At 39.5% G+C, this 72,089-nt stretch overlaps 4 protein-coding genes and 1 pseudogene across 4 annotated transcripts; 2 read left to right on the top strand and 3 right to left on the bottom strand.

Annotated features, from left to right (window-relative positions):
* The first annotated feature begins 43,347 nt into the window (after window positions 1–43,347).
* LOC104116141 (uncharacterized) lies at window positions 43,348–47,313 on the top strand. The gene is made up of 7 exons (XM_009626940.4): window positions 43,348–43,600; window positions 43,703–43,793; window positions 43,878–44,002; window positions 44,127–44,223; window positions 44,894–45,003; window positions 46,601–46,675; window positions 47,003–47,313. The coding sequence occupies exons 2-7, from the start codon at window positions 43,724–43,726 to the stop codon at window positions 47,051–47,053; spliced, it is 528 nt and encodes a 175-aa protein (XP_009625235.1). The 5' UTR covers window positions 43,348–43,600; window positions 43,703–43,723; the 3' UTR covers window positions 47,054–47,313.
* Window positions 47,314–48,695: 1,382 nt separating this feature from the next.
* Window positions 48,696–49,610, top strand: LOC108948489 (uncharacterized). Its single transcript, XM_070197648.1, has 2 exons — window positions 48,696–49,152; window positions 49,283–49,610. Exons 1-2 carry the CDS (start codon window positions 48,826–48,828, stop codon window positions 49,412–49,414), a joined length of 459 nt encoding a protein of 152 aa, XP_070053749.1. The 5' UTR covers window positions 48,696–48,825; the 3' UTR covers window positions 49,415–49,610.
* A 475-nt stretch (window positions 49,611–50,085) lies between these two features.
* LOC138908527 (uncharacterized) lies at window positions 50,086–50,637 on the bottom strand. Its single transcript, XM_070199199.1, has one exon. The coding sequence runs from the start codon at window positions 50,635–50,637 to the stop codon at window positions 50,086–50,088; it is 552 nt and encodes a 183-aa protein (XP_070055300.1).
* A 15,450-nt stretch (window positions 50,638–66,087) lies between these two features.
* Window positions 66,088–67,122, bottom strand: LOC104104857 (major strawberry allergen Fra a 1-2-like). The gene is made up of 2 exons (XM_009613047.4): window positions 66,654–67,122; window positions 66,088–66,538 (listed from the first exon to the last, which is right to left on the bottom strand). The coding sequence occupies exons 1-2, from the start codon at window positions 66,832–66,834 to the stop codon at window positions 66,240–66,242; spliced, it is 480 nt and encodes a 159-aa protein (XP_009611342.1). The 5' UTR covers window positions 66,835–67,122; the 3' UTR covers window positions 66,088–66,239.
* A 494-nt stretch (window positions 67,123–67,616) lies between these two features.
* LOC104104856 (DEAD-box ATP-dependent RNA helicase 35-like) lies at window positions 67,617–70,149 on the bottom strand (annotated as a pseudogene).
* Window positions 70,150–72,089: the final 1,940 nt, after the last annotated feature.

The raw sequence follows: 72,089 nt of genomic DNA, 5'->3' as shown, positions 1-72,089 counted from the left end.
ACCCATCCCATTAGGTAAGCCAATTTCCAACTAATCAATTTCACTAATAATTATTAAAGCAATTTAAGTGAATAAAGATCCTCATGTTACACAATCCCCAAGAACTGGTAGTACAAATCATGAGCTTCTAAGAATAGAGTAAACAAAGCGGAAATGAAATAATACATAGTCTGTTTTAATAATACATAAACAGAGCTTTTATAAATCTAAGGCTACCCTGAACAAGAGGCAGCTACAACAGGAACGCAGGTACATCTTCAGATCCCGCAATCATCGAGCACAGCAACAACGACAACCAATATCTGCACGCAATGTGCAGAAGTGTAGAATCAGTACAACCAACCCCATGTACTGAGTAAGTAACAAACCTAGCCGTAGGTTGAAGGTAGTGACGAGCTTCTACCAAGGTCAAAGTCCAACTTACATAACCAACAATAGTTCATAACAATATTAAACAGGTAATACCAGAAGTAGCTCAAGAATAAAGGCTCAGCTAAATCATGACTTCTGAAAATAGTTCTGCCTTTCAAGTATATCAATGAAAACCCGAATCGTATACCGAAGATTACCAAAAATATGAATAAGTTTAAAAAACAGTATTTTTTCAAAAATCATTTCAATGATAAATAAAATATCTCATTTTCTTTCCTAGATAACCAGTGTAAAACAAATGCATCACTATGCCCATCTGTCAACATGTGAGAGAAATCATGAATAATGTGATACCGTACAGCATGAGGAAAACACATCTCTATGCATATATGTCATGTGTGCATGTCAATGCAATGTATCTCAGAGATTGCACTCATGTACTCGCACTCTCAGAGTACTCAATCTCATTATCTTGCATTCTCTCTCACTGTGTTCAGCACACTCAATCACTCAACGCTATACAATACCTGCTGCGGCGTGCAGCCCGATCCCTGTTTATAGTCGACTTGCTCATTAGGGGTGTACAGACTCATGAAGGGCTCCTACAGCCCAAGCGCTATAAGCACGGACAACTCACGTGCTGTAATATCATATCTGGATCCGGACGAACAACTTACGTGATGCACAGACAACTCACGTGCTATAATAATATCTGGATACGCACAGCCAACTCACATGCTACACGGCCAACTCACGTGCAATAGTATAATATATAGATCCGCATGACCAACTCACGCGCAATAGTATAATATATAGATCCGCACGGCCAACTCACGTGGAATAGTATAATATATAGATCCGCACGGCCAACTCCCGTGCAATAGTATAATATATATAAAGCCAACATGGCCTGCTGTGGCGTGCAGACCGATCCCAAAAATATCCTCACAATCAGGCCCTCGGCCTCCATTAGTCATCAATCTCTCCAGTCTCTCTTTCATGGGCTCCCAATGTCATGAGAATAGCCCAAAATGATGATATGATGTATCAATAAATAACAACAGAGACTGAGTTATGATATGCAATGAAATGAATATGACTGAGTATGAATTTTCAATTTAAAATAAATATTTCACAATAATATGACCTCTGTGGGTCCCAATAATGCTAGCACATAGCCTCAACAGGATTTTTAATATGCTTTTCAACTCAATTTCTTTAACTCATAAAATAGCATGGAAAATGCCAAGATCATTTAACTACAAAATACCACAAAAACAACTATGTCACAATTTCTATAGTGCACGCCCACACGCCGGTCACCTAGCATATGCGTCACCTCCCAATCATTTACGAAATACATATATTCAGGGTTCATACTAATATTTCCACAAAATCCAAAATTACGCCCCAAAAATACCCGTGGGGCCTACGTCTCAGAATCCGACGAAAGTTACAAAATATTAACGCGCATTCTACCACGAGTCCAACCATATAAATTTTACTCAAATCCGACATCAACTCGACCCTCAAATCTCCAAATTAAACCAAGAGGGTTTTCACAATTTTCCAACTTAATTCACCAATTAAATGTTAAAAACAACCATGGATTCGGGTAATTTAACCAATATTGAGCTCCGAACCTCTCTTTTTCGCGAACGCGACAGGTCCCTCGTGTTCGCAAAGCACAAAATGTGCTTCCCAACATTTTCTCTTCGCGAACGCGATGCTTTACGGAGACCTTCTTCGCGAACGCACGCTCCCCTTCGCGAACGTGAAGGCAAAAACCCATGCCCATTATTTTTCCCCATTCGCGAACGCGATACCCCAAACGCGAACGCGATGCACAACCCAGCTCCTCTTCGCAAATGCGAGACCCCCTCGCGAACGCGAAGAGTAAATCCTGCCTGCCTGAAATTCCTCTTCGCGAACGCGAAAGAGAAATTCGAAAAATGCAGCAATAGATATCAGCAATCTCACCAAGGCCACAAATGATCCGTTAACCATCCAAAACTCACCCGAGCCCCTCGGGACCTCAAACAAATATACCAACAAGTCCCAAAATATCATACAAACTTAGTTGAACCCTCAAATCACCGAAAACAACACTAAAACCATGAATTACTCCCCAATTCAAGCCTAATGAACTTTGAAATTTCTAATTTCTACAAACGACTCCGAAACCTATCAAATCACGTCCAATTGACCTCAAAATTTGCACACAAGTCATAAATGACATAACAGAGGTATTCCAATTTTCAGAATCGGATTCCGACCCCGATATCAAAAAGTCAAACTCCGGTCAAACTTTCCAAAAATTAAACTTTCGGCATTTCAAGCCTAATTCCTCTACGGACCTCCAAATAATATTTCGGACATGCTCCTAAGCCCAAAATCACCATACATAGCTATTGGAATCATCAAAATTAAATTTCGAGGTCGTTTACTCATAAGTCAATATCCGGTCAACTATTTCAACTTAAGCTTCCAACATGAAAATTCATCCTTCCAAGCTAACTCTGAAATACCTTAAAACCAAAACCGAAAATTCACACAAGTCATAATACCTCGTAGGAAGTTATTCAAGACTTCAAATAGTTGAAAGGAGCGTAAATGCTCAAAATGACCGGTCGGGTCGTTACAATCTCCCCTACTTAAATATCCGTTCGTCCTCGACCGTGCCATGAGTTGTTTTCAAGCCACCAAATCACTATTCCATCTTATCACGCACGTACCCGGGGGTGAATCCATGTCACCCTTTTCTATATGAGCTTGACAACACAATACTATTGAAAATCTTTAATTTAACCGTAGTCCAAAAACCTTGGAATTCAATTCCCAACTTTCAGAATTTCTTTTCAAGACACGAATCTTACATTTACATGCTGTATGAGTCTGAACAAGCTACATCGAGCCATAAATATAATCACGGATATAATTTACCCAGAATATTAGACAACTCGCCCTCTCGTAGCACCATTCATGATCATAGTAACTACTTCAAACCAACCAAGTACTAGCATTAAACCCCATAACAAACAAAACCTCATCCCCACACCTTCGTACACTGTTGATAATAAAAGAAACACGCGAAATTTCATGACCACTCACCAGATCAACAAGTCACGGAGCTCTCTCACCCCAACCAGAACCGTAATCACTTTCTGAGCCGACTTTCAATATTATACTCCCGAATATACCGAAATTAAACCTGATAGTACCCATTCCAGGTCCAATGACCTTATATTACTAAACATAATTTCTCCAAAGACATACCGCACCAATATAACTTGGAGCCACAACCCGTGCCATCCGTGCACCAATACGCAACCATTCAAATGTACCCAATCATGGAAAATCACTCAAATGAGAGAACTGCCCCGCCAGATTAACAAGTACCGCCACAACGAAATGCTGAAAATTCATCATACACCGTAGAACCATCACCCGATTCTAACACGAGGTTCATATTATATACCCCGAGCCACCCTGCTCCAAAATAATAATGACGGATGGGCAAATAACAAAAATACCACACAAAACCTGAAAAGACATAACCATTACGCTATCGATCATGCAATACCCAAATACTCATCACACTCAAATTTTGCTATAAAGCTCAAGTAGAACCGCACCATCTATGCACATAACCAATAAATCACAACTCCTCGTAGCATAAAGGAGTAACACACAGATCATTTGAGAACAAGAATAGTTCAACATCAACCGAATGACACATCCCTCAATAATAGTAGTATGGAACCAACCATTCCCGCTCGGTGTAGAATACACATCTTAATTGGGCCTACCTATGTACCCCCAAATCAACTCGGGTTACCCATAAATAGATAAAAATCCCTCCGAAAATCCATAATGGCTGAATCATAACACATTTTATCATCTGGCTAGCTCCGGCCACAACTTCACAGTCCACAACCATGAAACAATTTGCTCCTGAGAACTTCCAATCTCCAAATCCATAGAACACGCGAATCACCATATTTGATTCTATCTCTACCGGTCGAATGCCTAACACCTCTCTCATACACGATCATCCCAGGAGAAATACTTTAAAAGTTCTTTCGTGCCATTTGGCAAAATTTGAATATCAGCAGTCGATCAACCAAGAAACATGTCGCAATACCTATGAGATATCCATAATTTAAAACATAGTGCGCCTTCTGAAATGTACACTCCACTCACGCAATACCAATTAGTTATAACATTCATCTAAACATCGAAAACTGTTCATGCCCTCTAAGAATTTATGACCTCCCTTTCAAAGCTAAGCCATGACCTTGCACACGCCAACCTTAATCCCACACAACACACTGCATCTATAATGCCATCATTTGAAAAAAAATACGAGAACCTCAAAATCATTCTGAGTCACAAGTAAAATACATATCTGATCATCCAGAAGCCTTACATTTGATCCTATCCGGTATAAAATCACAACACTCAACATGCTCCTCAGACCGGTAGGAAAATACCCATCTCAAACCTTGGTAGAAAACCTCGAGAATGCTTTGGAATCCATTTGCACATAATCAGGCCATCAAAGTTGAATCTCTCTAAATCAACCAAGTCACGCAGGTCGCCAAGACCAGGTATATTGCCACAAAGCACTTGTAGAAAACCCCCACATCATAAATACCCAAAGAACCGATCATATCCATTACCATACTGATCCAACCTACTACCCGTTTGTCTTATTTTCTCCGAGTTTCTTCCGAATCTGTCTTCAGATTAATACTTCTCCTTGCTAAAATGCCATGATCTTTAGCCACAGCTCACTCCACAAACCTAGTATATAACCACAACGCTCTACGACCCACAAGCAATTGTATTCTTCTTAAGCACCTTCAAAAATACCACAACTATAACACTCACTCTAAGAATACCTTATGTGAATTTGAAATTGTTTATCTTACCTTCCTTATACAAAAATGTAGAATCCATAGTCATATAAAATTTCTGCAAGTCCAGGCACCATCAAACGCAAATTCTCAGATTTTATCCACACACAAGTTCGGAAACATTCTCAATTGCTATATATATTTCTCAAACCCACTGGAATTTTCTCGGGAGTCACCCACTTTGCTCAAATCTAATTGCACCGCCCAAATGGGCCAAAAGACACATGCCCCATTAGCACCACAACACTCAAAGAATTAACTCTACTTTAACATCACATATCAAATTCATACTCTTGTGCGCACTACATCATTCACCAATAACAACTCACTCATCCCACGAATTTCATATACTCATACGTGCAATATAATCCTTAACCAGGAATTTCCTTATTCGAGTCATCCTCAATCTCAACTTCTGCAAGTCATAGCTAACCCACAAGTATGCCTCGGACCAAAATTAAAATTTAACACCTAACCATGAAATCAAATTGTCAATAGCAAACTCCCCCACTTGGCTCAAAGCCATAGATTAAAACATTCCATAACTCAGAATACCAATACTCTCTTACTGCCATAATGCCATAGTCTGTCCAACGAAACTTTTTCCCAAGTTCATACAACGCCAACCATAAAAATACTTCAATCATCCGCTATGCTCGTATTTATCCTCTTAACATACAAGTCAACTTTCTCAACCAGATTCAGATTCAAATCTCCACCCATACACCCCGTAGGCAGAAAAGAAACTCTCTACTCACATTATAAGGAATACTCCTACGTAGATTATTCCGCAAGGGATAACCCACCTGCTTAGCCTCAAACTGGTATCTTGTTATACCCTTTCACAGTCACAATTACTATGCAAGCACTTAGTCTATCTGAGTCCAAACTCATTAACCAGACACGAGAGTTTAATTTGTCCCAAAATTTAAATAATGTGAAAAATCCTTCAAAATATTCATACTCGAGACTGTACGCCACATCAAAACGAAAATCAAGCACCCAATGACCTTCCTTTACACTACAAGGAAACACTTCTCGCCACATTCACATTGTCTTAACACATACCGCAATTACATCATACTCATCACAAAGCCATTTCACCGCTCATCGAGCCACCAATTTCCACTCATAAGGACAGTACCGGACATATGAGTCCAAATGTACAAGTTACAACTGAAGCTACTGAGCTTAAGTTGTGGTCTAAACATGGCCTCAAGTCCTCCGGACTGGCCCATCACCAAAACATAGAATACTCATCTCGAACTCCGTTCATAGAATCTTAAGCCGGCGATGTGCAGCTAATACCGAGCGCTCATGTGCGCATACGAATACGTGAAAGGAATTTAAAGAGTTTATGTCTCAAGCTGAATCAATCTTGCACGAAAAGGAAAGAAAGATGGGAAATATATATCCTAAATTCCCTGTAGCCTCTCGAAGATAAGAATTGATGTCATCATACCGATCCGCAAGACTCTACTAGACACTTGCTCATGACTTGTAGAACCTATGAACCTTGAGCTTTGATACCACCTTGTCACGACACAAAATCCAACTAGTCGTGATGGCACCTAACCCATCCCGTTAGTTAAGCCAATTTCCAACTAACCAATTTCACTAATAATTATTAAAGCAATTTAAGTGAATAAAGATCCCGATCTTACACAATCCCCAAAAACTGGTAGCACATATCATGAGTTTCTAAGAATAGAGTAAACAAAGCGGAAATGAAATAATACATAGTCTGTTTTAATAATACATAAACAAAGCTTTTATAAATCTAAGGCTACCCTGAACAAGAGGCAGCTACAACAGGAACACAGGTACATCTTCAGATCCCGCAACCATCGAGCACAGCAACAACGACAACCAATATCTGCACACAATGTGCAGAAGTGTAGTATCAGTACAACCGCCCCATGTATAGAGTAAGTAACAAACCTAGCCGTAGGTTGAAGGTAGTGACGAGCTTCTACCAAGGTCAGAGTCCAACTTACATAACCAACAATAGTTCATAACAATATTAAACAGGTAATACCAGAAGTAACTCAAGAATAAAGGCTCAGCTAAATCATGACTTCTGAAAATAGTTCTGCATTTCAAGTACATCAATGAAAACCCGAATCGTATATCGAAGATTACCAAAAATATGAATAAGTTTGGAAATAATAATTTTTCAAAAATCCTTTCAATGATAAATAAAATATCTCATTTTATTTCCCAGATAACAAGTGTAAAACAAATGCATCACTATGCCCATCTGTCAGCATGTGAGAGAAATCATGAATAATGTGATACCGTACAGCATGAGGAAAATACATCTCTATGCGTATATGTCATGTGTGCATGTCAATGCAATGTATCTCAGAGATTGCACTCATGTGCTCGCACTCTCAGAGTACTCAATCTCATTATCTCGCATTCTCTATCACTGTGCTCAGCACACTCAATCACTCAGCGCTATACAATACCTGTTGCGGCGTGCAGCCCGATCCCTGTTTATAGTCGACTGCACTCACTTGGGGGTGTACATACTCATGAGGGGCTCCTATAGCCCAAGCGCTATAAGCACGGACAACTCACGTGTTGCTCGGAAAACTCACGTGTTGTAATATCATATCTGGATCCGCACGGCCAACTCACGTGCTGCACGACCAACTCACGTGAAATAGTATAATATATAGATCCGCACGGCCAACTCACGTGCAATAGTATAATGTATAAATCCACACGGCCAACTCACGTGCAATAGTATAATATATATAAGCCAACATGGCCTACTGTGGCGTGCAGCTCGATCCCAAAAATATCCCACAATCAGGCCCTCGGCCTCCAATGTCGAGCAAGCTAAACAATGCTCCAGCAATTCCACTTTGCGTGTATCAACTTTCAAACGGCTCGAATCTAGTAACAATTAACTTGATTCAGCCCAAAAAATTTATAGGAATTAATTCCATATCAAAATACTAATATTTTCACAAAATCCGAAATTGCGCCCTAAAAATCACCCGCGGGGCCCACATCTCGGAATCCGACGAAAGTTATAAAATATTAATGCGCATTCTACCACGAGTCCAACCATATAAATTTTACTCAAATCCGACATCAACTCGACCCTCAAATCTCCAAATTAAACCAATAGAGTTTTCACAATTTTCCAACTTAATTCACCAATTAAATATTAAAAACAATTATCTAAATCTGAATTTAATGAAGGCGCAACCTATGTTGATTATTTTTCTATCTCGGTTGATCGTTTTTGAGGTTTTATATATACATTGTGTGGGCCTCAGGCCATTGGTTGTGAAATTAAATTATTTGTTATATCCTTGGAATTTGTTGTGGCCATTGGGCAAATTGTAATGTGATTTGATTTTGTTATGTAGCCGTGTAAATTGTTGTGTTGTGTGAGTTATTATTTTAAGGAGATAAGGGTGGCATTTCACTATTATTGTGTTTGTTGGAATATTGTCTGGGCGGAGCGATTAGGGAGGCTATAGGAGCGATAAGGGTGGCAATATGAGCGATAAAGGTGGCTATTGATATTGTCAGGGCAGAGCAATAAGGGTGTCTATAAGAGCGATAAGGGTGGCAATAGGAGCGATAAGGGCGGCTATTGTCAGGGACGATATGTGATGATGTGGAGTTGTGGTGTCAGTGATTTTCATGTGATGTTGTGATTTTTTGTGTTTATTTTTATGCCTTGAGCAATTTGTCTTGTTGTTGGTAAATTGATAATAATCTTATTTATGTTGGAATTGGGAGCATGTGGCTATTGCCGGGCAGATTACCGTGAGTACATAATGAGGATATTGGCACGTAAATTGTACATGCAGTTGTGATATGAAATGTGGGTACGAGATGCAGTGATTAAATGACAATGATATTTGGCACGTGAATTGTCCGTGCAGTTGTGATATGAAATGAGGGCACGAGGTGCCGGAAAAATAATATGATTTGATTATGGCATGAAGTGCCGTGGAAATATGAAAATGGGCCGAGACCTGTATTTTTATGACTATGAAATGAGGTGTCACACGATGACCCTTTTAATTGAAGAATTATATTCAAAATATTTATTTGGAAGGATTTTTATTCAAAAAGAATTTTATGAAAGAATTGTATTTGAAATATATTTATTTGAGGAAATTAAATTAGAAGAGTTTATTCGTAAGAATTATGTGTGAAAGATATTTAATTGAAGAACTTGATTTAACTGGGTGTAATTGTATTTATCAATTGTTGTGCGATATTAATGGTGATTTTATTGTCTTACTATGCACATCACTGTTTGTTTTATGTTGCCCTTATCGTTATTTGTTTCCTAATATTTTGTATACTATATTGCACAGGTTATTAGACTAGTGAGTGTCTTGACTGTACCTCGTCTCTACTCCACTGAGGTTAGTCTTGATACTTACTGGGTACAGACCATAATGTACTCATACTACACTTCTGCACATTTTTATGCAGAGCCAGGTATTGGAGATATCAGACTTGGGCATAGCTTAAGGGGGATCATAAGGATTCAAGGTAGAGCTGCTTGGCCGTCACAGTCCCTTGGAGTCTTTTCATTTCATTGTACTGTTAATTTTGAATCAAACATTATTGTATATTTGGTCTTCGTGAGCATCCCATGTATTCAGTTAGAGTTCGTGACTCAGTACTACCAGTCTTGGGAGGTTGTATATTCTTATTTGTTCCGCTGTTAGTTTTGATTACTTTTTTTTTTAAATGAATGAAAAAAATGGCTTCAAAATGTAATTGAAATCGGCTTAGCTTACCTAGTCTTAGAGACTAGGTGCCATCACGACGCTTGTGGCGGGATTTTGGGTCGTGACAAGTTGGTATCAGAGCTCTAGGTATATAGGTTCTACGAGTCATGAACGAGTCTAGTAGCGTCTTGCGGATCGGTACGGAGACGTATGTACTTATCTTCGAGAGGCAACAGAACTGTTAGGAAATTTCCATTTCTTTCATTCCTGTCATGCAGAATTTGTTGAATTTGGAATTTGAACCTTTGTATCTCCATTCTCTCACAAATGGTGAGGACACGTGCTACTGGGTTAGCTAAGAAGGTGTAACGACTTGGCCGGTCATTTCGGGAGTTATAGCCTCATTTCTCCCATTTCTGTTTCTTTTATTCTCTTAAGCTATATTATAATATACCAGGTTAGTTGGTTCGGGCCCGGAGTGGTTTCGGAGTGGAATGAGATACTTAGTCTCTAATTTAGAACCTTAAGTTGGAAAAGTCAACTGGATGTTGACCTATGTGTAAACGATCTCAAATTTGAATTTTGATGGTTCCGTTAGCTCCGTTAGGTGATTTTGGACTTAGGAGTGCGTCCGGAATGTGATTTGGAGGTCCGTGGTAGAATTAGGCTTGAATTGGCGAAATTAGAAATTTGGCGATTTTTGGTCAGCAGTGGAAAATTTGATATCGGGGTCGGAATGGAATTCCAGAAGTTGGAATGGGTTTGTAGCGTCATTGGTGACGTGTGTACAAAAATTGAGGTCATTCAGACGTGGTTTTGTTGGTTTCGGCATCGGTTGCCGAATTTGGAAATTTAAAAGTTCTTAGGCTTGAATCCGAGGGTAATTTGGTGATTTGATGTTGTTTTGAGTGATTCGAAGGTTCCACTAAGTTTTTATGTTGATATATGACTTGTTGGTATTTTTGGTTGAGGTCCCGAGGGCCTCGAGGTGATTCCGGGTGGATAACGGATTTGTCGAAGTTGGAAAATGAAGCTGAAGTTGCTGCTACTGCTATTTTCGCACCTGCGGAAGGAGGAGTCGCAGGTGCGAGGTCGCTGGTGCACAAGGGAGTCCGCAGATGCGGAAAAGGGGGATGCTGGGCAGGCTTCACAAAATCAGAGTATGAGCGCGCAGGTGCGCTTGCACAGGCGCGAGAATTTGTTGCGCATATGCGGAAACTTGTGAGGCCAAGGCTAGAGCCCAGGCGCGAAGGATTTGGCTGCACCTGCGAGCCCGTATGTGTGAGGCCTGGAGCATAGGTAAGCTGGGGAATTAAGTGGAGTTCACAGATGCGACGCCTTGACTGCAGGTACGGTCCCGCAGGCGCGGAAAAAGTGCCCGCATGTGCAAAAAAACTGGGCAGAAACCATAAATAGAACCCTTCGCGAATTTGGTTCATTTCCACCATTTTCAAGTCGGGTTTTGGAGCTTTTGGAGTGATTTTTGAAGGATGATTCAAGGGCTATCAGTGAGGTAAGTTTCTTGAACCCTAATACTTATATATATGGTGATTTTCCGTTGTTTAGTCATCGTAATTAGTGAAAGTGAGGGGTTAGGGCTTGGAATTTTTAAGAGTTTAATTTAAGGATTTGAAGGACTAAACAATGTCAGATTTTGATGAATTTGGTATGGTTAGATTCGTGAGTGAATGAGATTTCTAGTTTTGTAAATTTTGTCGGATTTCGAGACGTGGTCCCGGGGGGCCAGATTTGAGCCAATTTCTGGTTTTGGTCTAATTTGATAGTTTTTCTTGTGGAATTCATTCCATTAGCGTATATTGATAGTATTGTATGGATTGTAAATAGATTTGGAGCATTTGGAGACCGAGTACAGAGACAAGAGCATTGTGGGGTAGAGATTTAACCGGTTTGAGGTAAGTAATGATTGTAAATTTAGTCCTGAGGGTATGAAACCCCGTTTTTTTGTATCATTCTACTATTTTGAGGTGATGCGCATGCTAGGTGACGGGCGTGTGGGCGTGCACTGTTGGGGATTGTGACTTGGTCTGTCCCGTAACAACTGTAAAGTTGCATATTTTGTGGAAATTATATGATACTTGTATGTTTTGGAAAGAGTTTCTGTAAATTGGGCTGAATGCCATGTTTGGGCCTTGTGCCAGTACTGTTTGGACCCTTAGGGGCCTTTTCTTATTATCCTCTCACTGCTTTCGATTGAAAAATCTATACTCAGCCATGGTTATACCTGTTTACTGCATAACTCAGTTTTATTACCCTATTTTGATGCATATAAATATTGTCTTGGGCTGAGCACCCTGTTTTTGCCGAAATGCCCGAGTGGCTTGAGAGGTTTATGACAGAGTGAGGCCGAGGGCCTGATTTGTGAGGATATTTATGGGATCGGGCTGCACGCCGCAGCATGTTGCATATTTATGGGATCGGGCTGCACGCCGCAGCATGTTTGATATAGGCCGAGGGCCTGAGTGATTTATGCCATGATTTGGCTTGATATAGCGCTTGGGCTGAAGGAGCCCCTCCGGAGTCTGTACACACCCCCAGTGAGCGCATGTACCTATTGAGTGCGAGTGTCGAGTGCCAAGTTCTGAGTGACTGGGAGGCATGAGTGATTGTGAGGTATGCTTGAGTGGAAAGAGTGATTGTGAGGTATGCCCGAGTGGCACGAGTGACTGTGAGGTTTGCCCGAGGGGCTGTATATGAGTGATGTTTTGCCCGAGGGGCTGTTTATGATTTCATCACTTTTGCTCACCTTTGCATTTTTCCTCTGTTTGAAAACTGTTGAAAAATATCTTTAAATGATTTTTACTGGAATTGGGTTTAAACGAGATATTTTGATTCAAATCCTGATTTTAAAAGCAGGTGGTATTTTACTGAGATTTCCTGATATGAACGTTATATGCTTTATTGCTCGTCACTACTGCTCAGTCTTTATTTATTATTGTTACTTACTAAGTTGGCGTACTCACGTTATTCCTTGCACCTTGTGTGCAGATCCAGGTGTAGCTGGACATAGTAACGATTGTTGATTATTTTGGGTTGCAGATTTTCTCGGGGATAGCAAGGTAGCTTCTTGGTGACCGCAACCCCTGCTCTTATCCCTCTTATCTTCCTCTAGTTGTATTTAGCTATTTTCCAAGTTGAGTTAGCCTTGATATTGTTAGGCAGATTATAGTAGATGCTCATGACTAGTGACACTCCAATGCCAGGCTTTTCTTTTCCGCACTTTTATTTTGATTTGAACTCCTTTGCAAAGGTTTTTATGTTAAATAGCATTGAAATTATCTTTGAAATGAAAATATCGGTTTTTTTTGGAAATGAGTCGGCTTGCCTAGTTCCACGATAGGCACCATCACGACAGGGGTTTGTTTGGGTTATGACAGCAGGCATCCGCACATACTTCTAGGGCAACAAGAGGATGGGGCCGAGGTAGAGGTCGAGGAAGGGCACGTGTTGCGACTAGAGCACCTGTCAGAACAACAGTTGAGGAGCCAATATTAGTTCCAATTAGGGGACAAGTACCAGAAGCACCCGTTGTTACCCCCGGACTTCAGGAGACCTTAGCACAGTTCCTGAGTATGTTTGGTACATTAACTCAGACGTGATTGATCTCTGTTGCACAAAATATTTCGCAGATTAGGGGAGTCTCTCAGACTCCTACCACAACTCCAGAGTAGCAGGTTCACATTGGTTAGGTTCCGGGTGTAGTACCGGTACAACCTGTTATTCTGGTTCGGCCTGAGGTCAGGCCCGAAGCATCAGAAAAAGAACAAAAGAGACTTGAAAGGTTTAAGAAATATGATCCACCAACTTTCAGTGTCACAACTACAGAGGATGCCCAAGGATTTCTGGAAAATTGTCACTGTATTCTCCGCACCATGGGTATTGTGGAAGTGAGCGGAGTTGCCTTTACTACATTTCAACTGTCAGGCGCAGCGTATCGGTGGTGAAAAATCTATGAAGAAGGTAGACCAGCCGATGCAACACCACCAACTTGGACTCAATTTTCAGAAATGTTCTTGAAAGAGTTTGTTCCCCAGACTCTCCGAGATGCGTGGCGCACGAAGTTTGAACGGTTGCATCAGGGCACTATGACAGTGTCAGAATATACTAACAGGTTCAGTGAGTTAGCCCGTCATGCACCTATCTTAGTTCCTACAATCAGAGAATGGGTCCGCAGATTCATTGAGGGGCTCGATTATGATATTAAAATATGCATGGCTAGAGAGTTGCAAACTGATGCTCCATTTCAACAAGTAGTGGAGATTGCAAGGAAGATTGGGGGTGTTTTAGGTGAGGAAAGGGAGTCTAAGGAGGCCAAAAGGTCTTGAAGATCTGGAGGGTTCAGTGTATTTTACTCTTCAGCTAGAACCCATTATAGCAGAGGCTCGAGCAGTCGGTCAGCTCAGTCAGCACATCAGATTACTCGGGGTGCTCCAGTTTATAGTGCACCACCGACACGAGATTCTTACAGTGGCTATTCCAGTTATCCGGCATAGACTCAGTACGAGCAGCCGTGACCTCAGAGGCGTTGTTATGAGTGTGGTGATACTAGGCATATCATGAGAGATTGTCCCAGACTTGGGAGGGGTGGATTTCATCAGAACACTCCAGCTACAAGCTTTATTCCAGTTGATACTCCACGTGCACAGTCAACTAGAGGTAGAGGACAAGCGGGTAGTGGGCGCCTAAGAAGTGGAGGTCCGACCCGTTGATATAATCACTATGATATTGGTTGAGGTCAACGCACCAGATGGTGTCGTTAGAGGTACGATCATGATTTATTATAAAAGGATATTTTTCCTTAATTTGATTCGGTTCTGAATATTGAGGTGAGTCCTCCTATTATGCTCCACTTATGGGAGAGCTTCGTAAATTTATGATTCACTTATATGTTTATCCCTGTTGGGAGATTTAAAGATGTGAACCCGTGTCTGTCATTTTATTTTTGTACACCATTGGGGGGCTACAAGTCCAAAAGTAATTTTTATTATTCATTACGGTGGGTTTAATGTGTTTCGGAATAAGTGATTCCAATATTTATGAATTATATGCCCTACCGGTGTGAGGGTTGATTATATGTTGTGAAAATTGTTTACGAAATTTATTGAAAAGAAGAAAGAAAGGAAATTGAAATTTCAGTTGGCACAATGTGCAAAATACTTGTAATTCAGAGTTGAGGACGAGATCTTCACATTTTTATATAATGTGAAATATTTAAACCGGCTGCAAGCTGCGATGGAAGTTATATAAGGACGAGGTCCTTGTGGTGAAATATTTATGAGTTTAAAATTCTCCCTTATGAAATTTAATTTGTACATTAATATTAATAGGGAGTGCCCAGGTGGCATTAAATGTGACTCATTAATCCGAGTAAGTAATCACGAGGTCTTCATGCCTCACATTATGTTGTCAGTGTTGAGAATTTGAAATGAGGTGGGGGTTAATATGAGATTAATTGATGATGCTGGAATTAATTATGAACGACTTTTAAGACCAGAGTTGTGGTGATGAGCATACATATGTTTGTAATGCTGAGATTATGTTTATATATATATATATATATATATATATATATATATATATATATATATATATATATATATATATATATATATAGTGGTGTTTTGTTGGGTTGTGGATGTGTTGTTAGGAGTTCTTTTGGTGTTACTCTGGCAGGTAGTTAGGCCCAAATAGAGGGGAGACTGCCGAAATTTCTAAAAAAAATTGGGAGTTAGAAAAATTTGGGAGATTGTGACGTGCAAAGAAGATACAAAATTGTGTTATGTGTTTGAGGGCGAATGATCCTAAGCGGGGAAGAATGAAACACCCCAGAAAAATTTTGAAGTACTTCAACACTATCAAGATAGTTGATGTGTGCATAGGCACGAGTTGCTATAGCCAGTTGAGACTAATACCGTGCGTCGAAGTAAAAATCAGGCATTTTGGAAATGATTGGAGGGTTAGGGATTTTTCTCTAAAGCTTATAAGAATGGAGAAACGAAATAATCTCAATGGAGATGGTGTTGTCGGACCCGTGTTAAATTGCGAGAATGTAGAATCACCCACAAGTATGTGTGCAAGAATATACTCAGTAATTTAAAGTCCTCAGAAAGATTCTTAGCATGTTCGAGGATGAACATTTGTTTAAGAGGTGGAGAATGTAACGACCCGATTTATCGTTACAAGAATTTAAGTCCCGTTAGGCGGCATAAGGACCGGAGCAGCTTCGTATTACGCATATTGACTTCCGTGTGTGGTTGAATTCAGTTACCGGATGATTCAGAGTGATTTGGTACACTTGGTCCCTAAAAATAAAGCTTACGTCGTAGGACTTTGACCGTAGTCGGAACTGTATGATGACGACTCCGGAATGGAATTCTGTCGGTTCTGTTAGCTCCGTATGATGATTTTGGACTTAGGAGCATGTCCGGAAAATTATTTGGAGGTCCATAGTGGAATTAAGCTTGAAATGGCGAAACTCAAAATTTTGGAAAGTTTGATCCGAGGGTTGACTTTTTGATATCGGGGTCGGAATCTGATTCTGGAAGTTGGAGTAGGTCCGTAATGTCGAATGTGACTTGTGTGCAAAATTTGAGGTCAATCGGACGTGATTTGATAGGTATCGGCATCGATGGTAGAAGTTGAAGTTTCAAAGTTCATTAAGTTTGAATTAGGGTGTGATTCATTATTTCGATATTGTTTAATGTGATTTGAGGCTTCGAGCAAGTCCGTGTTATGTTATGGAAAAGGTTGGTATGATTGGACAGGGTCCCGAGGGGCTCGGATGTATTTCGGGGTGGTTTCAGACCAAATTGGAGTTGTTTGGACTGCTGTTGCTAAAGTCTGGTTTCCTTCTTCGCGAACGCGAAGGAATTCCCGCGTTCGCGAAGAGGAATTTGAGGGGCTGTTGGTTTGGCCTTCGCAAATACGAAGCAGGGGACGCGAACGCAAAGAAGGAGCTGGGCAAGCCTCCACGAACGTGGCCAAGGCAACGCAAACACAAAGAAGAAAGGAAGAGTGGGGCTTGAGGTCGTTTGGCCTTCGCGGACGCGAACGTGAAGGAGCTGGTCATCGTGAACGCGATGAGCAGGTCACGAACGTGATAAGCAGGTCGCGAACGCGAAGAGGAAATGATGGGGCAGAAACAGTTGGCCTTCGCGAATGCGACGGGGAGGTCGCGAACGCGATGAAGGATTTGAGGCAGTTGGGTTTTTGTCACGACACAAAATCCAACTAGTCGTGATGGCACCTAACCCATCCCGTTAGGTAAGCCAATTTCCAACTAACCAATTTCACTAATAATTATTAAAGTAATTTTATTGAATAAAGATCCTGATGTTACACAATCCCCAAGAACTGGTAGTACAAATCATGAGCTTCTAAGAATAGAGTAAACAAAGTGGAAATGAAATAATACATAGTCTGTTTTAATAATACATAAACAGAGCTTTTATAAATATAAGGCTACCATGAACAACAGGCAGCGACAACAGGAACGCAGGTACATATTCAGATCCCGCAACCATCGAGCACAGCAACAACGACAACCAATATCTGCACGCAATGTGCAGAAGTGTAGTATCAGTACAACCGACCCCATGTAGTGAGTAAGTAACAAACCTAGCTGTAGGTTGAAAGTAGTGACGAGCTTCTACCAAGGTCAGAGTCCAACTTCCATAACCAACAATAGTTCATAACAATATTAAACAAGTAATACCAGAAGTAACTCAAGAATAAAGGCTCAGCTACATCATGACTTCTGAAAACAGTTCTGCCTTTCAAGTACATTAATGAAAACCTGAATCGTATACCGAAGATTACCAAAAATATGAATAAGTTTGGAAACAGTAATTTTTCAAAAATCCTTTCAATGATAAATAAAATATCTCATTTTCTTTCCCAGATAACTAGTGTAAAACAAATGCATCACTATGCCCATCTGTCAGCATGTGAGAGAAATCATGAATAATGTGATACCGTACAGCATGAGGAAAATACATCTCTATGCATATATGTCATGTGTGTATGTCAATGCAATATATCTCAGAGATTGCACTCATGTACTCGCACTCTCAGAGTACTCAATCTCATTATCTCGTATTCCCTCTTACTGTGCTCAGCACACTCAATCACTCAGCGCTATACAATACCTGCTGCGGCGTGTAGCCCGATCCCTGTTTATAGTCAACTGCGCTCACTGGGGGTGTACAAACTCATGAGGGGCTCTTACAGCCCAAGCGCTATAAGCACGGACAACTCACATGCTATAATATCATATCTGGATATGCACGGACAACTCACGTGTTACACGGACAACTCACGTGCTATAATAATATCTGGATCTGCACGGCCAACTCACGTGCAATAGTATAATATATAGATCCGCACGGCCAACTCACGTGCAATAGTATAATATATAGATCCGCACGGCCAAATCACGTGCAATAGTATAATATATAGATCTGTATGGCCAACTCACGTGCAATAATATAATATATATATATATATATATATATATATATATATATATATATATATATATAAAGCCAACATGGCCTGCTGTGGCGTGAAGCCCGATCCCAAAAATATCCTCACAATCAGGCCCTCGGCCTCCCTCAGTCATCAATCTCTCCAGACTCACTTTCATGGGCTCCCAATGTCATGAGAATAGCCCAAAATGATGATATGATGTATAAATAAATAACAACAGAGACTGAGATATGATATGCAATGAAATGAATATGACTGAGTATGAATTTTCAATTTAAAATAAATATTTCACCACAATATGACCTCTGTGGGTCCCAATAATACTAGCACATAGCCTCAACATGATTTTTAATATGCTTTTCAGCTCAATTTCTTTAACTCATAAAATCGCATGGAAAATGCCAAGATCATTTAACTACAAAACACCACAAAAACAATTATGTCACAATTTCTATAGTGCACGCCCACACGCCCGTCACCTAACATGTGCGTCACCTCCCAACAATTTACGAAATACATATATTCAGGGTTCATACCCTCAACTCCAAGATTAGAAGAGTTACTTACCTCGAACAAGCCGAATCCAATGTCGAGCAAGCTAAACAATGCTCCAGCAATTCCACTCTGCGTGTATCAACTTCCGAATGGCTCGAATCAAGTCACAATTAATTTGATTCAACCCAGAAAATTTATAGGAATTAATTCCATATCAAAATACTAATATTTCCACAAAATCCAAAATTACGCCCCAAAAATCACCTGTGGGGCCCATGTAACGAAATCTGACGAAAGTTACAAAATATTAACGCCCATTCCACCACGATTCCAACCATATATATTTTACTCAAATTCGACATCAGCTCGACCCTCAAATCTCCATATTAAACCAAGAGGGTTTTCACAATTTTCCAACTTAATTCACCAATTAAATGTTAACAACAACCATGGATTCGGGTAATTTAACCAATATTGAGTTAAGAACACTTACCCCGTTGTTTCCTCTGAAAATCTCCCAAAAATCGCCTCAATCCGAGCTCCAAATCGATATAAATGGAAAATGGGACGAAGTCCCATTTCTGAACTTAAACTTTCTGTCCAGACCTCTCTTCTTCGCGAACACGACAGCTCCCTCGCGTTCGCGATGCACAAAATGTGCTTCCCAACATTTTCTCTTCGCGAATGCGAGACACTGCTCGCGAACGCGATGCTTTACGGAGACCTTCTTCGCGAACGTGAGCTCCCCTTCGCGAACGCGAAGGCAAAAACCCATGCCCATTATTTTTCCCCCTTCGCGAACGTGATACCCCAAACGCGAACGCGATGCACAACCCAGCTCCTCTTCGCGAACGCGAGACCCCCTCGCGAACGCAAAGAGTACATCCTGCCTGCCTGAAATTCCTCTTCGCGAACGCGAGGGCCCTCTCGCGAACACGAAAGAGAAAATCTGAAAAATGCAGCAATAGATATCAGCAATCTCACCAAGGCCACAAATGATCCGTTAACCATCCAAAACTCACTCGAGCCCCTCGGGACCTCAACCAAATATACCACACAAAACCTGAAAGGACATAACCATAATGCTATCGATCATGCAATACCCAAATACTCATCACACTCAAATTCTGCTATAAAGCTCAAGTAGAACCGCACCATCTGTGCACATAACCAATAAATCACAACTCCTCGTAGCATAAAGGAGTAACACACAGATCATTGGAGAACAAGAATAGTTCAACATCAACCGAATGACATATCCCTCAATAATAGTAGTATGGAACCAACCATTCCGGCTCGGTGTAGAATACACATCTTAATTGGGCCTATCTATGGACCCCCAAATCAACTCAGGTTACCCATAAATAGATAAAAATCCCTCCGAAAATCCATAATGACTGAATCATAACACATTTTATCATCTGGCTAGCTCCGGCCACAACTTCACAGTCCACAACCATGAAACAATCTGCTCCTGAGAACTCCCAATCTCCAAATCCATAGAACACGCGAATCACCATATTTGATTCCATCTCCACCGGCCGAATGCCTAACACCTCTCTCATACACGATCAACCCACGAGAAATACTTTAAAAGTTCTTACGTGCCATTTGGCAAAATTTGAATATCAGCAGTCGATGAACCAGGAAAAATGTCGCAATACCTATGAGATATCCATAATTCAAAACATAGTGCGCCTTCTGAAATGTACACTCCACTCACGCAACACCAAATAGTTATAGCATTCATCTAAACATCAAAAACTGTTCATGCCCTCTAAGAATTTATGACCTCCCTTTCAAAGCTAAGCCATGACCTTGCACACGCCAACCTTAATCCCACACAACACACTGCATCTATAATGCCATCATTTGAAAAAAAAAATACGAGAACCTCATAATCATTCTGAGTCACAAGTAAAATACATATCTGATCATCCAGAAGCCTTACATTTGATCCTATCCGGTATAAAATCACAATACCCAACATGCTCCTCAGGCCGGTAGGAAAATACCCATCTCAAACCCTGGTAGAAAACCTCGAGAATGCTTAGGAATCCATTTGAACATAATCAGGCCATCAAAGTTGAATCTCTCTAAATCAACAAAGTCACGCAGGTCGCCAAGCCCAGGTGTATTGATAGAAAGCACTTGTAGAAAACCCCCACATCATAAGCACCCAAAGAACCGATCATATCCATTACCATACTGATCCAACCTACTACCCGTTTGTCTTATTTTCTCCGAGTTTCTTCCAAATCTGTCTTCAGATTAATACTTCTCCTTGCTAAAACGCCACGATCTTTAGCCACAGCTCACCCCACAAACCTAGTATAGAACCACAACGCTCTACGACCCACAAGCAATTGTATTCTTCTTAAGCACCTTCAAAAATACCACAACTATAGCACTCACTCTGAGAATACCTTATGTGAATTTGAAATTGTTATTCATACCTTCCTTATACAAACATGTAGAATCCATATTTCTGCAAGTCCAGGCACCATCAAACGCAAATTCTCAGATTTTATCCACACACAAGTCCGGAAACATTCTCAATTGTTATATATATTTCTGAAACCCACTGGAATTTTCTCGGGAGTCACCCACTTTGCTAAAATCTAATTGCACTGCCCAAATGGGCCAAAAGACACATGCCCCATTAGCACCACAACACTCAAAGAAGTAACTCTACTTTAACACCACATATCAAATTCATACTCCGTGCGCACTACATCATTCACCAATAACAACTCACTCATCCCATGAATTTCATATACTCATACGTGCAATATAATCCTTAACCAGGAATTTCCTTATTCGAGTCATCCTCGATCTCAACTTCTGCAAGTCATAGCTAACCCACAAGTATGCCTTAGACCAAAATTAAAATTTAACACCTAACCATGAAATTAAATTGTCAATAGCAAACTCCCCCACTTGGCTCAAAGCCATAGATTAAAACATTCCATAACTCACAATACCAATACTCTCTTACTGCCATAATGCCACAGTCAGTCCAACGAAACTTCTTCCCAAGTTCATACAACGCCAACCATAAAAATACCTCAATCATCCGCTATGCTCGTATTCATCCTCTTAACACACAAGTCAACTTTCTCAACCAGATTCAGATTCAAATCTCCACCCATACACCCCGTCGGCAGAAAAGAAACTCTCTACTCACATCATAAGGAATACTCCTATGTAGATTACTCCGCAAGGGATAACCCACCTGCTTAGACTCAAACTGGTATCTTGTTATACCATTTCACAGTCACAATTACTATGCAATCACTTAGTCTATCTGATTCCAAACTCATTAACCAGACACGAGAGTTTAATTTGACCCAAAATTTAAACAATGTGAAAGATCCTTTGAAATATTCATACTCGAGACTGTACGCCACATCAAAATGAAAATCAAGCACCCAATGACCTTCCTTTACATTACAAGGAAACACTTCTCGCCACATTCACATTGTCTTAACACATACCGCAGTTACATCATACTCATCACAAAGCCATTTCACCGCTCATCGAGCCACCAATTTCCACTCATAGGGACAGTACCGGACATATGAGTCCAAATGTACAAGTTACAACTGAAGCTACCGAGCTTAAGTTACGGTCTAAACCTGGCCTCAAGTCCTCCGAACTGGCCCATCACCAAAACATAGAATACTCATCTCGAACTTCGTTCATGGAATCATAAGCCGGCGATGCGCAGCTAATATCGAGCGCTCATGTGCGCATACGAATACGTGAAAGGAATTCAAAAAGTTTATGTCTCAAGCCGAATCAATCTTGCACAATATGGAAAGAAAAATGGGAAGTATATATCCTAAATGCCTTGTAGCCTCTCGAAGATAAGAATGGATGTCATCATACCGATCCGCAAGACTCTACTAGACACTTGCTCATGACTTGTAGAACCTATGAACCTAGAACTCTGATACCACCTTGTCACGATACAAAATCCAACTAGTCGTGATGTCACCTAACCCATCCCGTTAGGTAAGCCAATTTCCAACTAACCAATTTCACTAATAATTATTAAAGCAATTTAAGTGAATAAAGATCCGGTTCTTACACAATCCCAAAGAACTGGTAGTACAAATCATGAGCTTCTAAGAATAGAGTAAAAAAAGAGGAAATGAAATAATACATAGTCTGTTTTAATAATACATAAACAAAGCTTTTATAAATCTAAGGCTACCCTGAACAAGAGGCAGCTACAACAGGAAGACAGGTACATCTTCAGATCCCGCAACCATCGAGCATAGCAACAACGACAATCAATATCTGCACGCAATGTGCAGAAGTGTAGTATCAGTATAACCGACCCTATGTACTAAGTAAGTAACAAACCTAGCCGAGGTTGAAGGTAGTGACGAGCTTCTACCTAGGTCAGAGTCCAACTTACATAACCATCAATAGTTCATAACAATATTAAACAAGTAATACCAGAAGTAACTCAAGAATAAAGGCTCAGCTAAATCAAGACTTCTAAAAATAGTTCTGCCTTTCAAGTACATCAATGAAAACCCGAATCGTATACCGAAGATTACCAAAAATATGAATAAGTTTGGAAACAGTAATTTTTCAAAAATCCTTTCAATGATAAATAAAATATCTCATTTTCTTTCCCAAATAACCAGTGTAAAACAAATGCATCACTATGCCCATATGTCAACATGTGAGAGAAATCATGAATAATGTGATACCGTACAGCATGCAGAAAACACATCTCTATGCATATATGTCATGTGTGCATGTCAATGCAATGTATCTCAGATATTGCACTCATGTACTCGCACTCTCAGAGTACTCAATCTCATTATCTCGCATTCTCGCTCACTGTGCTCAGCACACTCAATCACTCAGTGCTATACAATACCTGCTGCGGCGTGCAGCCCGATCCCTGTTTATAGTCGACTGCACTCACTGGGGGTGTACATACTCATGAGGGGCTCCTACAGCCCAAGCGCTATAAGCACGGACAACTCACGTGTTGCTCGAAAAACTCACGTGCTGTAATATCATACTTGGACCCGCACGGACAACTCACGTGCTGCACGGACAACTCACGTGCTGCACGGACAACTCACGTGCTATAATAATATCTGGATTCGCACGGCCAACTCACGTGCAATAGTATAATGTATAGATCCGCACGGCCAACTCACGTGCAATAGTATAATATATATAAAGCCAACATGGCCTACAGCGGCGTGCAGCCTAATCCCAAAAATATCCTCACAATCAGGCCCTCGGCCTCCAATGTCGAGCAAGCTAAACAATGCTCCAGCAATTCCACTCTGCGTGTATCAACTTCCAAACGGCTCGAATCTAGTCACAATTAATTTGATTCAGCCCACAAAATTTATAGGAATTAATTTCATATCAAAATACTAATATTTTCACAAAATCCGAAATTATGCCCCAAAAATTACTCGTGGGGCCCACGTCTCTGAATCCGATGAAAGTTACAAAATATTAATGCACATTCAACCTCGAGTCCAACCATATAAATTTTACTCAAATCCGGCATCAACTCGACCCTCAAACCTCCAAATTAAACCAAGATAGTTTTCACAAGTTTCCAACTTAATTCACCAATTAAATGTTAAAAATAACCATGGATTCGGGTAATTTAACCAATATTGAGTTAAGAACACTTACACCATTTTTTTTTCTGAAAATCTCCTAAAAATCGCCTCAATCCGAGCTCTAGAGGAGGTCGCGAACGCGAAGAGGAAATGAAGGGGCAGAAACAGTTGGCCTTCGCTAACGCGATGAGTAGGTCGCGAACGCGATGAAGGATTTGAGGCAGTTGGGTTTTGGCCTTCACGAACGTAAAACAATGGCCGCGAACGTGAAGAAGGCCTATCTGGGCAGAATTAAAAGTCCCAAAACGGGGGTTTGAGTTCATAACTCAAAATCAAATTTGGAGCTCGGTAGAAGGCGATTTTTGGAGAGATTCTTGCGTAGGTGTTTGGTGAGTAATTATTATCTATTTTTTATTAATTTTCATGATTATGCCTTTGAATCCATCATTTAATTCAGATTTAATGGAGAAAAATCAAGATTTTTGTAAAATGTTCCAAAAACAAAAATTTAAGATTTGGAGGTCGAGATGTTATTGGAATTCGATAAAATTGGTATGGCTGAACTCGTATCGAAATGGGTATTCAGATTTCATGAAAATTATGTCGGGTTCCGAGGGGCGGGTCCCGCGTTGACTTTTTGAAATAAATTTTTAAGTCGACGTATTATTATCCGGAATTATTTTTGATGAATTTTAATGATGTTATACAATTAATTTGGATAGATTTGAGCTGTACGGAGGTCAATTCAAGCAAGAAGGCTATTTTGGAATATCGGCCTAACTTCAAAAAGGTAAGTGTCTTGCTTAACCTCGAGTGGGGGAATTACCCCTTAGGCATCGAGTCTTATGTGCCATTTGTGAAATATGAAAAGCCGTGTACGTGAGGTGATGAGTACGTACTCGTGCTTATATGTGTAAATTTTATTGGATTAAAGTCTTAGGCATTATTGTGTAGTAAACTGGGTAATTGTGAATAATTATTAAATCATCTGTTTGTCATGCCTAAATCCTTGTTGTTGAATTTATTTTTATATGACAATTTGATGTGATTGTTACTTGAAATATTTATGAAATTTCGTGAGAATTGTTAGTTTAATATTTCTTGGAAATTAATTTCAATATGAATTTTCCCTATGCAAATGATTAATTAAATGAACTTAAGAAGATGTGTTAATATAATTATCTAAATCTGAATTTAGTGAAGGCATGACCTATGTTGATTATTTTTCTATCTCGGTTGATCGTTTTTGAGGTTTTATTATATATATATATATATATATATATATATATATATATATATATATATATATATATATATAATTAAATGATTTTGGGCTATTGGGCATTGGGCTATTGGTTGTGAAATTAAATGATTTTATTTTATCCATGGAATTTGTTGTGGCCATTGGAAAAATTGTAATGTGATTTGATTTTGTTATGTTGCCATGATAATTTGCCGTGTAAATTATTGTGTTGTGTGAGTTATTATTTTGAGGAGATAAGGGTGACATTTCACTGTTATTATATTTGTTGGAATATTGTCTGGGCGGATTGTCAGGGACGATATGTGATGATGTGGAGTTGTGGTGTCGGTGATTTTCATGTGATGTTGTGATTTTCTTGTGTTTATTTTTATGCCTTGTGCAATTTGTCTTGTTGTTGGTAAATTGATAATAATCTGATTTATGTTGGAATTGGAAACATGTGGCTAATGCCAGGCAGATTACCGTGAGTAAATAATGAGGATATTGGCACGTAAATTATCCATGCAGTTGTGATATGAAACGTGGGTACGAGGTGCAGTGATTAAATAACAATAATATTTGGCACGTGAATTGTCTATGCAGTTGTGATATGAAATGAGGGCACGAGGTGCCGGAAAAATAATATGATTTGATTATAGGCATGAAGTGTCATGGAAATATGAAAATGGGCTGAGACCCGTATTTTTATGACTATGAAATGAGGTGTCACACGGTTACCCTTTTAATTGAAGAATTATATTCAAAATATTTATTTGGAAGGATTTTTATTCAAAAAGAATTATATGAAAGAATTGTATTTGAAATATATTTATTTGGAGAAATTATATTAGAAGAATTTATTCATAAGAATTATGTATGAAATATATTTAATTGAAGAACTTGATTTAACTGGGTGTAATTGTATTTATCAATTGTTGTGCGATATTAATGGTGATTTTATTGTCTTACTGTGCACATCACTGGTTGTTTTATGTTGCCCTTATCGTTATTTATTTCCTATTATTTTGTATACTATATTGCACAGGTTATTAGACTAGTGAGTGTCTTGACTGTACCTCGTCTCTACTCCACTGAGGTTAGTCTTGATACTTACTGGGTACCGACCGTGGTGTACTTATACTACACTTCTGCACATTTTTATGCAGAATTAGGTATTGGAGATATCAGACTTGGGTAGAGCTTAAGCGGGATAGTAAGGATTCAAGGTAGAGCTGCTTGGTCGTCGCAGTCCCTTGGAGTCTTTTCATTTCATTGTACTGTTAATTTTGAATCAAACAGTATTGTATATTCGGTCTTCGTGATCATCCTATGTATTCAGTTAGAGTTTGTGACTCAGCACTACCAGTCTTGGGAGGTTGTATATTCTTATTTGTTCCGCTGTTAGTTTTGATTACTTATTTTTTTTTAAAATGAATGAAAAAAATGGGCTCAAAATGTAATTGAAATCGGCTTACCTAGTCTTAGAGACTAGGTGCCATCACGACGCTTGTGGCGGGATTTTGGGTCGTGACATTTCTTCTCTTTGTTTAAAATAATTTTTTCCCTTCGGTTAAGACTCAAAAGTCGCGCTCCTTTCATTAGCCCTTCTCATTAAACCTTCCTCTACTACAACAACAACAATCCAGTATAATCCAACTAGTGGGGTTTAGGAAGAGTAGTTTGTAGGTAGACCTTAACCCTACCTGGGATAGAGAGGTTGTTTCCGATAAACCTTTCTCTGCTATTCATCTTAATTACGCCTTCTCTGTTCCTCTTCTTTCTCATAATACACCATAGCCAATTTAGTCTTTTTTTTCTTTGTGCCCTGCCGGAAAAAAAAATGTCAGTGAGACAAGATTTTGTGGCATCCTTCATAACTGTGCTATCCCCAAAATATAAGACATCGGCCAATCGGAGCCACTGGTGGTGATCTTAAGATACCGGTTCGAAGTCAAAAATCAGCGACTGCTTGAAAGCACTCAAAGGCTTCAAGGACATGAGATTTTCTGCTCCGGAGAAAATCCATGGAACAATTCACGACTTTGCAGATTCCTTCTCTTCGATTTTTAAATTATCTTAACTCTTTTTACTCAATTTTATTGCTATTTACTTTTGGAACAATTAGAGGATATCACGAATTCTCTAGATATTGAAATTAGAACTTGTGAAATATATACAAATAGGGCGGAGTTGATTGAAGTGTTGGTCAATCTTTTGAGGTTTAGTTGAAAATTCAATCATCTTATTTCAAATGAGATTTTCCTGTGGTTAGACTGATTTATTGTTATATCTGGACTTCTCATGGTTTTCTTTTTCCTTTTTATTATTCTCTTTCTTGCTATTTTGTTTTCTCCTTAAGTGTTGTCATTTTCGGTTTGACATAGGTGGTCTCAAATTTACTTGGACAAGGTTGCAGTAGGTTTGGATGCTCAAAATATTAAATTCATTAGAATTGTTAAAAGGGCCTTTCTTTTGACCTTCCCTATAACTGTTAACATTCATTACAATCATAAACAATTCACATTTACTAATTTAATTGAGTTATTTCACATTTAACATTTGTTTTGTCAATAAATATTATACAGGATGTTAAAACTCATTAAAAGTGGGTAAATTATGACAAGATGTTTGACATTATTTTATTTTATTAAATTTAAATTTTAATATTTTAACTATTTTCTCATATGGGGATAGATAAGTTTCGTGAATGCTTCAAATAAGTCACGCCTTGAGAGAGATTATGAAACAGTCACACATATAACAGAAACATCAACATTAAAATGTAATTTCTATTAAACTCTATGATGCTAACCTTAAATATTGTGATGCATTATTCTTGCGTACCAACTTTCCTTTTGATGTTGAATCATATTTTCAGAACACTCAAATATAATATTGACGCATTAGATTGTTTTCCTTATTAGGAATTCATTTCCCTGTTTTACCCAAGTGATTGTCTTGGGCATCTGATGATGTATTCTTCTTTTAATAGGAAGTTGAACTAAACAAATGATGGTCAGAGACTATGCTGTTCAAAATGAGCAAGTTAAAAAGGTATAGACGAACAGTCAGATCCATTGGAGGTACATGTTTAACAGTTACAACTCTGTTACTTGCTTCGGCCAAACAAGTAGCATCCTTGCTAGAACTTGATACAATTGAGGTATACTTTTGATCTTTACTCTTCGTGCCACAATATTGAGTAATTTGTCAATGAAAATGTTGCATTATTTAATAAGTGTTTAAATCTAACTATATGACGTATAATGAAAATAAAAATCACGGATGAAGAAGGAATATCTAGAGAGAATATGAATAAAGAAAAGGTAACTGTACCTAATTTATTTTTCCTATGAAGGTATCAGCAACTTGATTGATAATGATAAACTTTGCACAATGTATAACCAAGCATTTGCACAACTTGGAGGGAATTACTATTAGCCGTTGTCACGAACCGAAATTTTTCATCGACGGGACCGTGATGGCGCCTAACATTTCACTTGCTAGGCAAGCCAACGTTAGAAAAGCATTAAACCAATTCCTTATTTCCATTCAGTAAATAACAATGATTAACTAAGATGAAATATAAGAGGTGCGGAATTTTATAAAACTGTATTAATTACTACCACCCGGATCTGGAGTCACGATTCACGAGCATTCTAGAATTTACTACAAGTAATAGTCTGAAAGAAATACAATTATCTGAATGAAAGAAAACAACAGTGACATAAAAGGTAGACGGGGACTCCAAGGTCTATGAGCGACGACAGATCTACCTTAAGTCTCCGGACAGCGGACCAATAGCAAAATTTCGATCAACCTGAGCCAGTATCAAAGTCTGCATAGAAAGTGCAGAGTGCAGCATCAATACAACTGACCACATGTACTAGTAAGTGTCGAGCCTAACCTCGGCGAAGTAGTGACAAGACTAGGACAAGATACCCACATATAACCTGAACAGTATAATCATGCTAGTGGCAACAACAGTAAATAAAGAAATAACGCAGAAATAATGGGAAGGGAACATACAATAGGGGAATACAACATAAAGAGTGAGAATAATGAAAAGACATAATTAAACCGAAAATCCTTAAACGAATTGAGCAATTAAAACAACAAGGAAAACTGTACGGCATCACCCTTCGTGTTTTTACTCTCAACCTCACCAAATAAATAAATAAATAGAACGGCATGGCATCACCCTTCGTGCTTTGAACCTCTCATAATATACACGGCATCACCCTTCGTGCTTTACATTCTTCCTTACAATATAATTAATGCATGCACAGCATCACCCTTCGTATTTTACACTCTTCCTCATCATATAAATAAATCATGCACGGCATCACCCTTCGTGTTTTACACTCTTCCTCACAATTCACAGAATCAATAACAACGGATAGAGAGAAGTTTCACAAAGAAATCAATATTTCATCAATTATTACTTTCACAATTTAACATCTCAACCTCGAATCAATATTCACAATTTTATCAACCTTGGTGGAACCGGATACAAGTCTCCCAACATTTCAACAACAACAATAAGCATGGATAACAAGATTTAAGACTACAAATTTGCAAGAATGGAATTTTACTCGCATGCTATGACTCGACAACAACGCATAGATGCTCGTCACCTCAACTATACATCGTATTCAACAACAAAACACGTAGCAAATACTCACACAATACCTATTCCCTCAAGCCAAAGTTAGACACAACACTTACCTCGCTCTGAAGGCCACTTAATTCTTAATCACAGCTTTTCCTTTGGAATTCACCTCCAAACCACTCTTATCCATTCAAAAATGACTCAATAATATCAAATATTGCTTAAGAAATTAATTATATTGCATAAATAAAATTCCCCAAATATTTCCTCCAAAAAGTTAAAAAACTGACCCCAGCCCGCTTGGTCAAAACCCGAGGATCGGACCAAAATTCTTTTACCTATTCACCCCTGATATCGAATATGTAATTAGTTTTGGAATCCGACCTCAAATTGAGGTCTAAATCCTCAAATTTTGAAATTCCTAAGTTCTACCCAAAAATCCTAATTTCACCATAAAAATTCTAGATTTTAGGTTGAAATCTTGTTATAAGATGTAAAAGATTGAAAGAAAAGAGTTAGGAATCACTTACCTATGATTTGGGGAAGATTTGGTCTTTGAAAAATTGCCTCTTGAGGTTTAGGGTTCGAAAAATTGAAGAATGAAATGAAAAATCCCGTCTAAGTCTAAAGTTATCAGCTGTGGATGTCGCATTTGCGACCTGAGCTTCGCAAATGCGAAGAGTATGTCGCATTTGCGACAATTGCGGGTAGAAGTTTGCATTTGCGAACATGCCCTTCCCCAGACCCCCTCACAATTGCGAAGATAAACTCGCAATTGCGAGAATTGCTGGCGTAGGCTTTCTTCGCAATTGCGATAAATCCTCGCAATTGCCATACCTGCTTGTTTCGCATTTGCGAAGTCTGACCTCGCAATTGCGAGATCAGAGGCCTGCTACAGACGCTAGTTACACCAGCAAATTTCTAAGTTCCAAAATCACTTTGTAGCCTACCCGAAACACACCCGAGCCCTCGGGGCTCCAAACCAAACATGCACACAAGTCCAAAAATATCGTACAAACTTGCTCGGGCGATCAAATCGCCAAAATAACACCTAGAACTATGAATTTAGTACCAAATCAAATGGAATTCTCAAGAACACTTTAAAATTCATATCTTCTCAATCGGACGTCCGAACCACGTCAAATCAACTCTGTTTCTCACCATATTTCACAGACAAGTCTTAAATATCATAATGAACATGTACCAGACTGTGGAACCAAAATATGAACCTGATACTAATAATGCCAAATATCAATTAATTCTTAAAAATAAATAATTTTCAGACTTTTAATTTTTATCAAAAATTCATAACTCAAGTTAGGGACCTCCGAATTCAATTTTGGGTATACGCCCAGGTCGCATAATTCGATATGGACCTATGGAGACCGTCAAAGCACGGATCCGGGACCGTTTACCAAAAATATTGATCAAAGTCATTAAAAATTTACTTTTAAAGCAAAAATTATTATTTTCATTAATTTTTAACATAAAAGCTTTCCGGAAACCTGACCGGACTGCGCACAGAAATCGAGGAGGGTAAAAATAAGATTTTTTCAAGGCTTAAGAGCGCAGATTTGAGTTCTAAAATATAAGATGACCTTTTGGGTCATCACATTCTCCACTTCTAAAATAACCGTTCGTCCTCGAACGGACATAGAAGAGTACCTGGGCTGGTGAAAAGGTGGGGATATCTACTCCGCATATCGGACTCGGACTCCCAAGTAGCCGCCTCAATAGGCTGACCTCTCCACTGCACTCGAACTGAAGGGTAACTCTTTGATCTCAACTGGCAAACTTGCCAGGCTAGAATTGCCACCGGCTCCTCCTCATAAGTCAAATCCTTGTCCAACTGGACAGAGCTGAAATCTAACACATGGGATGGATCACCATGATATTTCGAGCATAGACACATGGAACACCGGATGAACCGCTGATAAACTAGGTGGTAATGCAAGCCTGTAGGCTACTTCACCCACCCTTTCAAGAATTTTAAAGGGTCCGATATACCTAGGGCTCAACTTGCCCTTCTTTTCGAACCTCATTACGCCTTTCCTAGGTGAAATCCGGAGCAATATTCTTTCTCCAACCATAAATGCAGTATCACGAAATTTACGGTCGGCATAACTCTTTTGCCTAGACTGAGCTGTGCGAAGTCGATCCTGAATAATCTTGACCTTATCCAAGGCATCCTGTACCAAATCGGTACCCAACAACTGAGCCTCTCCCGGTTCAAACCAACCAACTGGCGATCGGCATCGCCTTCCGTATAATGCCTCATATGGAGCCATCTAAATACTCGACTCGTAGCTATTATTATAAGCAAACTCCACAAGTGGCAAGAAACAATTAACATACTTAATATTAAATAATATTAAAAAAATAACTATACTCATTAACAATTGAATATAAATTATTTTCTTCTTCAACTTGCTCAATTTTCTGGACTTCCTCTAATATGTCTTCAAACTTATATTCCTTGGAAGGTGATCGTATCCATTGTTGAGTGCAAATAAGTGCTTCTACTGTTTGTGGTGATAAAGAACTTCGATAAGAATCCAGAATTCAACAACCTGTACTAAAAGCCGACTCCGATGCAACAGTAGAAATAGGAATAGAAAGAACATCCCTTGCAATCTTTGAAATAATTGGATATTTACTAGATGAAACTTTCCACCATGCCAAGATATTAAAATCCTTGATCTTCACCACATCATCCATCAAATATATCTCAAGATCGGACTTTTTTTTAATATTTCCCTCATCTTCCAAAAGTTTCTCCCACTTAGATTGCAACAAATCACCAACTTCACTCATACTAGTATCGCCTCCAATATTGCTATTAGAAACCTCAGAAAAAGAATCATTGTAGTTATTATACAAGCGAGTTAAAATACTTACCACATCTTCAAACCTCAATCATCCCAACAAAGAACCAAATACATCGGTAAGAATGAAGTTCACATACTTCATCTTATATCTAGGATCCAACACAACAGCAACAAGCAATAACATATTCATATCCTCAAACTTACCCCAATATTTTTCAAGCTTACTTTTCATTCTTCCCGCCATATCATTCAAAATACGATCATCGCTTTTGGTATACTTTATAATAGCATTTCGAAGATTGAAAAATTCATGGAAGAAAGAGTTGGAAGTAGAATATAAACTGCCTGAAAATTTTAAAGTTGTCTGATAGAAAATGTTAAGAAACTTGATAAAAGCTTTCACATTCTTCCAGTCGTCTGCGGATGGATTTTCTCTTAAAGCACTTATTTCTCGACAATACTTTTGATACTTATGGTCATTCACATACATTTTTATAAAGGCTTTTTCAAATTTTAGAGTTGTATCTAACATTGTATATGTAGAGTTTCATCTTATTTCAACATCAAGACTCACAAGACAATGAGTATCTATCTTAGCTTTCTCAACAAATGACTTGAAAGATGCAAACCTTGAAGGAGAAGACCTAACATATTTCACCGTATTTCTTACACGAGAAATAGGCTCAATTTATTCATCTAACCCATCTTTTACAATCAAGTTCAAAATATGAGCATTGCATCTATCGTGCAAAAACTCATTTCCAAGTATTACCCATCTCCAATCATCAATACGCAACTTCAAATGCTTAATGGCAGCATCATTAGCCCTTGCATTATCCAAGGTCACTGTAAACAAGTTCTTAATGCCCCAACCAAATAAACATGCTTCAATTCCCTTTGCAATAGTCTCACCTTTGTGATCCGGTGTTGGAACAAAGTTCAAAATTTTCTTTTGTAGATTCCATTGATCATCTATCCAATGTACAGTGACAACCATATAAGTTAAGTTTTGGAGTGATGTCCATGTATCACTAGTGAGACATACACGTTGGTTCTTAATAAGATTTTTAAGTTTTTCCTTCTCGTCATGATAAATCCTCAAACAATGTCTAGCAACAGTTACACGAGAAGGTAATTCAAAATTAGGTAAGGCTTTAGCCATTAATTTCTTAAATCCTTCTCCCTCAACAACTCTAAAAGGTTGCTTGTCAAGAATTACAAATTCGGCAATCGCCCTCCTAATGTCATCCACATTATACACTACCCTTTCAATAGCACCCGAACCACCTACTAGCCACCCTTCTTTAATAGGTTATAGTGTTGATTGTCTCTTATCAATGACTCTAAAAGGAGATTTGTGACATGTAGGATTTAAATGTGACCATAACAAAGTAGTCCCATTCTTGCTACCTGCAGTAAATGTTTTAGGATAATAATTGCATTTTTCCTTAAATTTACCTCCTTTAGCAATAAATTTGGAGAACTGATTCCAAATCTCGGACGTCTCTCTGCCACTATTCCCAGATTGAGAATTTTCTGATGGAGTTGTTCTTTTTTGCTTCTTAGGAGGAGTGCGTCGATGAGGAGTATCTTTACTTTGTTGTTGAGCTGCCACTAGCAAAGGATTATTGACAATTACATCTGCATATGCTCCAGAAGTTACAATTTCCATTCTTAGAAAGAGTTCCTGCAAATAGAACCTATTCAGTTTCTACTTAACTCATGGACTTTACCTTCGCATTCTGACAGCAAATGACAGATGCAAAGACAATTTCATTTATGTTTTGCTTCTCGTTGATGATAGTTTTCAGATTTATTGATGTAACAACCACTGGAGGAATCTACATTCTTAAAGGACGTGTAGACTTGAATGTCCTTTGGACTATCTACAATGACCTTGAATTTACATCAGCTCACACGTTGAGGAATGGGACAAAATCGCATAACAATGTAAGAAATACATCACTCTTAATTTTACATAGTCCATATTATTTAACCAAATGATTCAAAATATAAGTAAAAAAGTTTTAATATCTTTTTAAGTAATATTAAATTACTCATGTTAATCATCTAAGAGAAATAAAATAAACAAATAAATTCGACAATAGGGAGGAATACAACAAATTTGCAAAACAAAACTCGCTAATCGGAAAAAATAAATCTTAGTTAATTGGGGAAAAGCAAGGTGTATGTATGCAGCTAAAAGAAAACATATAAAATGAGAAAGGGAAGAGCCTTACCGATGAGAGTAAAAGAGAGTTGATAGAGTTTGAGCAAATTTGGTTTGAGCTAATTTGGGGGGGGGGGGGAGGAGGGGGGTGGAATGGAAACGATAGGGTTTCTTGCTATTGGAGAAGAGACAAAATAATTTTAATTGTTTAAGTGTTTTAGAACAGCTTTAGGAATTAAGACTAGTCTAGTTCTGCTTTAGGACTAGGTTTTGGTTTGGGATCAATTATTCTTTTATGGGCCAGATAAAAATAAATATTTACATGGGTTATAAACCCAACTTAAAATATTATGCAAAATACAAAAATTATAAAAAAATTAAGAAAATTTATAACTTACATTCTAATAAATATTTTTATCTATCTAATATATAAAATATGTATACATGTAATGTCGGGTTGGTTTGGTTTCGGTTTGACTTTTTTTAGTTAATACCAAACCAACCCTATTATGGTCGGGTTTTATTTTTCAATACCAAACCAAGTCAAACCAAACCACTAGTCGGGTTTTTTTTTCGAGTTGACTTAACCTTTTCGGATTGGTGCGGGTTATCGGTTTGGTTTGTACACCCCTACTTGCGCTCACTGGGGGTGTGTGCAGATTTCGGAGGGGCTCCTTCAGCCCAAGCATTATATCAATCCAATCATGGCATAAATCAATGAGGCACTCATCCTATATCAAACATGATGCGACGTGCAGCCCGATCCCATAAATATCCTCACAAATCAGGCCCTTGGCCTCACTCAGTCATAAACCTCTTCAGTCTCTCGGGCTCTCAGAAAATAAAGTATTCAGCCCAAACAATATTTATATGATACGTCAAAATAGAGTAATAGAGACCGAGTTATGCTGTAAATATGTATAAACATGACTGAGTATAGATTTTCAATCAAAAACAATAAGAGGATAGCAAGAAAAGGCCTCTAAGAGTCCACACACTGGCATAAGGCCTAAACATGGCATCCAGCCTGATTTACAGAAATTCTTTCTAAAACACATAAGAATCATATAGTTTCAACAAAATATTCAACTTTACAGTTGATACGGGACACACCAACTCACAATCCCCAACGGTGCACGCCCACACGCCCGTCACCTAGCATGTGCGCCACCTCCAAATAGTAAAATGATACAAAATTCCGGGATTTCATACCCTCAGGACGAGATTTACAATCATTACCTACCTCGAACCGATCAAATCCCTACTCTGCGATGCTCTTGCCCCTCGATTCGGCCTCCAAATGCTCCAAATCGATTCATAATCAGTACAATACTATCAATTTATGCTAAAGGAATGAATTCCACAAGAAAAACTACCAATTTAGACCAAAAATCCGAAATTGGCTCAAACCCGGCCCCTAGGCCCACGTCTCGAAATCCGACAAAAATTATAAAACTTGAAAGCCCATTCACTCACGAGTCCATACATACGAATTTTATTAAAATCCGACATCATTTGATCCCTCAAATCCTTAAATTAAACTCTCCAAAATCCCAAGCCCTAACCCCCTATTTTCACCCCTAAATTCCACTAATTAGATGATAATATAATGGGAAAATACCATAGATAGGAGTATTAGAGTCCAAGCAACTTACCTCACTGAAAACCCTTGAATATCCCATCAAAATCACTCCAAAATCTCCAAAATCCGACTTGAAAATGGTAGGAATGAACCAAAATTCGCGAAGTGTTATATTTATAATTTCTGTGCAGGTCTTTCGCACCTGCGGCTAAATAATTGTAACGACTCGACTTGTCATTTTAAGAATTAATTCCCCGCTCCAACGACTTAAGGTCCCGGGCAACTTCATAATATGTATTATGACTCGCGGGTGTGGTCGAGTTTGATTTTCGAAGATTTATAATTTAATTGAAAGAGAAATTCTCACTTTGAAGCTTAAATGGAAAGAGTTGACTTTTGAGCAAACGACCTCGGAATAGAATTTTGATGATGTCAATAGCTTCGTATGGTGATTTTGGACATAGGCGCGTGTTCGAATTTGGATTTGGAAGTCCGTAGGACAATTCGACGCATTTTGGCGAAGTTGGAAAATAGATGATTTTTGGAAAGTTCGATCGAAGGTTGAATTTTTGATAACGAGGTCGGAATCCAATTCTGAAAATTGGAATAGGTCTGTTATGTCACTTATGACTTGTGTGCAAAATTTGAGGTCAATCGGACTTGATTCGATAGGTTTCGGCATCGAATGTTGAAGTTGGAAATTTCATAATAGACTAAAGTTTCAAGTGAGTTCGCACAAGACCTAACTTCAAACGAGTATACCTATCTTGATATGAAGATTTATATGGTGTGTTATTATAAAAAGAAAGGTCTATGTGTCTAGTTTTCAATTCTTCAAACCGTTCGTCATTTGGACACTCCTACAAGAAGTTATGACCAAATTATCAAAGGCTGAAAAAATGCAATTATGCGACCAATTCTGCGATCGCAGAACCATTATGCAATCACAGAAGTAGTTATGCGACCACAAAATGGTCGCAAACCTGTCCACTGAAGGCCATTTCTGGGCATCGATTTTGCGGTGCATTTTGCGACCCGCATACCTATTCTGCGGTCCATTATGCGACCGCAGACCTGCTTTCGGAGGGTTAATTTTCATAACCCGACCCCATTTTGATAAATAGGCTTTGGGGTTTATTTTGGGGTAATTATCTGAGGTTTTTTAGAGAGAAGTGAGAGTGTTCTAGAGAGAGGAAGTAGATGAAGTGTTTTGTTCATCAAGATCTTGTCCAAACTTTGAAATCCAACAAGAAAATCTCACAAGTTCTTCATCTAAGAGGTAAGGTTCCATACCCTAGTTTTCAATTTCGAATTTGGGTAGAAGATGATTGATTAGGAGTATGATTCTTGGGTATGAGAGTATTATTTATACATGTATGTACCAATAAGATTTGTGGGAAGATTATTGGGCTAAAATAAGTAAAGATTAGGTTGAGGAGTGAAGGAAATCTTGTAGAAGAACCTTGTAACCAAATTTGCACACCTAATGTTTGATAATGCTCAAATGAGCTGAAACCATGAAAACTCTTCCTAATTATGGTTCACTTTTGTTATGCTTCTAAATAGATTAAAGTTGCTAGAATTTTCGGAACCTCGTAGTAATATAAGGAAGGCTCAAGAAAGATTGGAGTCGTCCGGAGGTCAATTCAAGCAAGAAGGCGATTTTGGAATATCGGCCTAACTTCAAAAAGGTAAGTGTCTTGCTTAACCTCGAGTGGGGGAATTTTCCCTTAGGCATTGAGTCTTATGTGCAAATTGTATAATTGAAAATCATGTATGCGAGGTGACAAGTACGTACTTGGTTTATATGTGCGAATTTCATTGATTAAAAATTCTTAGATGCCCTTATGTATTAAATTAAAAAATTTTGGCACTTATTAAATCCTCTATTTGTCATGCCTAGATCCTTGTCTGTTGAAATTGTTTTTATATGATGATTTTGGTGTGATTGCCACCTTGAATTTATGTGAAATATATTTTGTTAAGATTTTGTGCACATTATGGTCGAGCCATGGGCTCCTTATTGTGGAAAATGATGTATTGCTGATTTCTGTGGCATGTTGTAATATTTGAGCACTTTGAGCCATTTGTGATATGTGAGTACTTGATGTGCAGTTGTTGAAATCATATTTACTTTGGGACTACGGAATGGTATTCCGGGAGATCCTCCTGCCCTGCATATTTACTTTTGGGACTACGAGGCGGTACCTCGGGAGATTCCACTGTCTTGCACATTTACTTTTGGGAGTACGAGGCGGTACCTCGGGAGATTCCCCATGTCTTGCACATTTACTTTTGGGACTACGAGGCGGTACCTCGGAAAATTTTTCCTGTCTTGCACATTTACTTTTGGGACTACGAGGCGGTACCTCGGAAGATTTCCCCTGTCTTACATATTTACTTTTGGGACTACGAGGCGGTACTTTGAGAGTGCCCTTTTGTTGATATTTTTCTATGGATGCACTTGACTTTGGTTATTTTATTTTTTCGTAATTTGTAAATTCTTGTGTTTTTCGTGATGGATTATTTGACTTAATATTAAGTGTTTTGTATTTTCTTGATGCATTGCGTTGACCTTGACTTTTTCGTACGAGACTTTGAGGATTTGTATTTTTGGGTTGTACTTATTTTTTATGATTGAGTTATTTTGAGTTGTTTTAAATAAAAGAAAAATTTCTAGTATGTTTAATTTAATAAATTCTATATCCAAATCAGTAGTTTAGCTGATGCTTTATTTTAATGAAAATATCATTTTTCCTCACTCAAACGATTTTTAAAATAAACTTATCATTTTGTTAATTTCTTACTTGATTTAAAGATTTTTTTTAACCTTACTTTATTAAAAATAAATTGATCATGCGGATCTTATATACATTGATATTTTGGTACGTGAGTTTTCCGTATAATTATGAAAATAATATGGGCATGAGGTGCCGGGAAAAAATATAATGATTTTATTATTGACACGTGAGTTGTGGGTGTGATGGTGATAGAAATATGGGCACGAGATGCCGTGGAAAATATGAAAGTGGGCTGAGACCCGAAATATTTATGATTGTGAAATGAGGTGTCACATGGTGACTTTTACTTGAAAATATATTTATTGGAAAGAATTATATTTGAAAGATATTTATCTTAAAGAATAATATGTGAAGGATTTATATTTGAAGGACTTGACTTGTTGATTGTACTTGTGTTCCTTATTCGCATGAGTAATAATTGTGATGTTCTTATTGCCTTGTTGTTATATCACTGGTTGAGTTTGTTGTTATCATTGCTAGTTATTTTTCAGTACTATTGTATACTGCTATATTATACAGGTTATTTGACTAGTGAGTGTCTTGACTGTACCTCGTCTCTACTCCACTGAGGTTAGTCTTGATACTTACTGGGTACCAGCTGTAGTGTACTCATACTACACTTCTGCACATTTTTGTGCAGAGCCAGTATTGGAGGTATCAGACCTGAACAGAGTTAGAGTGTGATCGCAAGGATTCAAGGTAGAGCTGCTTGGTCGCCGCAGTCCCTTGGAGTCTGTTCATTTTATTGTACTGTTAATTTTTAATCAAACAGTATTGAGTATTCGATCATTGAGATCATTTCATGTATTATGTTAGAGTTCATGACTCAGTACTACCAGTCTTGAGAGGTTGTTATAATTATTTTCGTTGTTGGTTTCGTTTATAAAAAAAATGGCTTCGAAATGTAATGAAAATTGGCTTACCTAGTCTTAGAGACTAGGTTCCATCACGACGCTTGTGGTGGGATTTTGGGTCGTGACAATAATGCGCACCTGCAGTGCCATATCTGTGCAAGAACCTCCGCACCTGCAGAAAATCATTAAAAACCCCAACTTCGCACTTACGCCCCATATCCGCATTTGCGATCACGCAGGTGCGGAAAAGACCTTGCACTTGCGGACACTGTCTGACCTCCTCACTTCCGTTTCGACGGGCACCTATCCGCATCTGCGGACCCGCAGATGCGACCTCCCCTACACACTTGTGGACCCAGCCTACTTTAACTCTGTCTGCACCTGCGAACTCCCGCGCGCACTTGTGACCTCGCACCTGCGGCTCACCATCTGCATGTGCGAAAATACCAGTAGCAGCAGCTTCAGCTGCATTTTCCAACTTTAAATAATCCGTTAACCACCCGAAATCACCCCGAGCCCCTCGAGATCTCAACAAATCACACTAACAAGTCATATATCAACATACGAATTTAGTCGAACCTTCGGAACACTCAAAACGACATCAAAACACCAAATTATACTCGGATTCAAGCGTAAGGACTTCTAAACTTCCGAATTCCACCAATGATGCCGAAACCCGCTAAACCATGTCCGAATGACTTCAAATTTTACACACACGTCACAAATGACACCAAGAACCTACTCCAACTTCCATAATTCCATTCCGACCCCGATATCAAATTTTCCACTGCCGACCGAAATCGCCAAATTTCTAACTTTCACCAATTCAAGCCTACTTCCACTACGGACCTCCAAATCGCATTCTGGATGTGCTTGTAAGTCCAAAATCACCTAACAGAGCTAACGGAATCATCAAAATTTGAATCTGAGACCGTTTACACATAAGTCAATGTCCAATTGACTTTTTCAACTTAAGCTTCTAAATAAGAGACTAAGTATCTCAATCCACTCTGAAACCTCTCCGGACCCGAACCAACTAACTCGATATATCATAATATAGCTGAAAAGCACAAAAGAAGGCAGAAATGGAGAAAACGGGGCTATAACTCTCGAAACAAACGGCCGAGTCGTTACATTTTTTCACTCTTCTTCAAAAATTCCTCTCTGTTTTTATAGATTCAAGCTCTAAATACTCTACCACATACCTCCATTAACATTTGTTGCTTGCTTAACTTTCAATGAAGAAGAAAACACTTTCGAAGATCGGCCCTAATTCCAGTAAGAGAGCAGCAATTCCACCATTTACAGCCATTAAAATGCTTTGAAGCTTTGAATTCGAATTTGGATTTTCAAAGACCATTATTTGTTTGAATTGCTGCAAATAATTGGGAATATTGTTTGGAGTTTATATCTCAATTTTAAGGGTGTTTTGGTGAAGATTAAACTTGATTTTGGCTAAATTTCAGATTGAAACTCGAAGAAGAAGAAGAAGACATGACATATATTATACTTACGAAATTGTAGTAAAGTTGTAGTAAAATTGTAGAAAAATTATATTCTGTTGTTTATATATATTTTTTTATTTAAATATTGTATGAAAGTTGAACAATATTGTATAAAAATTGTATTTCAGTTGTATGATATTCTAATTGTATATAACTGGGGTAGAAATAATGTATGAAAGTTGTAGATAAGTTGTATAATATATAATTAGTTGTATGAAATTTGCTTTTACTATGTATAAATCAGATACAAAATATACAAAAGACATATTGTATAAAGTTTATATAAAAATTGTAGTTAAGTGGTATAATATTGTAGTTGTAGATAAGTTGTAGATAAGTTGCATAATACATAATTGTTATGTATGGAATTTATTTTTACTATGTATAAATCAGATACAAAATATACAAAAGACATATTTGTATAAAATTTGTATAAAAAATGTATTTAAATTTGTTGGGTGATTGGTACTTGACCATGAAATGACCATTTTAGTTCCTTTCTCCTCTTCGTGTTTAAAGAGTTGACTCGATCATTAGCAGTTGAAATTATGATTTTACTCTCTCATTCTCCCATATGATTTCCTAAAGTAAAAGAGATGGTTGAATGTTTCTTGTCTTGAGCTACAGGATGGCAACAATGTATATCGACCCCCCAAACTTGTACTTGCTCCTATGGAAGAAGATAAAATGTCGAGGCATGATAGAAATAAATCGAGGAAGGAGACAATGGACTTGCGAAAGGCTAGACAAAACCCGTTTATGATAGATTTGGTGAATAATCTTGAAGGAAGACCCGAAGAGGTAATTCACGATCTGACTATTAATACTGAGATATTTTCAATGACCCCTCCGGTTTTTTACTATTACTTTCGGTGAAATTTACGCATGTTTATATTTCTCAGTCGTGCTCACTGATCTTGTTTGTTATAAGAGGGGAGAGAGGAGAGAAAAAAAGGAAAATGGTGTAACTAAATCTCTTGATTGAAGACACAAATAATGGATTGAAAGCCTTTTAAGGTGGATTGTATATATTTTGTAACTAAAATATATTTAGGTTGGATAAATATCAAAATATTAATATTTTTAATAAGATTTCAAATAGTATATAGGAATAAAAAAATCCAAATATTAATTGCTGCGAAACACAGGATCAGGAATCTTTTTCTCCTCGTGGGGACTTGGGGGTGATAAGTTCGATAGACAATGGGACATCAAATTCCTCGTCACTTAGTAAAACCAAAACCAATCTAGGTCGCTATTAGTGATGACATAGTTTGCTCAATCCTATCGCATACTGTTCTAGAGCTAGCTTTGACCCTCGCCACTATAAAATTTTTGTCCCTTCTCTCCATTTTTCGTTCGGAAAAAAAATATCTTGGAAGTTGAGGTAATACCCATTTCATTCTTTACAATTGCTTTGGGGTTCTGAATTTTGATGAAAAATCTGATTTTGTTTAATGGGTTTCTGTTAATTTGATTGGATTTGTAGTTTTGCCACTGAGATTTGAGCATGGGTAATGCTTCTTCAATGTTGACTCAGTATGATATTGAGGATGTCCAAGACCATTGCAACCATCTATGTAAATTTTTTCTTACTCATCTATTTAGTCTTCTTTTTATTCCTTTTCTTGCGCAGCTTACTAATTGGAAAAAATTAACCGCAGTTACACAGCAGGAAATAGTGTCACTATATCAGAGGTTCTGCCAACTTGATCGGAATTCAAAGGGCTTTATATCAGCTGATGAGTTTATGTCTGTGCCTGAATTCGCGATGAATCCACTCTCTCAGGTTTGCTTTTAAATTTTTATGTTGGTCTTAACTAGTATATTTGTATGTAATAGGATATTGGTATCTTCTTGTCTGTCTTGTTGGTATGTTCTCTGTGTTTGATAATGTGAAATGCATCTTCCAGAGATTGCTTAAGATGGTGGATGGCTTGAATTTCAAGGACTTCGTGGCATTTTTATCAACTTTCAGTGCTAAAGCGAGCATGGCACAGAAAATTGAACGTACGTCATAAGTCTTACATGTGTTGTTTTTATGCAACTTAAGGAAAAACGTGTTTGATAGAAGGACCGTGTTTAAAATGTTTTTGGGTTTGTTTGTTTAGACCTTGTATTTTCATTATATTGGCGTGAGATGTGTTTAAATGGAGTAACACTGTCAGTGAGGATTCACACAGTTGACCCTAACTTGATTGAGAATGAGGTGTAGTTGTTATTAAACTACTTTGTTTAGCTTAAGTGACATCTTAGGTATTGCAAGTCAATTAGCTGGATGCAGATATGTAGCTAGACATGCTACTATCCTTGCTAGATTTTTGTAGTATTATGCATATCTGAAATTTTTGTAAGATCCTTCGCCTACTTTCCCTTTATAAATTGTGCCGACCGATCTGCTACTGTGGTTTAAAGAGAAGATCCATCTGTGCCATTACATGATTATTTTTAGTCTGTCTAGGATTGGGGATTTATACTAGAGGGATGTAAAGGTTTTAATATGTAGTACCAGTCACTGTAGAAGTCCTTTTATAGCAACAATTATGCAGATCCTATCTTTTACTGCTGAAATGTATTTGAAAATTGAAACAAGAGATTTATTATTTACCTAATATAACTTTCATACTTTCTTTTGCCCTTCTTAGCACTTACTGACTCTTCAACGTACTTTTTTGCTTAGTTATCTTCAAGGTATATGATTCTGATTGCAATGGGAAGGTGACCTTTGATGACATAATGGAAGTGCTTCGGGATTTAACTGGATCATTCATTTCAGACAAGCAAAGAGAGGTACTTGACAGTTGACATCTTTTCTCCTTTCTACTCTCTCATATTAGTATAGAGATTTATTCACAAAAATAACATTGAGAAAGTGCTCGAGTTGTACAAGATGTATGACTTAGTCTCCTATCCAAGATAGAAGGATTCTATAAAGATAAAAGTGTCAAAATGATTATCTCACACCACAATGATAGAGATTATACATCTTCATCAAGATGAGTATTCCTGCAAAGATTGCTGGCTCCTAAAAGAGAAGTTTGGATAATATGCTAGACTTCATCAACTTCATTTATGGCATGTAGGGGTAATCTTCATTCATGTGTTTGAAGTGCCCTGAGTAGTTTTTACAGATTTTAGTCATTCTATTTCTTGAAATTGTAAGTGCTTTATGCTTTTATGTCTTGGTTCTTCACTGTGATCATTGCTTGTGCTCGATTTTATTTAGTCTATAACTAAATTACTCTGTCAAAAGAGTAAAGCTGGAAGTATATAAACATGTCTAAAGTGTAAACTGAAAATATCAATCTGAGATTTCTTTCCTTATCAAAAAAACTATAAAATCTCTTTTGCCCCTCTCTTATCTTAAAAGCTAATAGTAGTTGTTTCCCTATTTTTACTCCCAATTTGCCTAAATTCTAGTGGTGAGCACCCTCCACTCCCAACCAAGAGGTTGTGAGTTTGAGTCACCCCAAGAGTAAGGTGGGGAGTTCTTGGAGGGAGGGAGCCGAGTGTCTATCGGAAATAGCCTCTCTACCCCAGGGTAGGGGTAAGGTCTGCGTACACACTACCCTCCCCAGACCCCACTAGTGGGATTATACTGGGTTGTGGTTATTGTTGTTGTTGTAACTTCCCAATTTGAAACCTTTTCTCACTTAACTAGCTTGCGATCTATGCTACACATGTTTTAATGTAAGGGTCTAAAGTGCAGTTTTCTAACATAAGGCTCTAAATTGTAGTTTGTAGAATCATGAACTGCTACTTTATCCAGTGCTTCTGATCTAGCTTGTGACAGCGGACAGATTCTCCTTTATAAAAGTTACCCTGCTTTCTTCTTTAGTGGCTTCTATGTTGTAGAGAATAGAGATCTTGCTCTTTTCCTTTATATTATTACTTTACCTAGGGTTGAAGTGAAGAGAAAATTGAAGAAGGCTGGGCAATATATGATAGAGAAGGTTTTATAGTTCAAGTCTGCAAGTAAAATGTTATGCCTGAGATGAGCAAGTTGGGAGGGTGGTTGTTAAGAAGGGCCATTCTGAGTATTATTTGCTAAAAAAATTGTTCATATTTTAAGATTCACAATTTGAATGTGTTTGGGTACCATGATTTTTTTTGCATCAATGGTTGGTTTAGTTCCTTATGATTTGCTGGACCTTTTTGCTGTTACAATGCTGTATTCACATGCACAGTCTAGAAGTTTTGAGTACAATCTTTGTATCCTTTAACATTGCTCACTCTGTTATCCTTGAATAAATACTTACTTTCTAAATCTCGTGTGAATTTTGTAGCTTTCTTGCTTCTGCGTCCAGAGTTTATCACTTGTCATTTCAGATAGTTTTTGAATGATGAATTTGACGAGTTCCTCGTGTGTGTTTGATCTGGATTGCAGGAAGTGTTGAGCCAGGTCTTGCATGAGGCTGGTTATACAAGGGATTCACTGTTGCTGTTGAACGACTTCATTAAGGTAATATTCATGTTTTATTTGACTGGGAATACAAAACTACAAGTGATTTCTATTACTAACAATCTCTCTCTCTCTTTTTTTTTCTTGGGGGGGGGTTGTACATGTTAATCGGAAAGATTAGTACACGCTAAGGCCATATTCTCAACGAGTATGCTTCTGCATGCTGTTTCTTCTCATTAAAGTAAAACACACATGTTTTGAAGCTGCTATCATTTGATTCCAATTTATTAATTGGTTTATTGTATTGTTAAATTCATCTTTTTCTTTTCAGTACTCAATAATCTGTCTCCTTATAGCTTTGTACTTGTGTTTTGCTGATGTTTTCAGATCCTGGACCACCCTGGTTTGAAGATGGAAGTAGAAGTACCAATTGACTAGTTACAACTGCGATTTCAGTTACTACAATTCTGTTGTCTCTGCGTACAAGGCAGCCGTGTTATTCTATTTTGTTGAATTCGCGCACCTGCATTCTCCTGCTGTTTTTTGTTAAATCCCTTTCTTTTTCCTTCTTTTGCCCCCCTTTTCTGTCTGTTTGTGGGGCAGGGACAGAAACAGAGAAACCACTGTGTAATTAAGATAAACAGCTTTCAGCTTATTCAGAAGATCTTGAATATGCTATAATTTTCATCTCTCACAAACTGTGTATTTTCCAAGTCGAGTCGAGCAGAGTTTTGCGTGCTTTAACCAACGTGGTGCATATTGGGCTCGTTCAGTGAATTGCATACTGTATTCGAACACGCTCAATCTCGGCTTGCTAACTGGCTAGCGAGGCTGTCGCAAGGGGTTCCGCCCCCTTGATCTCGTACATTAGCCGAAACGGTCCAATGAAAGGATTGGTGATTAATTTGAACCAGTTGAAGGTTAGTTGACAGTCTAAAATATTTGGTTTCAAATCATTCTGAAAAGTGCCAAAAATAGAATGAGTTATTACTATGGGTGTGTTTGGTAGGAAGGAAAATATTTTTTAATTTTTTCATGTTTTGTTGGATTAAATATTTTAGAAAATATTTTCTTTATGAACTCATTTTCCTTAATTGGAGGAAAATATTTTCCTTGTTAAGAGAAGGAAAAATATTTTTCAAAACTCCTTCTCAACCCACCCCACCCTCTCACACCCACCCCACACTCTCACACCCACCCACCTAACCCCACCCCTCTCTTCAAAAAGGCTTTTTTTTTCTTCAAATTTTTTTTTTTTTTTCGTCACCACCCACCCTACATTCCGTAAAAAAAAAATATTTTTTTTTGTAATTTTAAATTTCTGTTTTTTCATTTTTCTGCACCACCCACTCCACTGCCTCCACCCCACTGCCCTCACCCTCACCCCCACCCCGCACAAAAAAAAAGTTTCTTTTTTGTAATTTTCAAATTTCTATTTTTTTTTCTGCACCACCCACCCATCCCACTGCTCCAACCCCGCACAAAAAAAGTTTTTTTTTTTTGTAATTTCAATTTTTTGTTTTTTCGTTTTTGTGCGCACACACACACCCTCCTCCTCCTCCTCCTCCTCCTCCCGACCCGAAAAAAATATTTTCTTTTTATATTTTCAGTTTTATTTTTTTGCATCTTTCGGTTTACAGGTTCGAAATTTTACAAGTTTCAAAGTTATGAGTTCGAAGGTTTATGTGTTTGGAAGTTTACGAGTTTAGAAATTATAAAGTTTACGGGTTCGAAATTTTACGGTTTCGAAAGTTTAGCGGTTCGAAAGTTTATGAAATTTATGGGTTCGAAAGTTTATGACTTCATGTTTATTGTACCTAATTATTTATGAATACTCTTAAGAAGTTATTTTCCTTAATTTGTGTACCAAACAGCGAAAAATGAATAAGATTACTACTTATTTTTCAAGAAAATATTTTCTTGAAAAATATTTCTTGGATACGGAAACGTTCTCCGTTATACCAAACACACCCTAAAGCTACTGCCGTACTCGGAAAGCACTGGCATTAATACCTTCTGCTTATATGCATCCAAAATATGCCTCTTTCAGCTTCAAGACAAATACTTCTCGTTTACCGGTTTTCCACCCTGCTATTATCAATTAAGAGTCAGACCTCTACGTTTTCTCATATAATACACCAGAAATTTTTGCATTCAAGATTTTGTTAATAATTTGAATAATTTCAGACCGGAAGAATATATGTATCAGTATGCTTTTAGGAGCAGCTAGCATGTCAGGCAACAAGGGAAAATCTCTCGCGTTATACAACAACGCATACTCACTTCACTTGGCTGAAAGTTCTTCAACGAATTCTTCTGCAGAAGAAGGTTATAGGAATAAGGAGATTGTGCAGGCCGAACAAGTTAAACTACTTGATAAGAGATTGAGAATTCTTGAAGATGAAACAGAATTACTCAAGGTAGCTTTCTATGAGGGTGTGGAAGAAAGAAGAAAGTTAGTACATGCAATTCAAAACGAATTTCAGGCTGTAAACCATTTTCGATGCCTTGAGGAACATACCTTCGGATACACAAAGGTATTAAACGATTCTGAAGTGATTGATGTAAGAAAGGAAAATATGATAATCTTATTGCTGCTATTAAAGTTGATTGCTTCTATTGAATTACACATCATTGGCTTATGGTATGTTCTTCTTTAATATACAGCGTCAACGACATGGACTCCCGCAAATTCTAGGTGAAGACTCAAATCCAGCAGTTGTCTTCAGAGAACTGAGAGCTTCTGAGGCTGTTTTCCAGGATGCTACTGTATGTGTATGGGACTTCTCAGACAGATGATTCTACCTCTCTTTGAAGATTTGGCGATCATAATTTAAAGTAGATTTTTACTTTGTTATGGTCAGCAATTTCCCCTACGTGTAGCACTGATTCTTTTTCAGGTACCAAACGCGTGGAAATATTTTTCTTTGCTTCTTTGGTGGCTGTGAGATTTGAACCTATGATTTCTTATCTGCTATGATATCATGTTGAATCATGTGACCATCTAGTTTTACAGCTTAATGTCACGTCCTTAGTAATTAACTAAGTACACGTGCGGCACTTGACAATTTGCTCACGTTCTTGTTATGCCAAGTCAGCCTTACTACACTCAAGATCGCTAAGAGAATGGTAGAAAGAACACAAGAGAATTGTTAATGGAAGCTTTGTATTAGAGAGAACTTGAATTGTTTGCTTGATGAATTATAAATGAATGGCCTCCTTTATATACTAGTCTCCTAGGGGCTAGTGTGCAAATATTAATTGTTACACAAGTCCTTAATATTTACAAGATAAGGGTTTTCTCTAGAATTCTCTACAAGCCTAGAAGATTCCAAGGACTTTCCTAGCAAATCCATAAACATCTAGGATCTTCCAAAGGAAATGTCCATACTTCTCTAGAATCTTCTCACAAATGCAAGCATTCCTCCTATGTAAGCTTCCACATGGCATTAATATATGCCAAATGGCACTTATGTGGCATGATGACATGGCGAGTCATCACACTCTCCCCCACCTAATGTTGCGACGACCGCGGCGCAATGTTGCTGCATAAACTCTCGGATCTTATCTTTGAATTGCCATAAATCTTCATAACGTTCCCATGTGGCCTCCTCCGGTGATTGCCCCTTCCAATGGACGAGGAACATTGCGGTGGCTTTTTGCCCTTGTTTTCGCCTGGCCTGGTAATCAATAATAGCCTCAATCTCCCGGTCGTGCGAGGCGGTGATAGTAATAGGCGCTCGACTTGATTGGCCCCTACTTGGATCATCATTGTCTTCATGATAGGGCTTAAACATGCTGGCATGGAAGACAGGGTAGATCTTAAGATATGATGGCATGTCAAGCTTGTATGAGATCTTGCCTACCTTGGCGACTATCTTAAATGGCCCCTCATACTTGCGAATCAGATTCTGATGCATGCCTCGTAGTGCCTTAAACTGTCTTGGATTAAACTTCACCATGACCATGTCCCCAACTCTATAGTCTGTGGGACGCCGCTTACGATTTGCAAACTTCTTCATCTTCTTAGCTGCCTTATCCAAGTAGGACTAAGCAGTGTCAAGCTGCTCCTCCCATCCTTTAGCCATATGATAAGCCCCCAAACTCTTTCCCTCGAACGCGGCTGGTAATGAATGTGGAGTTTGTGGTTGTTGGCCTGTGGCTAGCTCAAATGGTGTCCGTCCCGTGGACTCACTCCGCTGCAAGTTATAAGAGAATTGGGCGATATCTAGGAGCCTTGACCAATCTTTCTGATGCGCGCTTACATAATGCCTCAAGTAGCATTCTAGTAAGGCATTGACCCGTTCCGTTTGTCCATCTGTCTGTGGGTGGAAACTAGTGGAAAAGTGCAGTTCCGTGCCAAGTATATCGAATAATTCTCTCCAAAAGTTCCCAGTAAAACGGGGGTCTCGATCACTGATAATATGCCTTGGTAAGCCCCAATACTTCACCACATTCTTAAAGAATAGCTTGACGGCTTCCTTGACGGTGCAACCTCGTGTGGCGGGCATGAAGGTGGCATATTTGAAAAATCTATCCACGACCACCATAATAGTACCATAACCGTCAGACTTCGGTAGGCAAGTGATAAAGTCCATAGTCACGCTCTCCCATGGACGCTCTGCAACTGGTAGTGGCTCCAAAAGTCCTCCGGGTTTTTGTTGCTCAACCTTGTCCTGTTGACAGACAAGACAAGTCTGCACATAACACTCTATGTCATCTCGCATGCGTGGCCAATAGTAGACTGACTCAACCAAGGCCCTAGTGCGACGTTGGCCTGGATGACCAGCCCACATTGTGTCATGACTCTCCCTTATAATCCACCGTCTAATGTCTCCAAACTTAGGCACGTAGACCCGCCGACCTGTGGTAAGTAGTAGGCCGTCTTCGACCCAAAAACTTCTCGTATTGCCCTGGTTGGCTAACTCGATAAGTTGTTTGGCTGCTGGATCGTGTTGCATGCCTTCTTTTATAGCCTCACGAATGTCCCATCTTGTTGAAGTGATTGCAGCAAGCTCGGCTTTCCGGCTCAAGGCATTGGCTACAACGTTACCTTTGCCCGGCTTATATTCTAGTACATAATCAAATTCGGCCAAGAAATCCTGCCACCGAGCCTGTTTTGGGGTGAGCTTCTTCTGCGTCCGAAAGTAGCTAGTAGCTACATTGTCGGTCTTGACCACGAACCTCGACCCAAGCAAATAATGTCGCCATGTACGAAGGCAATGCACAATAGCAGTCATCTCTTTCTCTTGCATTGTGTAACGCCGCTCCGTCTCATTTAACTTGCGACTCTCAAATGCTATGGGATGCTTATCCTGCATCAAGACACCCCCAATGGCAAAATCTGAGGCATCTGTATGCACCTCAAATGTCTTGGCAAAGTCAGGTAATGCCAAGATTGGCTCCTCTATTACAGCTGCCTTGAGGTCTTCAAACGCCCTTTGACAATGCTCCGTCCAAACCCATGGCTTGTTCTTCTTTAGCAACTCAGTCAATGGTGCGGCCTTTGCTGAGTAGCCACAGATGAACCGACGATAGTAGTTAACAAGGCCAAGGAAGGATCTCAACTCAGTTACCTTTATAGGTGCCTCCCACTCCTGGATAGCACGTACCTTAGCCTCGTCCATGCGTAGCTCGCCATTGCTAATAACATGGCCTAAGAAGTGCACCTTTGATTGTGCAAACTCGCATTTCTCCCTCTTGATGTATAGCCCGTTCTCCCGCAAGACTTGGAAAACCTTCCTTAAGTGCTTCATGTGCTCTTCCAAGGTGTTGTTGTAGATGACTATGTCGTCTAGGTAGACTACCACGAACTGATCAAGGTAGGGATGGAAAATCTTATTCATAAGGGTGCAAAATATGGCAGGTGCATTGGTTAAGCCGAAAGGCATCACCAACCATTCAAAGGCTCCATATCTCGTCACACATGTTGTCTTTGGCTCATCCCCCTCTGCAATGCGAACCTGGTAGTAGCCCTTGCGAAGATCCACCTTGGTAAAATACTTGGCTTGCCCAAGTCTATCGAATAAGTCAGCAATGAGCGGGATTGGGTACTTATTCTTCACCGTGACCTTATTAAGTGCTCGGTAGTCTATGCACAAGCGTAGTGATCCATCCTTCTTCTTCTGGAACAATACTGGTGCGCCGAAAGGTGCCTTTGATGGGCGAATGTGACCAGCATCTAGCAACTCTTTCAATTGTTTCCTAAGCTCCTCTAGCTCGGGCGGTGCCATACGATATGGGGCAAATGCAGGTGGCTTAGCCCCTGGCTCCAACTCAATCTTGTGATCCACCTCTCGCCTAGGCGGCAAGTGTTTAGGCAACTCCTCGGGCACGACATCTTTGTTTTCCTCAAGCAACTTCTCTATGCAAGGTGGTAGTGTCTCTTGAAAACTCTTGTCTTCCTCCAGACTTGCGATGGTTGCCACGAACGTCGGCTCCCCCTTCTTGATCCCCTTTATAACCTGCATAGCTGAGAGTTGTGCTTGGCTCTGTCCGTGTGGCATAGACACTGTAGGTACCATGCAAGCTCCTTCTCGCTCCATAACCAAGAGATGTTGGAGGTAGGGATCGATCAAAGTATGACAATGTCTAAAGAACTCTTGTCCCAATATGATGTCAAAGATATCCATAGCGGTTACGGTAAAGTTTGTCATACCTTTCCAAGTTCCCAATTTGACACCAACTCCATTAGCTACCCCACGAGCATTTTGTACCTCGGCATTCACGGTCTTGACGCGAGAGTTGGTTGGAGCAAGCTTCAATTCTAGTCTTTTTGCGGCAGCCTCAGTCACGAAATTATGAGTTGCTCCAGTATCCACCATTGAACGAGCAGGCTTGTTGTTGATGGTGAGATCCACGTACTGGTTTCCATTCTCGGTAGGTTGGATAGATTGCTTTGTGACAACACCGCATAATCCGATCATACCTAACTGTGCGGTTCCCGAACTCTCTCCTTGCGGCTGCTCCTTCCTTTCACGGACCATGGCGCTAAGGCTCTTTAGGTCGGGACAATTCCTGAAGCTGTAAGGCCCTCCGCATATGTAACATCCCTTCTTCTCGGCCTGCGCTTTCTTCTCGGCGTACCCCTGACGGCCACTCAGCTTTTTAGAATCTTGAGTCTTGTAGTATTGTTGTTGTATCTCCTTGCCTTTGCCACGGTCTCCCCCACCTTTGACATTGTTAAACTTTGATTCTTTGACTTTCCCTTTGTCGTGTTTGTCATGCCTGAAATCCATCAATGATTCGGCCTCCACTATGGCTTGGTCTATATTTGCGACTTGCCGGCGTTGTAACTCCTGCTTAGCCCAATTTTGCAACCCGTCCATGAAGTGGAACAACAAGTCATCATTGGTCAGGTTGGGGATTTGAAGCATAAGGGTAGTGAATTCCTTGACATAGACACGTATGCTCCCTGTTTGCTTCAACTCCCTAAGTTTGCGCCTTGCCTCGTACAAGACATTGTTTGGAAAGAATTGTCGCTTGAACTCGGCTTTGAACTGATCCCACGTGCTAATAGTACATATACCTTTATCCACGTCGGCCATCTTCCTTCTCCACCATAGCATGGCAGTCTCTGAGAGGTACAACACTGCAGTGTTGATCATGGCCTCATCGTCCTTCACTTTGCCGTGCTTGAAGTATTTCTCCAAGTGCCAAAGGAAGTTTTCCACTTCTTGCGCATCACGAACACCTTTGAACACCGGGGGTTTGGGAGCCTCGATCTTGGCCTCCCTCGTCACCACAACATTGCTAACTGCCTCGGTCACGCCAGCACTAACATGCTCCTCGAGTGACTCTATCTTTGCCTTCATAGCATCGATAGTACTCAAAGCCTCCATGAGTCTGCACTCTAAGGCAGTGATAGTTTGCCTTAGTTCCATCTCGGTCTGTGTACGTCCCTCCAAGTCATTTCGGATGCTCTCAATCTCTTCAAGAGTGTGCCCCTCAAGAACACTAAGGGTGCCTTCCATCTTCCCCAAGGGTTGGCCAAAGATCTCCACGGCGTCCATCCCCGCGTTCATCTTCATCACCCACTCTTTACCGAGCGAGACGTCCTCAGGCAGGACCTCCACTTCATCCTCGCTCGCCTCAGTGGCAGATGGTTCTTGGGATGTAAGCCCTTTGTTACACCCTATATTTTCGTACGTAAAAATGTGTCGTAAGCAAACTAATGTAGGACCAAAAATGAGATAATATTTAAAAGTATATAAAGTAAGTTAATCATGTTACCTATGAGGTTACAAATATTGAAGATCATGAACAACAAGTACAAAGAGGGTTGGACAGTTCAGAAGCTAAAGCAATTGAATAAAACAATGTTTCGTCGAAAGTCGACAAGTTGGGAATGTTATAACATGTACCTTTGGGGTGAGACTAGGGTGATTAACATGATAAGGATATTATGTTATGATTTATATTAGTCGTATGACATCCGTGTGTTATGTTTTAATGTCAAGCGAGTTGTGGAACAAAAGTCGATGAAAGTCATCACAAGTTACACTCATAAGTTTTACTGAAACTTTGGGTCAAATGTAACTGCAATTTTCTCCCAATATACTTAGAGTTATGGGGTGTTCCACCCATCAAATTAAAGATCTATGAGTCTATTTTCCAATGCAATTAAACCGTTTGTCAATACGACATCGGAGTAGTGAGATATGGGCATTTTTGCGATACTGCGCAAGCTGCTAGGTGACAAGTAGGTGTGTCACCTACTTGCTTAAATGAAAGCCCAAAAATGGGCCATTTCGGGTCGTCCAAAGAGGCCTTTTAAAGGCCTATTTTCTTCATATATTAGACTTAAAATAGAGCATAATAACCAGATATAAGCTCTGCAAAGAATCCTCCCAAAAATTTACCACAAACCCTAATTGATTTTCTCTCCCTTTCAAGTTTTAATTGGAGGTAAAACCTAGAGTTTGAAGAACCAAGATAGGAGCTGAGTTATCCAACAAATAAGGTGAGTTTACTGCTCTCTTTCATCCAGTTTTTCTTCTATAAATTCATGGTAAGTCGTTCTATACTTGTGAGAACTCACGGGACGGTGATCGGAAGCCGTGAGTTCGAGTTATTCACTTGTAGCGGACTGTTTTGTGGACTGTTTTGTGTTGCTGTTGGGCTGCGTGTTTTACTACTATTTTGTGGAGTTTTGGAGGAGGAAGGGGGTGTAGAAACACCATATAAATGTAGGGTGGTTGGCTGGTCGTTCGTCATAACATTTTCGGGTCGTTTGACACTACTACGGTGGTCGTTTTGTGTATGAAGAGATTGGGGTGTGTTGGGCTGTTTTGTAGTATTTGATGGTGTATATAGGGCTGGAAAATGATGTATATATGTTGTCATTGTTCTGTTCTTGTATTGTTGGTGTTATCTTGAATTTGGAGGAAGTAAGGATTATAGGGGAGATGCTGCCCGTTTTAATACAAAATAAGTTTGTCGTTCGTTGTGCGATAGTTGTACCTTTCGTAACTTAACGATAGTATTATTATCATTCTTGTAGATTAAGGTGCGAAGAGGTGAGTTCAACTTGGTGATTGGAAAGATTGTGATAAGGTATGTTAAGGCTAAGCCCTTCCTTCATTTTGGCATGATCTCGTAGCTACATGTGTTAATAATGAGACATAAAGAGAAGTTCGTATTCATGAATTTATTCACATTATTCTAGTCTCATAAGTTACAATATTATTCCTTATCGAGACTTCATATTCAGTTTAGTTTTGTCTTTATTCAGTCAAGAGAGCAGAGGGTCTATATATATATACAGTATTACACTATTTTCACCACCATCGAGCTATAATCGGTGGGCAGGCCCCTATTGGGCAACCTCTGATCAGATGGTAAGTTATATATACCGAGCCTACTGTGGCCGAGCGCCTATGAGCGAGCCTACTACGGCCGAGCATTTACACGTACCGAGCCTTATAGGGTCGGACATTTATTTTACTTACTATATTGAAGGAGTTTAGTCACTATCAGCAGGTAAGTATATCTCCAGATCATCTTTGACTCCCAGTTACTTCCAGTTATTATATTATCAGTTCAGTTTCGATTTTCAGTTATGTTATTGCCTTACATACTCGGTACATTATTTCGTACTGACGTCCCTTTTCCGGGGACGCTGCATTTCATAACTGCATTTTCCGGAGACGCTGCATTTTTCGGAGACGCTGCATTTCATGCATGCAGGTTCAGATAGACAGACGAGTAGACCTCCTCAGTAGGTGTTTCCAGAGTTTAGCCTGATCGGTAAGCTCCACATCCTTCGGAGTTATCGGGTCTAGGTTTTTGTGTGCATCTTATGTATGTATTTATATATATATAATATGGGTAGGTCGGGGCCCTGTTCCGATCACAATATATCTATCAGTAGAGGCTTGTAGACATATCCTGTTGGTTAGTGCAGTATGTTGGGTTTGTAGGCCTGGTATGTATATTTGATGGTTTGTCAGCTGTAGTAGCTATGATGGCCTTGTCGGCCTAGCTTTATATTGATGTTTAGTTAGCGCTAGTTTCCATTCAGTTTTATATTTTGCTTCGCAAATTATCTTGCAAGGTGGCCCCATGGCCAAAGTATGACATTATATGTTCAGAGTCCCTTAGTTGCAATTTGGTACGCCAGGTTAGGTGAGGCACCGGGTGCTTGTCTCGCTCCTAGGTTCGGGGCATGACAAACTTGGTATCAGAGCAGTTCTGTCCTAGGAAGTCTACAAGCCGTGTCTAGTAGGGTCTTGTTTATAGATGTGTTGTGCACCACATTATATAAGCAGGGAACTACGGGTCATTTAGGAGTTGGTTACCCTTCTTTGAAATCTAAATCGTGCTATAGAACTGAGTTATAGGAAATTTGAATTAAACTTATGTGTTGGTGTTTGCATGCACAGATGACGGTGACTAGGAAGACTACGGCTAGCCAGAGGAGAGATACAGCAGTAGGTGAGGGGACCAGCAGGGTACCCCCAGTAGATGGGGCCCAGTCTGAGGCTCAAGGTGAGACCCCTACTCAGCCATTACCGGCTCCTCCACCAACTACGGAGATTCCTAGGGAAACCGCACATCCAGTTCCCCCTCCACTTCCATCAGATCAGGACTTGAGGAGTGCGGTGCATTTGTTGACACAGTTGGTAGCTACCCAGCAACAGGCTAGGGCATCAGCTAGTGCAGGAACTTCTGAGGGGTCTGGGAGTTCAAGGGTCCGAGAGTTTATTGCTTTGAGTCCCCCAGAGTTCACGGGGACAGATCAGAGGGAGGACCCGCAGGATTTCATAGATCAGCTTCACAGGATCTTTCGTGTTATGCATGCCACGGAGAAAGAGGCAGTTGAGCTAGCAGCTTTTCGACTCCGAGATATAGCCATCCTTTGGTACGAGGGATGGGAGAGGTCCAGGGGACGTGATGCACCTCCAGCTATTTGGGAGAATTTTTTAGATGCCTTCCTTGACCAGTACTTACCACGGGAGATCCGACAGGCTCGAGTCGATCAGTTTCTAGCCCTCAAGCAGGGTAATATGAGTGTTCGAGAGTATAGTCTCCGTTTTGACTCATTGGCCAGATATGCACCATCCATAGTTGCTACTATGCGGGACAGGATTCACAGGTTTATAGCAGGGTTAGCCCCAGAGTTAACCGAGGCATGTGCCACCGCTGCATTGCAGGATAGTATGGATATCTCCCGGATTCAGGCATTCGCCCAGAATATAGAAAGGGGTAGGCGTCGGCAGCAGGGTACAGAGAGGGCTGAGCAAGGGCAACGTAAGAGGATGAGATTTCCCAGGTCTCAGGAGCAATCTCAGGGTAGTTATAGGACCCAGTACTTCGGACGGCCACCTAGGCCTCCGCCACCTCGGTTACAGGGTTACAGGTATGACCGCTATACTCAGTCAGGACCAGGTGAGAGCTCACGGGCATCGGGTTTGCAGCGACAGCGAGGATCTGCGCAGACATGGTCATTTCCTCCACGGTGTGACATCTGTGGTAGAGGACACTTGGGCCAATGCCGAGCAGGTTCTGATGCTTGTTATATATGTGGGCGTCTAGGGCATATGATGGGAGATTGCCCAAATAGAGATTCGGGGGGAATGGCACAACCAGCGAGTTCAGCAACAGGATCATCTATGTCCGTGCATCCTTCAGGGCGCGAGTCTCAGTCTTCGGCTGGTAGAGGTCGGGGCAGAGGTAGAGGTTCCAGTTCAAGTGGTAATCAGAACCGTATCTATGCTTTAGCGGGTCGACAGGACCAGGAGTCTTCACCAGACGTTGTGACAGGTATATTAACCATTTGCTCTCACGATGCTTATGCTTTGATAGACCCAGGATCTACTTTATCGTATATTACCCCATTTGTCGCGAGGAAGTTTGGTATAGTGCCTGAAATACTAAGTGATCCTTTTGCGGTATCTACACCGGTCGGAGAATCGATTATTGCTAGACGGGTTTACCGAGGTTGTACGGTGACAATTTGTAGTCGTCAGACCTCAGCTGACCTAGTTGAGCTAGAGATGATGGATTTTGATGCTATCATGGGCATGGACTGGTTGGCAGCTTGCTATGCCACAGTTGATTGCCGAGCAAAGGCAGCCAGATTTCATTTTCCGGGTGAGCCAGTCCTTGAATGGGTAGGTAATACACCAACACCCAGAGGTAGGTTTATTTCCTATCTGAAGGCGAGGAAAATGATCGCAAAAGGGTGCATTTATCATATTGTGCGAGTTAGAGATGCAGATGCTGAGATACCTACACTTCAGTCTATTCCCGTAGTCAAAGAGTATGCAGATGTGTTTCCAGATGAGCTTCCAGGTATTCCTCCAGAGCGAGAGATTGATTTTAGCATCGATTTGCTTCCAGGAACTCAACCAATATCCGTCCCTCCGTATAGAATGGCACCTGGCGAATTGAAGGAGTTGAAGGAGCAGTTAAAAGATTTGTTGGAGAAAGGTTACATCAGGCCCAGTACCTCACCTTGGGGTGCACCAGTACTATTTGTGCGGAAGAAAGACGGCTCGCTGAGGATGTGTATCGATTATAGGCAGCTGAACAAGGTAACTATTAAGAATAAGTATCCACTTCCAAGGATCGATGACTTGTTTGATCAGTTGCAGGGGGCTAGATGCTTTTCAAAGATAGATTTGAGGTCGGGGTACCACCAGGTCAGAGTTCGGGAAAAAGATATTCCGAAGACAGCCTTCAGGACCCGATATGGCCACTTCGAGTTCCTTGTCATATCCTTCGGGTTGACTAATGCACCCGCTGTATTTATGGACTTGATGAATAGCCTATTCCGGCCATTTTTAGATCTGTTCGTGATAGTATTTATTGATGATATTCTGGTTTATTCCCGTTCAGAGGATGAGCATGCGGACCACCTGCGAGCGGTACTCCAAACCCTCCGTGATCGTAAGTTGTATGCTAAGTTTTCTAAATGTGAGTTCTGGTTGAAGTCTGTAGCATTCTTGGGGCATATTGTATCAGATGAAGGGATAAAGGTGGACACTCAGAAGATTGAGGCCGTGAAATATTGGCCTAGACCTACCACTCCGATAGAGGTTCGTAGCTTTCTAGGCTTAGCAGGATACTATCGGAGGTTCGTAGAGGGTTTTTCTTCCCTTTCGGCACCATTGACGAAGTTGACACAGAAAGAAACTAAGTTTCAATGGACAGAGGCTTATGAGCGGAGTTTCCAAGAGCTTAAGAACAGGTTGACCTCAGGCTCCAGTTCTAACACTTCCAGAGGGTCTAGAGGGTTATGCCGTGTATTGTGATGCATCAGGTGTCGGGTTAGGATGTGTCCTGATGCAACATGGGAAGGTAATTGCGTATGCTTCAAGGCAGTTGAGGAAGCACGAGAGGAATTATCCGACCCACGACCTCGAGTTAGCTGCGGTTGTCCATGCACTTAAGATATGGCGGCATTATTTATATGGTGTTCATGTTGATGTATTTACTGATCATAAAAGCCTACAATATATCTTCAAGCAGAAAGAGTTGAATTTGCGACAGAGGCGATGGCTTGAGTTATTAAAAGATTACGATGTTAACATTCTCTACCATCCAGGGAAAGCTAATGTTGTAGCAAATGCATTAAGTCGCCGATCTATGGGTAGCTTAGCACATGTAGATCCCGAGAAAAGACAATTAGCTAGAGAGATTCATCAATTGTCTTCGTTGGGGATTCGGTTAGTAGATTCTGAGGATGGTGGAGTTGTACTCCAAAACACTACAAAATCATCCCTCATAGCGGAAGTCAAGGAAAGGCAGTACGAGGACCCAGAGTTGGTCGAGCTGAGAGAGCGAGTTCCGCAGCAGAAGAAGCCACTGTTAGAGCTAAAGGGAGATGGGGTTCTCAGATATAGGGGTCGTTTGTGTGTTCCAGATGTAGCAGGGCTACGAGACAGGATTATGTCAGAGGCACATTATTCATGGTATTCCATCCATCCTGGGTCGACGAAGATGTATCATGACATTAAGGATGTGTACTGGTGGAACGATATGAAAAAGAACATTGCTGAGTTTGTCGCCCAATGTACTAGTTGCCAGCAAGTGAAGGTAGAGCACCAGAAGCCTGGAGGGCTAATGCAGACTATAGAGATCCCGACATGGAAATGGGAGGCGATAAACATGGACTTTATCACGGGTTTACCTCGTTCTAATCGTAAGTTCGATTCCATATGGGTGATAGTCGATAGGCTCACGAAATCAGCTCACTTCCTACCGGTCAGATCTACATATACAGCAGAAGATTATGCAAAGTTATATATTAAGGAGATAGTACGGCTACACGGAGTACCAGTTTCTATTATATCTGACCGTGGGGCTCAGTTTACAGCACATTTTTGGAGGTCATTTCAGAGAGGTCTAGGGACTCAGGTGAATCTCAGCACAGCTTTTCATCCACAGACTGATGGACAAGCCGAGCGCACAATTCAGACGCTCGAGGATATGTTACGAGTATGTGTGTTGGATTTTAAAAGAAGTTGGGATGAACATCTACCTCTTATCGAGTTTGCATATAATAACAGTTACCACTCCAGTATTCAGATGGCTCCGTACGAGGCTTTGTATGGGCGTAAGTGCAGATCTCCTATAGGGTGGTTTGATGTTGGGGAATCTGGGTTATATGGGCCAGACCTGGTTCAACAGGCCATAGAGAAAGTAAAGCTTATCCGGGAGCGACTGTTGACAGCTCAGAGTCGTCAGAAGTCATATTCTGACATGCGGCGACGAGACTTAGAGTTCAGGATTAACGACTGGGTATTCTTAAAGGTATCACCTATGAAGGGCGTGATGAGGTTTGGCAAGAAAGGCAAGCTTAGCCCACGGTATATTGGGCCTTATAGGATCATTCGGAGAGTGGGCCAAGTAGCTTATGAGTTAGAGTTGCCCTCAGAATTGGAGTCTGTCCATCCGGTTTTTCACGTATCTATGCTACGGAAGTGCATTGGCGATCCTACCCGAGTGGTGCCCACGGATGATGTACAGATTACAGAGGACTTGTCATACGAGGAAATTCCAGTTGCCATCCTAGACCGACAAATCCGCAAGCTACGAAATAAGGAGGTAGCTTCCGTGAAGGTTTTATGGAGGAGCAAGAATGTAGAAGAGATGACATGGGAATCGGAGGGAGAAATGAAGTCTAAATACCCCCACCTATTTCAAACTGAAGATATGGCTCGAGATGGGATGCTACAACACAGCTCTATTCAGGCTAGTAGGTCATCAGGTAAGCTTTTATTTTTCACTTTCAATATTTATGATTTACGGTCGGTGAGGCAAATTGCTGCTATTTATAAAGATTGGCCATGTGTGGCATGCATAGTATGTTTTCTGGCTGCGTGCAGGTTGGTTTTAACCTAGTGTACGAAGGATACTCTGGCAAAATTTTCCAAAGTCTCTAAGAGTAAACATTCGAGGACGAATGTTCCCAAGGGGGGAGTGATGTTACACCCTATATTTTTGTACGTAAAAATGCGTCGTAAGCAAACTAATGTAGGACCAAAAATGAGATAATATTTAAAAGTATATAAAGTAAGTTAATCATGTTACCTATGAGGTTACAAATATTGAAGATCATGAACAACAAGTACAAAGAGGGTTGGACAGTTCAGAAGCTAAAGCAATTGAATAAAACAATGTTTCGTCGAAAGTCGACAAGTTGGGAATGTTATAACATGTACCTTTGGGGTGAGACTAGGGTGATTAACATGATAAGGAGATTATGTTATGATTTATATTAGTCGTATGACATCCGTGTGTTATGTTTTAATGTCAAGCGAGTTGTGGAACAAAAGTCGATGAAAGTCATCACAAGTTACACTCATAAGTTTTACTGAAACTTTGGGTCAAATGTAACTGCAATTTTCTCCCAATATACTTAGAGTTATGGGGTGTTCCACCCATCAAATTAAAGATATATGAGTCTATTTTCCAATGCATTAAACCGTTTGTCAATATGACATCGGAGTAGTGAGATATGGGCATTTTTGCGATACTGCGCAAGCTGCTAGGTGACAAGTAGGTGTGTCACCTACTTGCTTAAATGAAAGCCCAAAAATGGGCCATTTCGGGTCGTCCAAAGAGGCCTTTTAAAGGCCTATTTTCTTCATATATTAGACTTAAAATAGAGCATAATAACCAGACATAAGCTCTGCAAAGAATCCTCCCAAAAATTTCCCACAAACCCTAATTGATTTTCTCTCCCTTTCAAGTTCTAATTGGAGGTAAAACCTAGAGTTTGAAGAACCAAGATAGGAGCTGAGTTATCCAACAAATAAGGTGAGTTTACTGCTCTCTTTCATCCAGTTTTTCTTCTATAAATTCATGGTAAGTCGTTCTATACTTGTGAGAACTCACGGGACGGTGATCGGAAGCCGTGAGTTCGAGTTATTCACTTGTAGCGGACTGTTTTGTGGACTGTTTTGTGTTGCTGTTGGGCTGCGTGTTTTACTACTGTTTTGTGGAGTTTTGGAGGAGGAAGGGGGTGTAGAAACACCATATAAATGTAGGGTGGTTGGCTGGTCGTTCGTCATAACATTTTCAGGTCGTTTGACACTACTACGGTGGTCGTTTTGTGTATGAAGAGATTGGGGTGTGTTGGGTTATTTTGTAGTATTTGATGGTGTATATAGGGCTGGAAAATGATGTATATATGTTGTCATTGTTCTGTTCTTGTATTGTTGGTGTTATCTTGAATTTGGAGGAAGTAAGGATTATAGGGGAGATGCTGCCCGTTTTAATACAAAATAAGTTTGTCGTTCATTGTGCGATAGTTGTACCTTTCGTAATTTAACGATAGTATTATTATCATTCTTGTAGATTAAGGTGCGAAGAGGTGAGTTCAACTTGGTGATTGGAAAGATTGTGATAAGGTATGTTAAGGCTAAGCCCTTCCTTCATTTTGGCATGATCTCGTAGCTACATGTGTTAATAATGAGACATAAAGAGAAGTTCGTATTCATGAATTTATTCACATTATTCTAGTCTCATAAGTTACAATATTATTCCTTATCGAGACTTCATATTCAGTTTAGTTTTGTCTTTATTCAGTCAAGAGAGCAGAGGGTCTATATATATATACAGTATTACACTATTTTCACCACCATCGAGCTATAATCGGTGGGCAGGCCCCTATTGGGCAACCTCTGATCAGATGGTAAGTTATATATACCGAGCCTACTGTGGCCGAGCGCCTATGAGCGAGCCCAGGATGGCCGAGATACAGAGCACAGTATGGCCGAGCGCCTATGAGCGAGCCTACTACGGCTGAGCATTTACACGTACCGAGCCTTATAGGGCCGGACATTTATTTTACTTACTATATTGAAGGAGTTTAGTCACTATCAGCAGGTAAGTATATCTCCAGATCATCTTTGACTCCCTGTTACTTCCAGTTATTATATTATCAGTTCAGTTTCGATTTTCAGTTATGTTATTGCCTTACATACTCGGTACATTATTTCATACTGACGTCCCTTTTCCGGGGACGCTGCATTTCATGCATGCAGGTTCAGATAGACAGACGAGTAGACCTCCTCAGTAGGTGTTTCCAGAGTTTAGCCTGATCGGTAAGCTCCACATCCTTCGGAGTTATCGGGTCTAGGTTTTTGTGTGCATCTTATGTATGTATTTATATATATATAATATGGGTAGGTCGGGGCCCTGTTCCGATCACAATATATCTATCAGTAGAGGCTTGTAGACATATCCTGTTGGTTAGTGCAGTATGTTGGGTTTGTAGGCCTGGTATGTATATTTAATGGTTTGTCAGCTGTAGTAGCTATGACGGCCTTGTCGGCCTAGCTTTATATTGATGTTTAGTTAGCGCTAGTTTCCATTCAGTTTTATATTTTGCTTCGCAAATTGTCTTGCAAGGTGGCCCCATGGCCAAAGTATGACATTATATGTTCAGAGTCCCTTAGTCGCAATTTGGTACGCCAGGTTAGGTGAGGCACCGGGTGCTTGTCTCGCTCCTAGGTTCGGGGCGTGACACCCTTCGTTTGACACAACCTCGGGTGGCACCTCCTGGCCCTTGTTGGTGGCATTTCTCTTTTTGTTACGGCCGCTCTTGCCAGCAGCATCCTGGATGACGTTGGCTTGAGTGTTGGCAGCGTTAATTTCTCCGTCGTTCGCCATTCCCTTAGTCGCAACCTTTGCTCTGATACCACGTTGTCACGTCCTTAGTAATTAACTAAGTACACGTGCGGCACTTGACAATTTGCTCACGTTCTTGTTATGCCAAGTCAGCCTTACTACACTCAAGATCGCTAAGAGAATGGTAGAAAGAACACAAGAGAATTGTTAATGGAAGCTTTGTATTAGAGAGAAATTGAATTGTTTGCTTGATGAATTACAAATGAATGGCCTCCTTTATATACTAGTCTCCTAGGGGCTAGTGTGCAAATATTAATTGTTACACAAGTCCTTAATATTTACAAGATAAGGGCTTTCTCTAGAATTCTCTACAAGCCTAGAAGATTCCAAGGACTTTCCTAACAAATCCATAAACATCTAGGATCTTCCAAAGGAAATGTCCATACTTCTCTAGAATCTTCTCACAAATGCAAGCATTCCTCCTATGTAAGCTTCCACATGGCATTAATATATGCCAAATGGTACTTATGTGGCATGATGACATGGCGAGTCATCACATTAAACTATTATAGAGAGAACGCTTTTATCTACTTATTTATATTATGTCTTAGCAAATTCTTCAATCATCTGAAATTATATGTACTTTGACTAGAAGCATTATGTTAGAAGAGAAATTGTCACTGTCACTAGTCACTTTCCCAGGCCCCTTTTTCTTTTACGCGTTTAAGGACTATGCTCTTGTACGTTACAGAGAATATAGCAATAAGTTTCAATGAAGGAGCTATTATTGTTGCTACTTGCTACATTGCCAGTGTAAGGATTTTCGCTTCAAGTAATCAGCAACCATTACTCATCTTTTTCAACTTTTTTGAGCAAATGACAAATGAAGATGGAGTAGGAAAATATTTAAGATTCTCAGTACTTTAACCATGAGAACTGCCAACAACATTATTGAAGATCAGAAGATACTTATTGCAGTCACAACCATGAAGAACAAACTTAGAATCCATAGAGAAAAAACCATCCCATAACATAGCAACTCTTAAGCATAGGCTTCAGGATTTTGAAGGAGATAAGCTTCTACAACTTTGAACATAGCCGAGACCTTCTCCTTGCCTGCCTTGATCTCCTCTTCATTGAGCTTGAAATCTCCCACAGTATAGTATGTGCTAGTCACCTTAGATATGGAACCACCATCTGCTGACTGCTCAAACTTCACATCATAACTTATTTTCTCAAGGTTGTCTACCAATCCATCACCTCCAACCAATGTGTATTTATACGTGTATGTCTCCTCGTTAAGCTCATCAACACGATACTTTATGGATTTAAACTTGCCCCCTATACGAACCAAAAGAAGAAGAAAAAATAAGATCATAGTTCTCATTTTCTTCAGGAATGTTATTCAACTAAGCAGACTTTTGCACAAAAATAAAGAATAATTTGATGATTGTACCTTCAGGAAAATTGATGGTCTTAATACTTCCAGCACCGCCATCGCCTTGAACTTCAATGCTTTTAATAGCTTGTGGCATCAACTTAGGGATCAACTTATGAGAATCAATAATGGAGGCTTTGAATATTCTTTTGGGGGGGAGTAGGGAAGTGTGTTCCTCAGTGAAGGTGGTGACTGCCATTTTTTGGTTCTTAGAAGAAAATAAATGAGTCGGAATTTTTGTAGGGGAGATCTTCTTGTTTGATGCAAAAAGAATGGAATATATTAGAGTTTATATAGGTTCGAGTCCTGGAATTATATAATCTTGTGGTCATTTTCATGGCAGGCCAAATATATGCTTTTGCTTGTCTACATTGGTTTCCAGAGTTTGTATAATTGCTATAGCTGAAGGATCTGTTTGTCCTCTGTTTATATGCTCTTGGTTGGATTTACTTGTTCAAAATGAATTTAGATCTTTATTTGATTTCTTAATTTTGTATACATGAACTAGGAAATGGTCCATCCAATTTTTAAGGATTTTTGTTTTTGGCCTGTCTTCAAGATTTCTCTTCTTTCTTTCTTTCTTTCTTTTTCTCTTTTCATAGGGTACACCTAATCCCCACTACACTTTTATCAAGTGAAAACAGAAAATAGTTTGTATTTTATTGTACTACCGAGTCGCTTGATAGATCAGGATTTGGTCATTGAGTGGATAAAGGAATCAATTCATAATTGTTTCTTTCTAGTAGAATAATCATCAATTTCGTATGTGTATATGAGTGTGTCAAGAGACAAGGACAACCGAGAAATATTTTCAATCTTTAACTCTGTTTATATGACCTAGACCGAAGATAATGTTGTATTTTTTTCCATCGATCCAAGCCGAATTTATGAAAGAAAAAAATACACTAGAGAATCTAAAATAGACGTTCACATCTGTATAGCGTTAAAATACATCTGGATTCAAGTTAAACATCCAAGATCGTTCAAGAAACAATGACTTTTAGATTAACCATGAATTTTACATTTTACATTGAGAAACCAATTAGTGACTATCATCAACATCAAGCTAGAAGGAAAAGCGGATACATTTTGCAGAGTGCAAATAAGAACGGGAACTAAATTTCTCCACGGTAACCTCCAGACCCGAAGTAGTCTCTCCTTGAATTGGCAATCTGCACGCTCTTTTGGTGCTCTAGCTTGGGGCAGTCACGGATACGATGACCAAGCCCACCACAATATGCACAACCCTTTACTCCACTCGCATTCGTGATTGCCTCAACATCGTCCATGGGATCATTGAGCTCCGCAAGGACAGGAGGGATCCTTTGTTTTGCTTCTTGTAACAAGTGTTTTAGATCAAGAAGTGTCGTCTCGCTCTGATTCTTGTTGATAAAGGTTGTGGCAATTCCTGTTTTTCCACATCTTCCCGTTCGTCCAATCCTATGCACGTAGTTTTCAATTTCAGCAGGCATATCGTAGTTTATTACATGCTGAATATCAGGAAAATCTAACCCCTTAGAAGCAACATCAGTTGCAACCAGAACATCTTTCTTGCCAGATTTAAATGATGCAATTGCATATTCTCTCTCTTCTTGATCCTTGCCTCCATGAATAGCCACAGCTTCAACTCTTTTTAAGAGAAGATATTCATGGATATCATCCACATCAGCCTTATTCTCACAGAAAACCAGAACTGGAGGTGGAGTTTTTTGTAAGCACTCAAGAAGGTAAACAATCTTGGCTTCCTGCTTTACATATTCCACTTCCTGAATCACATCAAGGTTGGCTGCTCCAGCCCTCCCCACATTCACAGTTATTGGTTTAACTAATGCACTTCTTGCAAAATTCTGGATCTTCGTGGGCATTGTAGCAGAAAATAAAAGGGTTTGTCTTTGAGCTTTGAAATGATCAAACACCTCCCTAATATCATCTTCAAAACCAAGATCGACCAATCTGTCTGCTTCATCTAGTGTCAAGTATCTGCAAAAAACCAACACTACGGTAGGCACCGCAAACTTCGCAGACATACATTATAAGAAAGTAAAGAAAAAGAAGCAAATCAACAATCAATGGAGAGATTAATCAAGTTATATACTGACATATACAATCTCTGAGCGCATGGACTCAAATTAGCATTTAGTAGTCAGTCAGTAATTCCCACTGTTTAAAATTGACTTTGGCTGAAAAAGAAGATACCTATGCTGTGAGCAAAATGCTCCCACAAACAGTTTTCCATCTATATAAGTGTCTGAACTCTCAAAGGCACGGTGTAGATATGGGACAGCACCAAATATTATGCGGAATAGCAAACAACCAGGAAAGAAGCAACAGATGACAACTGATGGTGAGAGCAGGCAACGCCAAATAATTGATTGATCAGAGGTTAAGTATAAGAAAATGAGATGCTCAGTGTAACACAAACTCTCTATACTATACAAGCTAGGGAAAAAGGTTTTGATTACTCTTCATCTGTTCATCTAGTATTTATATATTTGAGATCAACGAGATCCCAGCCAGATGAACACATTAGACTCCAACGCATAGAAAAACAAGGACGACTACTAGAAAGATATAAAAAAATACTACCTCAATAACCGATCTGCAAGATTAGGTACATACCTGATTCATTTTCTTCTTTGCTAACATATCTTTGAGTCTTCCAGGTGTAGCAACCACAATGTGAACTCCCTTCTTTACAACATCAATTTGGGACTTCATATCAACTCCACCAATACACAGCAAAGGCCTCAATTCAGGGTAACCATACTCCCTCAGTGGTTCTAAAAATTGTTCGATAACTTCATATGTCTGTCTAGCCAGCTCTCTAGACGGACAGATAATCCAGCCAAATGGTCCTTCCCCGGGAGCAATAGGCATCATAACTTCTTCCTGCAAAGCCACCATAATAAGTGGCAAGACAAAAACCAATGTTTTACCAGAGCCTGTAAAAGCTATACCTATCATATCGCGACCTGATAAAATAATAGGAAGGCCCTGCACTTGAATTGGTGTGGGCTGAAAAATCCCTCTCGCTTTAAGTTTCTTCAAAATGGGCTCAGGGAACCTCATTGTCCTTGAAATTCTTTATTGGTGGAGGAACATCTTCGCCATCCACAATAATATGCCACTGCTTTCGGATTACATCACATGCTTTCTTTGACATTCTTCTGATGGCGAATGGCAGCTTCCAACCAGTGAACAAAGGCTCCGTATAAGTAATCCCCTTAGCTAGTGCATGAACGGACATCAAAGTCTTTCGATCAGATAAATGCTCAATCATCTCCTTCTCTTGCAGGACTACTTATTCAGTTGGACTAATCTCAGGTTGCTCTTTCTTCAGCTGAGTGGCCTTCACAAGCAAACTCGGCTTAGCCTCAACAAGCTTCAATTTTTCCGCTTCCTCTTCCAAAACTGAAGATTTTCTCTTGCGCTGAAGGATCTTTTGCGCCTCAATTGCTCGACGCTTTGCAATAGGTACATATTCAACATAATCATCCTCATCCTCCATCTCCTGCAACAACAACAAGGATGTGTTAACACATCTGAAGTAGCACTTGAATCTTATTTAACACTCTAACACGGTAATCATCAGTGACATTGTGAAAAAATGAAGGACCCAAGCACAGTTTATAAAGCTATCATTAACAGCAAAGCAAAACCAACTACAGCGAGTCATAAGTCATAACCAAAAGTAAATGTTGAATCAATAGTACAATCTGCTAAAACCCAATAAAACGCTTCGGAGAATCGAATTAATTGCAATAAAATTTCCAATTTTAAATTATCACAGAATGGTGAAAGGGAAAATTTGAACCGAAAGAGAAATGAGGAATGTGCATGCCATATTTACGTGGTCTGCCAATGAGCTGTACCCTATGAAGATGCAGAGAAACTGATTTTTTGTAATACTCCTAGAAGAGTCCAGAGAGCTAATTCCCCGCGACTCCTATTCGGTTGGGTTTTTAAATCTCATGGGTCGGATTTTGGATATGGTATTTGTTGGAAAAAATAAAAAATAGTGAGATTTACAACTGGTAATTTAAAAATAGCCACAGTTTCAAAAATAATCAAAATTTAGTCATTTTTTCATGTAAAGATAAAATTTGAATAAAAATATCCTTAAAATCCGAAAAAATTCCAGCATAATTCGATTTTTTTACATATGAGATTCCAACATAATGTGCTGGAATATCCTGCATATTATGCTAGAACTTTCGTGTGCTAGAGTTCCAAAATAATATGCTGGAAGTTTATACGCAGGAGCTCCATAATCCAGCATATAATGCTGAAACTTTCCGTGTTTCAGCAAAATAGTGGCTATTTTTCAGTGACTTTGCAAACCTGGTTATTTTTCAATTATCAGTCCGAAAATTGGCTAGCCCGTGATATTTTTACGGTATTTATGGCTGATTTACGCAAATGTCCTTTTTTAGGCTACTCTTTTAATTTTGTCCTTATTTTAAGAAGTTGTGCAAATATAGCCTTTATCGAAAAACTTTAGACTCGTTCTAAAAATGGATCATATAGTTTTCAATTTTCTCATAAAATATTATACTATGGTTTAACATTTGCAATAACTTACAAAAGTTTAGATGTCTAACATTTATGCATAAGATTTTTAATTTGAATGATATTCTATAAAATAAAATAAAAATTAAGTGATTTTGTGGCTAGAATTTTTTTTTTGATAATTTTACCGCGATCATACTACAAAGTTAAATGACCACCTACAAAGTTGACCCTCCCTAAAATAAAAAGATTTATCCACATTTTTTCTTGTTTAGTTTATCCGGCCAGTAATTTAATGGATGGGGCGCAACAAGGCAAACCGACTAACTATGTATTTAATTTCTCGTATTTCATCCTATCATTAGAACTGAATAGTGAAGACATTATATTTCTTTTTCCACCACACCAAACAAATAAAAATCCCTCACCACCCCCCCCCCCCCCTCCAAATTTTCATCCCACCCCTCGCAAGGACCAACTATCATCACTGGTACTAAAAACTCCGTCCCATCGGATACCAATTTAACTCCGATGGAAGTTGAATCAACTCCAAAAGAAAAGGTTACCTCCTTTAAGGAGATACTAGCGGATAAGAACTTGACAAAGTCAAGCACATATAATTATCAGTACCACCAACTAGAGGCAGCTCTAAAATTCACCCCATACGACACAACTGGGCCCATTATTCTCAACCAAAAACAAAAAAAACAGACTCTACCATCCATGGCGTTTCTCATTAATCATCAAGATCTTTGGGAAAAAAATTCCCCATCACCTATTAAAAATAAATTAAAGCACATATGGAATCCTAGTGAAAAGCAAACACTAATAGATTTGGGCTGAGATTTCTTTGTGATGAAATTTAAAAAGGAAGAGAACATGATGATTGCATTGCACGGAGGCCCATGGTTCGTCATGGGACTCTTCCTCTCCGTCAGAAATTGA

The sequence above is a fragment of the Nicotiana tomentosiformis genome, chromosome 3 (genome assembly GCF_000390325.3).
Source record: "Nicotiana tomentosiformis chromosome 3, ASM39032v3, whole genome shotgun sequence".
NCBI classification, from domain to species: domain Eukaryota; kingdom Viridiplantae; phylum Streptophyta; class Magnoliopsida; order Solanales; family Solanaceae; genus Nicotiana; species Nicotiana tomentosiformis.
Note: the sequence above shows the minus strand (reverse complement) of the source record. Positions and strands in the feature narration are given on the sequence as shown.

What these genes read in the sequence shown, in the direction of transcription:
- LOC108948489 (XM_070197648.1), top strand. Translation starts at nt 48,826, where the DNA reads ATGCTTTTAGGAGCAGCTAGCATGTCAGGCAACAAGGGAAAATCTCTC. An exon ending in ATACCTTCGGATACACAAAG is followed by an intron (nt 49,153 to 49,282) that starts GTATTAAACGAT and finishes TTTAATATACAG; the next exon opens with CGTCAACGACATGGACTCCC.
- LOC104104857 (XM_009613047.4), bottom strand. Translation starts at nt 66,834, where the DNA reads ATGGCAGTCACCACCTTCACTGAGGAACACACTTCCCTACTCCCCCCC. An exon ending in GACCATCAATTTTCCTGAAG is followed by an intron (nt 66,539 to 66,653) that starts GTACAATCATCA and finishes TGGTTCGTATAG; the next exon opens with GGGGCAAGTTTAAATCCATA.
- LOC104116141 (XM_009626940.4), top strand. Translation starts at nt 43,724, where the DNA reads ATGGGTAATGCTTCTTCAATGTTGACTCAGTATGATATTGAGGATGTC. An exon ending in CATGGCACAGAAAATTGAAC is followed by an intron (nt 44,224 to 44,893) that starts GTACGTCATAAG and finishes TTTTTTGCTTAG; the next exon opens with TTATCTTCAAGGTATATGAT. An exon ending in TGTTGAACGACTTCATTAAG is followed by an intron (nt 46,676 to 47,002) that starts GTAATATTCATG and finishes TGATGTTTTCAG; the next exon opens with ATCCTGGACCACCCTGGTTT.
- LOC138908527 (XM_070199199.1), bottom strand. Translation starts at nt 50,637, where the DNA reads ATGAAGAAGTTTGCAAATCGTAAGCGGCGTCCCACAGACTATAGAGTT.